The sequence below is a fragment of the Moschus berezovskii genome, chromosome 5 (genome assembly GCF_049115385.1).
Source record: "Moschus berezovskii isolate FMDL1 chromosome 5, NW_MosBer_1.0, whole genome shotgun sequence".
In the NCBI taxonomy this organism is placed as follows: domain Eukaryota; kingdom Metazoa; phylum Chordata; class Mammalia; order Artiodactyla; family Moschidae; genus Moschus; species Moschus berezovskii.
The window spans coordinates 16,203,515-16,275,603 of record NC_142464.1 but is presented as its reverse complement, the minus strand read 5'-3'; the positions used below and the strand labels follow the sequence as shown (position 1 = coordinate 16,275,603).

The following is a 72,089-nucleotide window of genomic DNA, read 5'->3' as shown; positions in this document are numbered from 1 at the left end:
AAGTTCCCCCTCCTGAACCGCCCTCCCATAAAATCATACTTCTTTTACATTATGTGATTACATTTCGAGGGCCTCTATGTTCATGTGTGTCTGTGTGTTCAAATTACTAAGTCACCTGCTTTCAGCCCAAAGAACATCTTTTAGTATTTCCTGTAAAGCCATGTGCAAGAAATAAATTCTCTGAGTATTAGTTTGTTTGAAAATATCTTTACTTTGCTTCATTTTTGAAAGATATTAATAGTTTTTTCTGGCTGGAAGACTCTAGACTGATAGGATTTCTTTAAGCACTTTGAATATATCATCCTACAACCTTTTAGACTTCATTTCCTGATGATAAATCCAGTTAATTTCATCAGGGTTCTTGTATACATATAATGAGGGCTTTTCTGTTCCTGCTTTCAAGGTTTTCTTTTGTCTTTGTCTTTCAACACTTAAAGTTTAGACTCCAGGAGGGCTCTTCTTAGTTGTCTCTTTGCCTGGTTCTCTCTCAGTTTGACACACCAGTTTCACTGGTCAAGAATCCTGCAGTGATATTTAAGCTCTGGTTTTCACAGGTAGTCCTTTCCCAGCATGGGACCTCTAACTTACATCAGACTTTCAGCCTTGGCAAAGGCTGATTCAGGATACACCATTCTCTGCTATTCTGCTTTGTGATTGGGAAGAAAGAATCTTGGCCACACTGTTGCCTGGAAGATAGCTTTTGCAATGTGAGGCTGCTGGTTGTGACCTGTCCCTCCAGGAGAAGCAATAAGCTTTGGATGGGGATGGAAGGTGAATGGGGGGAGTCCATTTTCTTGGACACCTCTGCCCACAGTTGAGATTCTGTCACTGAAATGGTATAGTGAGAAAGGGTCATGGAACTAATGCCACAGACTCTCTCTTTTTTTTTTTTCCCCTCCATGATTTGGTATGTTTAGCTGCTTTTTCTTTCATTTGCTGTAATTCCTTAGGATAATCTTCATACATTTTAAATAGCTCTTCTTAAGTGCTTTTCCTAATTATGATTATGTTACTGGAGAGAAATTTCACATAGTTATTCATGCTGCCAACGAAGAACTTGTCCATCCTAAAATTTCTAGTTTAAACTGTGCTTCAAGATTTCTGTGAAAGAAATTTTCAAGATTTCCATGAAAAACATGGTACCTGATCAAGAGCATATTTAACCCAAATATGTTTAAGTGATTTGGGATTATTTAAAATATTTCTCTTAGTAAAAACAAGTTCAGTTCAGTTCAGTTCAGTCTCTCAGTCGTGTCCAACTCTCTGCGACCCCATGACTCACAGCACGCCAGGCCTCCCTGTCTATCACCAACTCCTGGAGTTCACTCAAACTCATGTCCACAGAGTCGGTGATGCCATCCAGCCATCTCATTCTCTGTCATCCCCTTCTCCTCCCGCCCCCAACCTTTCCCAGCATCAGAGTCTTTTCCAGTGATGTACTTAAATAATACAGTTTCTAATTGAATATTGATAAAGTCTTAGTTGTTGTATCTGTTTTCTACTGCCATTGTAACAGATTATCACAACCTGAGTGCTTAAAACAACACAGATATATTACTTAGTATCAAGAACTCAACTGAGCTGGAATTGAGAGCTAAACTCATAGGTGTTGGAGTAGCTGATTAAAGCAATGAGCCAAAAATGAGTTAAAGCTTTAATATCTTATTATCCTGGTATAAACAAGAGGCTAAAACTGGAGAAACCTCCTGTCCTATTTCCTCTATGGAATTTTGTACCAGTTGAGTGTTAGAATAATCAGTGCAGATGTGAGGTTTATCTCACTGATATAGCCCTGAACAAAAGAGTGCAGCAGTTTTATGGACTCTGGGGTTGGGAGAATCTAGAAGTAGAAAAGTACTAGGTACCAAGTTTGGATGGGGGGCGGGGTAAAAAAAAATTTCAAAATTTCTCTCACCTCCCCTACTTTAGAAGGCCTTGGTAGAGGTGTCTGAAGAGAACCTCTGCACAAGGTCTCAAATAAAGAGACCTAGAAATGAAGGCAATTGAACTAGGCTAATATATAAAGGCAACTGAACTAGGCAAATATATAAGGAGCATATAAAAGGGCCTGAGTCCTTTACTGCAATTCCCTTCAGAGATTACAAAGCACTGGCTGTGCACAAAGCCTGCTTGGGGGGGATGGGTAGGGAGGGGGGAAACCTTTTCCTATAAGGCCTGCCTAATAAAACCTTTGTAGTTGCCTGTGAAAGTGAAGCCGCTCAGTCATGTCAGACTCTTTGCGACCCCATGGACCTGTAGACCACCAGGCTCCTCCATCTATGGAATCTAGGCAAGAGTACTGGAGTAGGTTGCCATTTCCTTCTGTAGGGGATCTTCCCAACCCAGGATCGAACCCGGGTCTCCCGCATTGTGGGCAGACGCTTTTACTGTCTGAGTCACCTGTAATCGGTCCTAGAAAATCAAGCTTTTGCCAATGCCAGACTCTTCAATTATGGTTCTGTAGATCTGAAGTCCAAAACTGACTTTCTGTTCTAAGATCAAGGGGTCAACGGAGTTGTATTTTCTTTAGAAAGCTTTAGGAAATCATCTATTTTCTTTTCTAGCTTCTAGAGACCACCTACATTCCTAGACTCTTGGCTTCTCCCTCCTTTTCAAAGTCAGAAAAACAGGTCACTCTAACATTGTATCACTCTAACATTGCTTCCATCTTCACTTCTTTAATTGTGACTTTCCCACTTTCCTCTTTTACTTTAAAGATGCTTGTAATTACAATCAGCCCACCTGAATCATCCTAACCTCTTTATTTTAGTCAGCTGATTAGCAATCTTAATCATATCTACAACCTAAATTCTCTTTGACATGTACTCACATATTCATAGATTCCTGTGATTGGAGCCATTATTTTCCCTACCATATTTGCATATCTCAAAAACCATTTAACTGTCCCTCATAATCCTGCCCATATAGCCAGAAGATTTACTTAAATTACTTGTATCATCACCCACATGAGATTTCTGTTCTTTATTCATGTCTCATATAAATATTCAAATCAAGCAAATTTCTGTCTTATAAGTAATTATAGGCTCTAGTGTCATATGTCCTTTCCCTGTCTTTCTTACTTTCTGCTCCTAAATTACATATCTGTGAACAGATCTTTAGACTTTCTTGGTGGTTACTCATATTCTCAAAGCCACATCTTTACTGCCATCCTAACATGGTTGCTATTCAGTAAATACACAAAATCTCTATATGTCTGTGTGTTAGTGGGGAGTGGGTTAAAATTAATAATTAGCCTTCTGATTCAGAGACAGTGAATAAAGACAAATAAATTATGTGTATGCAGTGCTGTTTGAGGTATTCCCTTACTTTCCCATCTGATACTGGTGGGGTCTGTAGTGATATCCCTTTCATTCTTGATACTGGTAATTTGTACTCTTCTCTATGTATATCTTTCTCTTTCTTTTCTTTTCACTTCTCTCCAGCCTCTGTCCTCACCTACCCCATCCCCACACCAGAACTCTATGTTTGTCTCTGTCTCTTGCAATAATCTCTGAAAGTTTATCAATTTATTGATCTTTTCAAATTTTGATTTTTAATTTTCTCTGTTTTTCTATTTTCAATTTTATTTATTCTTACTCTCATTTGTATTTTTCCTTTGTCCTTGATTTGCATTTAAATTTTTGGATTGTTTTTCTGGTTTGTGAAATTGAAAACTCATTAATTTTATGTTTCCCCATCATATGTATATGTATTTTTTCTAAAGAATGACTTTATTAGCTTCCACAACTTTTGGACTTTTTGATCCATACAGGTGTTTAATTTTCAAACTATTTTATGTTAAAATATTTTTTCCCATATTTATTTTTAGCTCCATTTTATTATGGTCAGATAGATACTATACCCTCTGTAGTATCAGTTATTTTAAATGTTTGATATTTGTTTAGTGGATCAGTATATAGTCTACATTTGTGATTGTTTCACAGGTATTTAAATGTATTTATATGGCTTCTGCTGTTATTGGTTGTAGCTTCTGTAAATGTCATTAAGTAAAGTTAGTTAATGGGGCTTCCCAGATGGCTCAGTGGTAAAGAATCTGCCTGCCAATGCAGGGGAGATGGGTTTGATCCCTGATGCAGGAACATCCTCTGGAGAAGGAAATGGCAACCCACTCCAGTATTCTTGCCTGGAGAATTCCATAGATGGAGGAGCCTGGCCTGGTGGACTATAGTCCATGGGGTCACATGGACTATATACACATATACACACATATACACATATTCTGCCTTTAAGTAACATTATATCATGTAATATGAAGTGTAAGAAAATTATGATAATATGATTCATCCCCCCAGTTGTGGTATTATCATCCCATATATCTGAAAAATAACAAAGGACTGTCTAAATAACACAATAAAATAGCAATAAATAAAATAAACAAAATAAAAATAACAGCAAAAACTGTCTAAATAACTTGGTTTCTTTACAAAATAGTCAAGTAAATACATAAATATAATTGGATAAATATTCATTAATAGTTTATTATATAAGTTTATTCCATTCTATTGTAAATTTTGCCCAAGCCAGGATTAATATATCATGTTTTGTTAAATATTACAAATAATCCATATGGGAAGTATGCCTTCTCAATCACAACATTGCAATTAAGAATATTGGTAAAGGAGGTTTGATTTATTTTCTATTAGCATACATAATTTCAAAAATTTAGGGGCAAATACATATATCTATATAAAGGAGAAGTTGAAATATTGACAACCTCAGATACGGAGATCACACTACCCTTATTGCAGAAAGTGAAGAACTAAAGAGATTCTTGATGATTGTGAAAGAGGAGAGTGAAAAAGCTGGCTTAAACTCAACATTCAAAAAACTAAACTCATGGCATCCAGGGCCATCACTTCATGGCAAATATATGGAAAAGCAGTAGAAACACTGACAGACTTTATTTTCTTGGTTCTAAATCACTTCAGATGGTGACTGCAGCCAGAAAATTAGAAGACACTTGCTCCTTGAAAGAAAAGTTATGACGAACCTAAACAGCGTGTTAATATCAGACATATTACTTTGCCAACAAAGGTCTGTATAGTCAAAGCTATGGTTTTTCCAGTGGTCATGTAGAGATGTGAGAGTTGGACAATAAAGAAAGCTGAGTGCTGAAGAATTGATGTTTTTGAACTGTAGTTTTGGACAAGACTCCTGAGAGTCCCTTGGACTGCAAGATCAAACCAGTCAATCCTAAAGGAAATCAATTCTGAATATTCATTGGAAGTATTGTTGTTGAGGCTGAAGCTCCAGTTTTTTGGCCACCTGATGCGAAGAGCCAACTATTGGAAAAGACCCTGATTCTGGGAAAGACTGAAGTCAGGAGGAGAAAGGGATGACAGAGATTGAGATGGTTAGATGGCATCACTAACTAAATGGACGAGTTTGAGCAGGCTCTGGAGATGGTGATGGGCAGGGAAACCTGGTGTGCTGCAGTCAGTGGGTTCACAAAGAGTCAGACACAGCTGAGTGACTGAACAACAGCAAAGGAGGAGCGGTGTGTCCCTAAGTGCTTTATATTTAAGTGGGTGAGAATTTGAGTTCATAATATGTCTTCTTTTTGTCTGAAGTTTGGTACTGGAGCACGGGTCCTGAGTTGTTCATGCTTCCAGGAAATGTACGTGGGGGCCAGATGGACTTACTTGTTTTCTGTAACTGTAAAATTAGGGCTAAAAACTTCAGAGGTTTCTTTTTTTTCCCCCTTTCTCCAAATTACTACACCTGATTTTGCTGAAATATTCTAACTTGAATTTTGATTTCATAAATTTTCCACTTTTTGGATTATTTATAGGCAAAATGCTATTACCACAATAGTGTCTTTGGCACATTTTTCTGATTTTTTTCTTCATAACAACATTTTAATCATTCTATGGATATCGATTAATTAGTTTTCACTGCAAAAATAATATTATAGTGCATATAAAACAAGATAAGCAACAATAAAACAAACTTCTGATCGCCGAAGAATTGATGCTTTTGAACTGTGGTGTTGGAGAAGACTCTTGAGAGTCCCTTGGACTGCAAGGAGATCCAACCAGTCCATTCTAAAGGAGATCAATCCTGGGTGTTCATTGGAAGGACTGATGCTAAAGCTGAAACTCCAATACTTTGGCCACCTCATGCGACGAGTTGACTCACTGGAAAAGACTCCGATGCTGGGAAAGGTTGGGGGCGGGAGGAGAAGGGGACGAAGGAGAATGAGGTGGCTGGATGGCATCACCGACTCTGTGAACATGAGTTTGAGTGAACTCCGGGAATTGGTGATATACAGGGAGGCCTGGCGTGCTGTGATTCATGGGGTCGCAGAGAGTCGGACACAACTGAGCGGCTGAGCTGAGCTGAGCTGAAATAGAAATAATATACCTGGAATATTTACACGCATGATCACTGATCATTTTCATGAGTTGACTCTAGAAATATTGCATTTATTTGGCTAGGTACTTCACATGGGTACCATGGGGTTTTAACATAGACATTAATGTCCATGTTAAAACCCATTAATCTGGCTTATATTTTAATCAGTGTTTTCATTTATAATAGTTCAAAAGGCTTTCAGTTTATTAACATGTGTGTGGTAAATATTCAAGTATATTTTATTTTAAAATTATAGGTTATAATTTCTTGTCTAAAAATTGTCCGGTTACTTTATATATGAATATATAATTCCAAAACCTTGACTGTGTAATTTTTTTTCTGTTGTTGCTGTTATAAAGATCTTTACTGGGGCATAATTTTACATGCCATAAAATGCACCCACTTTAACATTTACAGTTCAATTATTTCATTTATACAGCTGTGCAGTTATCATCATAATCCAGTATCATGGTCAGTTTCTGTTTTCTTAGTCCATCTTTTCTGTATGGTGAAGGAGAACTTATTCTTTGAAAGACCCCTTCAGTGAAAGATGAGTGGAGATGAACTCTAAAATGACCTATACGATTATTTCATAGTCAAATAATATCTCTCTTTAATTTGAAATATGCATCTTTCTGGTACAAAATGAATTTTAAGAGTATCAGGACATTTTTTGCTACTGTTAGAAGGAAAATTTGAAAGGTTGAACAGGGCAGACATAGCCGAGATTTTGTTTGGTTGGTTTTTTCACCTTTCTGTAAGTGAAAAATTTCCACAGTATATTGATTACTGTTGCAGTTTCCAACTCAGATGTAGGTATTGAATGGAAGCAAATGTGAGCAATTCTCTGATGCTCCCAAACCACGCTTGTGGAGAGCATTGCCCACATCTCCAGCTCACCTGGAAAGCCAGTCCTACAGTCTCCAGGCTGGGGCTACCTCTTCTCGGTGATACACTGAGAGAAGGAAACATTAGTGTATTCACCTGGCTCCCTACCACAGAGACACCTTTGGAAAGAAGTCACCTGAGACAGGTTAGCACCTAAATACCTTCCCAACCCTTGCTCTAGCTTCCTACCTGCAGAGAAGCAGAGAAGGGACATCTGGTGCCACAGGTGGATTCCACCTAGAACAGTGGGAGCAAAGAACATGATTTCATTGTTGGGGTGCTCAGTCACCAGAGGACTCTGGCTTCCACCTCTGAGCAGGCCAGTCCTGACCTGGACTCTTCATTCACTCTGAGGAATTCCAAACCCAGAGGAAACCCTATGCCAGGACCTCTGCCCCCAGACAAAGGAACACTTCTGCCACTTCCACACGCTGACGGTATAAGTTTTAAAAGGCAGAGGAGGTCTAAAATGTTTTTACATATCTGCAGGCTATTATAATTCATTTATAATATATATTTTCCAATGGTTATGAAGAAAAATATTTTCTGTAAAGATTTAATAAAATCTTCTGACTCAACTGACTGGAAAGGAAACACTTGGTAAAGTAGTCTTCAAACATTTGTGAAATAAAAAGAAGGGAAAACACTTCCATGGAGCCAACAGGGAGAGTTGTATTGAAATGGATATTAAACCATTTTCACATGCACAGACTAATGAGTTTATAGGGAATGGTCCCTAATTAAAACACTGTCTTACTCAAATAATGTGGAGCAAAAGAATGCTGTATTTTATTTTATATTATAATATTTATATTATAAATACTATATTAGCAACCATTAACATTATTAATACAGATTAATATATTAATACACATTATATCAATACTACCATGAACCTATGGTGTTATATAAGGAAAATTGAAGTTTATGTCTATCAAATCTGCGACTTAAATCTTGGCGCTCAGACATTATTAGAGGTTTTGAACAGTTTCTAAGAAAGTGTAGATATGAGAGTTGATATCAGAATTACATTTGTAGTTTTCTCAGTGCATAAATTTGTGTTTATGTTCATGCCTATGTGTGAATTGAATGTGTGTGTGTTTCCATGAGCCATGATGTAAACTTGCTATCAATATGTTAACTGACTGTCTTGTTTTGCTCAGTATATACACACATATAAATTCCTGTTAACTTAAATATTTTAAAGAATTTCTGTTTCAAATTATTTTTATAAACCTATATATTTTAATATGATTGCATAATATTTTATAAGAAGTATAGTTTGCATAAATTTACCAATTTGAGTTTTTGGGTCAGGCATATATTATAACAGCGGAATAGCAGTGTAGGCTGAATTAGTCTAAGCTTTAAGTCTGTTTTGGAAATGAGACCAATTGCTTGGATAGGGTATCCTCCAGTTTTCGAGCAGATTCACACAATAGACACAACTGTAGCTCAGTATTATGTTTCTAAATGGAAAATAAAGTGGAGGGAATTAAAGTGATTTTAATATTTCTGTATCCTGTTGAATTACTTTTCTTTATTTTAGAAGTTTATTTCAGTCTAAGTAACTGAGATTGATGATGATCTACCATCAGCCATCTGTTCTCACTTGCCTTTACCAGAACATCCTAAATTACTTTGAACATTTTTCAAAACATTTTACATCGTTCATGTTTTAACTTTTATTTCAGGCTGCATACTTTCTAAATCATGCAGAATTCCTGTGTTCCATCAGTAAAACATCAAAAATAGTAAGAATCATCCTACTTATTCTGCCAATATTGCTCATCAAATGTTTGGAAAATATTAGATTTGATTCTGTGTTAGATCAATCATGAATTCTTTACTTACATGGGTTAGTGAAATTAGAAGTGCAATGGCATTACCTTTGAGTAAGTATAACACATTATACATGTAAAAATAAAGATTAATATACTAAGCACATATGCATATATACACACATATATGTACATGCATTCTGATTGCTATAATAGATTAAAATAATTTAGTGGCTTAAACCAATGCAAATTTATTATTAGAATTCTGGGGTCAGAATTCCAGCATGAGTCTCATTTGGCTAAAACCAGTGCATCAGCAGGGTTGCATTTCTTCCTGGAGAAAAATAGCAGGAAGAATGTAGGAGAGAATCCACTTCCTTACGTCTCCCAGCTTGTGGAGACCGCCTGCATCCCTTGTGGCCCTTACCTCCATCTTCAAAGTCAGCAGTGGTGGGCAGAGTCATCATGCTGCCATCTCACTTGGTCTCTTTAAGAAGGAAAGATCCTTTGCTTTTTAAGGGCTCATGATAGATTGTGCTCACTTATGTTGTTCATGATGATCTTCCATCTTTAAGTTATTTAAACTTAATTATTTTTGAAAAATCCCTTATGCCATCAAGTTAACCTATGCAGTAATTCTGAGGATTAGAGTGTGGCTATCTTTTGGGGCTATTATTCTGTATAAACTGCTGAATATGAGGTCTATTTAGTAATATTTAATAATATCAAAAGTCATTTGATTCAAAATGTGAAAAATCACAATTTCTTTCTTTAGACTTAAGATAAAGTATGCAGTTGATATTTTCAATGTAATATTAAGTAAGTATATATTTATTAACAAAATATGAAAAAAATAACTGTAAAAGGAAACATTTATAAAATTCTCTTCATTAAAACTGAGAATTTTGGTCACTGAAGGCATTATTAGACTGAAAAGGAAAGTGAGGGCTTATATCCAGATTATATTAAGTGCACCTAAAGGATCCCTGTTGGCTCAGAGGTTAAAGCATCTGCTTCCAATGCGGGAGACCCAGGTTCGATCCCTGGATTGGGAAGATCTCTGGAGAAGGAAATGGCAACCCACTCCAGTACTGTTGCCTGGAGAATCCCACGGATGGAGGAGCCTGGTAGACTACAGTCCATGGGGTTGCTAAGAGTCAGACATGACTGAGCGACTTCACTTCACTTTACTTCCCCACTCCAGTACTCTTGCCTGGAGAATCCCATGGACGGAGGAACCTGGTGGACTGCAGTCCATGGGGTCGCTAAGAGTCGGACATGACTGAACGGCTTCGCTTTCACTTTTCACTTTCATGCTTTGGAGAAGGAAATGGCAACCCACTCCAGTGTTCTTGCCTGGAGAATCTCAGGGACAGGGGAGCCTGATGGGCTGCCGTCTGTGGGGTCTCATAGAGTCGGACATGACTGAAGCAACTTAGCAGCAGCAAACATCAATAATAGGTGATCAGAAGATGCAATAGAGAGAAAAAAAAGTAAAATGCTTGAATTTTCAATTCATCAAGAATAAATACAAAATTTCTGTTAGCATCTGTAATGGATCTTAATATCATGGGCAAAAGGAAAATGCAAATTAAAACCTTAATGTGGTGGCCTAGAGGGTAAAGCATCCGCATGCAATGCCAGTGATAGATCTGGATTTGATCCCTGGGTTGGGAAGATCCCCTGAAGGAGAGCATGGCAACCCAATCCAGTATTCTTGCCTGGAGAATCCCCATGAACAGATTGTAGCCTGGCAGGCTACAATCCATGGGGTCGCAGAGAGTCAGACACAACTGAGCAACTAAGCACAGCACATACACCTACCTTGATGCTATTTTTTTTTTTTTTAACCTGACAATACTGACTTTGATGAAAATGTGGAATGGCTTAGACACTGATACACTGCTTTTTGAAGTAGAAATTGGTACAACCACTTTGGGAAACTATATAGAATATATACCAATGCTAAATATATGCTTTCCTTATAACCCATTCATTCCCCTTCTAGATATATATATGTAATAACATGAGTACCAATATCCATCAAAAATGTAGAAAAAGTTTGCATTTTTAATACTTGTTTATATTAGCCTCAAAGGCTAACTAAAATTCTATCAACACTAAGATAAACTTGATATGTTAATACAATGGAACATTAAACTCAGTAAAATGTAATAAACCACTACTACATGAAACATGTGTCAATTCAATAGAAATAGAAGAGCAAAAACATTTATACCAAGCAGTATGTAATTGCTCCCATATACAGTTCAAAAACAAAGGCAAATCTCTGGTGATAGCAGTCAGATATCAGTTACTCCTATAGGTGGCTTATAGATGCTAATGTGAAATGAGAGAAGTCTTTGTGGAAAATGTCATATATCTTAGTCTAGGGTGCTGGTTACATAAGGATATTTATGTGTAAGATCGTATCAAACTGTATCACATCAAACATTAGTACATTTTAGACTATGCATATAGTATTTCTGTTAAAATATAAAGAATCACCTGGAGTGGTGTTTGTTTGCTATTAAAAGTCAATTTCTGGCAAATACTTCCAGATTTTCTGATTCAATTAATCTTGTATGAATACAAAGTATGAGAGCTTTTTGGAAAGTCTCCAGGTGATTCTAAACCACAGGTTGGATACAGAGCCACTGTAATAAAAATTGCTGGAGGACTGAGATGTAAAGAGACTGCTTAAAGACTAAATGGCCAGCAATTTGGCTAGAGGAGTAAAAATAATAGGGTGCAAAAGCTACAGTGGTAAATGCACTCTGAAAGCAACCAGCAATACCAGATAAGGAGATAACGGCCACTCAACACCATTCCACAACATTGGGAAAGTTGCCAAAAGGCTGAGACTCTCTGAGGTGCAGAGAAGGAGATGGCACCCCCTCCAGTACTCTTGCCTGGAAAATCCCATGGACGGAGGAGCCTTGTAGGCTACAGTCCATGGGGTCGCTGAGAGTTGGACACGACTGAACAACTGAACAACTTCACTTTCACTTTTCACTTTCACGCATTGGAGAAGGAAATGGCAACCCACTCCAGTGTTCTTGCCTGGAGAATCCCAGGGACAGGGGAGCCTGGTGGGCTGCCGTCTAGGGGTTGCACCATAGATGTGGGACATGACTGAAGCGACTTAGCAGCAGCAGCTCTGAGGTGACCAGATGTTTTCCAGATACTGTTGGAACAAACTATCATTTCCAATAGTTGGAAGATCATAGCATGCATGTTTAGCTTCCCAGCTGTTGCCTTCTGCTTGTTTTGTGAGTATTCTCCTAAAAATGTACAATTGGAGAAATAACAAACATCTTGAAAGACAAGGTCATCAAAAATTAAGATCCTGCCTTGCAATTTTCTCTCCTCCTTCAAGTGCTAGTCTTCTTTGCAGTCCTAAATTCCAACCTCTGTCTTCCCAACAGTGGTTCCCATTGTTCCTCATAAAAGAATCAGATTTTGATGCAATTGAATGGGTCATAAGGAAGGCATATACTTAGCATTAGTATGAACCATTACACAATTTTCCAACTTTACAATCCCTGAACTGCTGCTGCTGCTAAGTCGCTTCAGTCGTGTCCGACTCTGTGTGACCCCATAGATGGCAGCCCACCAGGCTCCCCCGTCCCTGGGATTCTCCAGGTAAGAACACTGGAGTGGGTTGCCATTTCCTTCTCCAATGCATGTAAGTGAAATGTGAAAGTGAAGTTGCTCAGTCGTTTCTGACTCCTAGTGACCCAATGGACTGTAGCCTACCAGGCTCCTCTGTCCATGGGATTTTCCAGGCAAGAGTACTGGAGTGGGTCACCATTGCCTTCTCCAATCCCCGAACTACTGTACCCATTCAGTCTCTCTTACTCTGAATGAGAATTGGCAAATTCTCTTAAAAGAAAAATGCCCTCACTTATCTCAGATACTCAGCTCCTTGACTCTTAAATATATATATATATAATGGAACATTTTACATATTGTTTCCAGATATTATAGTAGTGGCAGAGGAACAAAAGGGAACAAGCTTATATTCTTGATATAAGAGAAAGTACAACGTTACTGGTATTTTTACACTCTTTCTAGACAGGGAAGAATGCTAGAACCCTACAAATTTCCTTCCTACTCATATGTTATACTGATCACTTTTATTAGATAGATATAGAATATTACATAAGATATCATTGCTCTTTTTGAAGTCAGTGATATATATATATTTACTGACATATTCTGTTTTAAATTATTCTCTTTTAATGTCAAATCTCTCAACCATCTGGAATGATTTCCTCTCTGCCTTTAGTATTTCTATAAATATAGATGTGCTATTGATGAATTATCTCATTTTATTTTTTTCTGAAAACTCTTTTACATCTTATTCTATTTGAATAAGATGTTATTTGGTGAGACTCTGGACTAGCAGGTATTTTCTTTATTAAGAAAAATATGTTGACTCCCACTTCCATTTTTCCTCATAAAATATCAGATTTCAGTGCAGTTGTTACTTATTTGAGACAATCCAACCACCTTGCAGTAATTTTTAAAAATTTGCAACGTGTCTGATTTTCAGCAGTTTTTCCTTATATATGTATATTCCTGCTTAGTGTTTTAGGATTTCTTGAATATATAATTGTATTTCACATGCTTTTATGTTTCCATTATTTAGATTATAATTTACTTACTATTTTGGTGCTCTTTTCCAGGTAACCAATTATTTCCTCAACTATAGCTTTCTTTTTCCCAGTATTTTTTGAGATTATATTTCATAATTTTCTTTGATTAAAGCATAACAACAAAAACAGATTAATTTATATATAAAGAACTTGACAAATATTTACATATGTAAGCATATCTATAGCCACCACTTAGTAAAGATATTGATTGAACATTTATAACCCCCTGGTAGATTTCTTTTGGCACCCTTCCTGTCAAAGATAACAATCATTTTTATACCAGTCATCATAAAATAATTTTGCCCTGTCTTGAACTCATATGAATCCCCACTCCAAAAGTGAGAAACTTTGCTCTGTCTACAAATCCATTCACTTAATTGTTCATTTCCAGTATTGTGTATAGAAGCTATCATTGCTTGGTTGTGTCTGACTCTTTTTGACCCCATGGACTGTAGCCTGCCAAGCTCCTCTGTCCATGGAATTTTTCAGGCAAGAATACTGCAGTGGTTTGCCATTTCCTTCTCCAGAGGATCTTCCTGTCCAAGGGATTGAACCTGGGTCTCCTGCATTGCAGGCTCTGAGCCACCAGGGAAGCCCATACATGTATAGCATTGTTAGAACTGTTAACCAGGATCTCCAATGTACACAAGTATGTCAACCAAACTGCAGTGTTTATGTACAATATAATTTGCTTTATTTTAAAAACTCCATTCTTTCCAAAGTTATTTAGGTCAGCATTTTTCTGCTCACCATGGAGCTTTCATACATGCATAATTCAGTTAAATTGTTTTCTCTCGTGCATCCCATCCTATAATTTCCTGTCCTACAAAGTGTTTTTTTTTAAGTTTACATACATTAATGTTCACTCTTTGTGCTAAGTCTTATGGGTATTGGCATGTGCTTAGTGTCATATATCTACAATTACAGTATCCTATAGATTTAAAATACTCTGAAAATCCCCTGTACTATCTATTCAACTCTCCTTTCCTGTTCCCAGAATGCAATATGTGTTCCTTATTTTGAGAATATTATTTTGAGTGTTGTATTTTGCTCTGTGTTTCATCTGTGTCTGCCTTTTTCCTTTCAACTATATAGAACTTTTCATAATTGATTGTCTAATAAACAGTTGTCTTAACTTCTTTTAAAAGTATGTGAAATGTTTATTTGAAGCTGTATTTTGATTTGGTTTCAAAAAGAAACTGTTGATAACTTTAATCAAAAAAGTTTGAAGGCTTTTCTAACCTTTTTGTATTCTGTCTTATCTGTGATTGACATTTCTGATTTTATCTACAGTGTACTACTAAAGTCTTTATTTTCAGAGCAGTCTTTAATTGGCTTTTGTTTCTTGCATCTTTGTTCTTAATCAACATACCATCTTTATCCACCTATCATTATTATGTGATTCATGCAGTTAATTTACCATTAATATGCTAAGAGAATATCCCAAGCAACAAGGTACTTATTACAAGAACTGTGCATATTTTTAGAAGAGGGAACAGGAGAAGGAAATGAGGAGCAGGAGGAGATAAAAAAAAGGGGAGAAGAAACAATGAAAAGAGGGAGAACAAGGAGAACAAGCATAAGAAAGAGGAGAACAAAGAACAGAAGAAATGCTCATAGAAATAAAAATGGAAGGCATAGGAGAACATGTGATTATGTAAAGAGATCTTTCATATAAGAATTAGTCAGCTCCTTTACATAGCCCATAATTATGTTAAAATATATCTACTCCACAATTTCAATATCACAAAAACTTGACTTCAAAATAATCTCTTCAGTTGCTACTTTATAAATATATTTTTTAAAGATAATGAAAAATATTTATAATCAACTTAAATGACTGCTTGAACAACTTTTTAACACATGTTAAATTGTTCATTTTTTTAGAGATGAACATTTATTATCAATTAAATATCATTATTTTGCAATTGCTATGTGGGTGGAATTATTAAAACATTGCCAAGTCAGCCACTATTTTTAAAAGTACAACAGCTGGTAAATTTTGGAAATTTAAAATTTAGGAAAAATAATTCAGGTACAAAGTTAAACATTAGGGAAACAAGAAATGGATGATCACTTTATAAGTTTATTTTTTCTATGTTGGAAAAACCTAACGTCTAACTGATGTTAATGTATAAGAATTTTTTTCATAATGTTTAGTCTCACAGAGACATACACATATTGACATAATTCAGCTTAGGAAGTATAAATTTTTTAACACATTATGAACCCATCCACATCAAGATATTATGTTCATTTCACTTTTATTTCCTATTTTAGTACACTTATAATCCACAGGAAATTTAAAAATTAAGCCCTTCTTAGCTGCACTAATTGTAAACATGAATTAAGCTAGTTAACTATTTTATTCGAACTCTTCAAAAACTATGCTGATAACATTAATATATTTTATATTAATATAATAGAAATAAAAGTGTTAAAATGTATTAAAATACATTAATATAATTTCAAAAATCATTTAACACAAATGTTAAAAAATTAATTTGGTTGGTTTATCCTAAAAGCTTAGAAAAGTATTTTGAGTTATACCATCAAATTCAATATAAAATATGATTGCCAACCTAACTTGTTTCAACTTAAAATAGAAAAAAATTCATGTTTTTTTTTACATATTGCTAATTTAGAAGCCTACTCTTTCAAACTTCAATGTGATTTTGTAATATATTAAAATATTTGCATATTGAAAATATGCTATTAATAATGAAACCTGGAAATGCCTTTATGTGATTAGAATTCTGTCTCCTCCACACACAACAAACAAAAAACACTGTAAGAGATTTTGATAGCATGATGCCTAGATTAGCAAAAGAAGATCAGAATAGTAACGAACCTATCAATGGTACTCTAAATTTAATGAAGATTACAGTAAATCTGCTCTCATCTTCCCAATTCTGCAATTTTCACTGCAGCTCCTTTGAAACCTATTGTAGCTTACTGCAATAATTTATTTCCCCTTTCCTTCATTTTCATCAATTCTTTTAAAAATACTTAAAATTAATACTCACCATTTGTTATTTTACAGTATTTTAGAGTTTCTGTTGTATTTCCAAGAGTCGCCCAACCCACAAAGAAACAAGTGCTCATATATAAGGCATGCTGCTACTGCTGCTAAGTCACTTCAGTCATGTCCGACTCTGTGTGACCCCATAGACGGATGCCCACCAGGCTCCCCTGTCCCTGGGATTCTCCAGGCAAGAACACTGGAGTGGGTTGCCATTTCCTTCTCCAATGTGTGAAAGTGAAAAGTGAAAATGAAGTCGCTCAGTCGTGTCCGACCCTTAGCGACCCCACGGACTGCAGCCTACCAGGCTCTTCCATCCATGGGATTTTCCAGGCAATAGTACTGGAGTGGCTTGCCATTGCCTTCTCTGATATATAAGGCATAGAAAACCATAATAATATTTTATCTGAAAATATATTTATATATATTGACTTAATGAACAGGATGATTTTCACAATACTATAACATCTGTGTTTCTTGCAATGAAAGATGTTCCATAAACTCATTTGACTCCATAAAGCCAAACTAATATAATTACTGTAGAGTAACCACGGAGCAGCCTGGTAGGCTGCAGTCTGTGGGGTCGCTACGAGTCAGACGTGACTGAGCGACTTCACTTTCACTTTTCACTTTCACACACTGGAGAAGGAAATGGCAACCCACTCCAGTGTTCTTGCCTGGAGAATCCCAGGGACGGGGGAGCCTGGTGGGCTGCCGTCTATGGGGTCACACAGAGTCGGACACGACTGAAGTGACTTAGCAGCAGCAGCAGCAACCACAGTGAGATGCAAGTATTAGTTCAAGAAGCTCACATTAACATAAAGGCCTTTTCAGATTGGAGGCAGCCAATTTCACCAATAAAATTTGGGTGTATATAAAGGGTTTACAGTACTGTATTTCCTCAGAAGTCTGTATTTTGGGAGAATTATAAACAATTATAGCATAAGCAAGAGAGAGGATTAGAATTTTGGAAGTAAGCCATGTGAACAGCAGTTCATTTGTTTTACAGAATCCTAAAGTGAGACAAGTCCATCATTTTTAATATGAGAAGATTTTCTATACAAAAAAGAAAGCCTGCCTTGAATTAATCTAGAATTGAGAAACATATCTAAAAGTAGAGTGCATAAATAAACAAACCCAACTTAAAAAAAAGTATATAAAAAATAAATAGGTATTTGCAAAAGTAAAACAGAACTTTGCAGTATTATTTGAAGTGATAAAATTGAAAATATCATAGTTTAAAAATTACTATAAGCAACTGAGCAATGTACAGTATTTCTAAGTGAGGGAGTTACTATCAAAATTCAATTTTTAAATAATTACATTACCAAATTAATGAAAACATGATAATTAATGGAAACATGATAATTAATGGAAACATGATAATTAATGGAAACATGATAATGCAGAAGCATTAGTAAACCAGTAAATCAGAAATTGTAGCAATAATATATGAGGATCTAATTTTTCACAGCACTATACTGCCAAATTAAATCTTGGATGGAAACTGATGTTCCATTTGAATTTATAATTATTGACTTGGCCATGAACTTGCTACTCACTGAAAATAGTTATGAATGATTGTCCAGCTGTTGTTGGCAGGTAGAAGGGCTGCTGAAAGTTGAGCAACTTCCAAGTTTCAACTTCTTATTGAAGTTTCTCTGAGTGAATGAAGTAATATTGGTAGCTGATGAGGCTTACTTATAACCACACAAATTTGGCCATGTGCATGCAATTGTTTAAATGTTTATAATTAAATACTATTAATTAAAAATTATAAGTCCAGAACTTCAAAAGTGAAGTGACCAATTAATCATATATTGTTCTTCCTTATAATCTAATAATCTATATTTAATTGGTGGAAGATTTTTTAAATTAATATTTTTCTATAAATTAATGTTAAATATGAATCAAGTAGTATAAACAAAGAATTATGTGAAAAACTTATATTTTTACAAACCATGTGTGACTGCAACCTAGTATTTCCTTCATAAATATGCTTGTGTTTTCTGTAACATGGAGTGGAGTCTAAACATTGCTGGAGAAGTTAGGACTAAATTCTGAATATAAATGTACCCAGTGTATATTTGCATATTTGACAGCATCAGCTGTAAATTGGGTTAATTATTTAAAACACATTAAAATTATATTTTGGTTTTAAGTTTATTAATTTGGTAAAATGTATATATTTGTAACCTAGGATTGGTAATGATTATGCTGTAGCAGTAAAAATAAAATGTAGTTCTGTTTATAGAATTGAAACATAAATGCATTTTTCTCTACAAAATATAGGTATCATCTGTAAGAAACATATGAGTTATAACATAAGGAGTATAAGGGAAAATGATTAAACAATCTGTTCAAGCCACCATCTTGTTATAGTATGCCAGAAGACTATCTTTCTCTTGAAATTTAGTGAGTTCACAAGAATATACCTCACTTATAGATGGTTTATGTTTTAGGATATTTAGGATTCAAGATGGCAGTGTTCTTTATGTATTATGTTAAAATCATGTAAAATTTTTACTGGCCTAATGGTTATTTCTCCAATAAGGGTTATCATTAGTCTGTTGCATTTTCAGTAAGACTTCTATTTACCTCCTACTTTCCCAACAACACCCCAGCTTCTAATTCTTGACAGAAGGCTTTAAAGACAGAAGCAGCTTACACTTCTATCTGTTAATGATCCTCATTTGAATGATCTATTCACAAGTTGGCAGAGATGCAGCCATATTGCCTGACACAGCTGATTATCATATCTTAGCAAATGAAAAGAGCCCTAGGGCATTAAGAACTCTCAACTATTAATACTGGTTTTGCCACAAGGCAGTTACATAAACTGACAGTTTGGCAGAGGCATGCCTCCTTGCATACCCATATACTGATTACCTCTGAAATATCATTAATATCACTAAGTTTTCAGTTATAGTTCAGTTTTAAAAAAATCAGCCATTATGGAAGCAAAAAGTATAAACAGATAACCTTGATGCTAGTATCTATTATGCAGCAGTTAAACAGATTGAAAACTTTAAACAAAAATAATGAAAATATAGTAAAATGTGTTTTTCTCTTTTTCTGAAAGTGTCAGCTGTACATGGAATGTGCTTCCAAATTTTAGACTTTAGAACCATGTAAGATTTCTCACAGAAAGAATTTGGACTTAGAAACCATTAAGTTTTTTAACTGATGTAAATTTTGTTTGAACACTTAAAATAATGTTTTTCATAAAAGATGTCTAAAAGCAGGGTGTTTATATTTTAGAAGAAACATATACCAAGTTTTGTTATATTAAGGACATTTTGCTATGTAATATTAATATTTGATATTGTTTAAAAATTGGTAAGAGATATGAAACTGATGAGTTTTCAGTGTTCAAATGATTCTTTGAGGATCACAATAATTTATAAATTTCAACAGTTACAGTTACATTATTAATTACAATTATCTAAAAGATCATGGAGAATATTGGCATCAATCATCTGAAGTATATTTTTACCTAAGTTTTGTCTTAAGTATATTTTATATTCCATAGAGAAGGTAATTTTCTCCTACAGAACTTAATCTATGCTAAATTTAGGGTGACACTTTCAAAAAAAGTAAGTGGGCAATTGCACAACCAATAACCTGGTTCTAACATGTATGTTCCTACATACTTGAGCTCATGTACACCCGGGGCAGATTCGCATCAATGTATGGCAAAACCAACCAATATAATATTGTAAAATAATTAGCCTCCAATAAAAATAAAAATAACAACAACAACAACAAAAAGCACTGACAGCAAAAAAAAAAAAAAAACTTCTATATGGAAATACAAAAAAAAAAAACCTTTAAATCCTTGAATTGATTATTTAGTGTGATGATTTTAACAATATTATGTTTAAATCTTTTATTTTTTTTGGCATTCTCCATGCCTAAAATTGAGCAAAAGCAAGTGGATAGATTCTTGAGAGTCCCTTGTACTGCAAGGAGATCCAACCAGTCCATTCTAAATGAGATCAATCCTGGGTTTTCATTGGAAGGACTGATGCTAAAGCTGAAACTGCAATACTTTGGCCACCTCATGCGACAAGTTGACTCACTGGAAAAGACTCTGATGCTGGGAAAGGTTGGGGGTGGGAGGAGAAGGGGATGACAGAGAATGAGATGGCTGGATGGCATCGCCGACTCTGTGGACATGAATTTGAGTGAACTCCAGGAGTTGGTGATGGACAGGGAGGCCTGGCGTGTTGTGATTCATGGGGTCGCGGAGAGTTGGACACGACTGAGCGACTGAACTGAACTGAAGTGAATAGAGAAAAGACCCTTAACTTGATAATTATTCTTACTTTGTATAAATTAGCACAAATCTTGGGCAAAGCCTTTGGAATACACTGTGATGCTCCTACTTTCTCTAATCAATTATCTCTTCTAGTCTTCAGGAATGATATTTTACATCTTCTTCATTCTTCATAAAACTCCAATGTTACTTTTGATGCATGATTTTATTTTGTATTTCAATGAGAAAATATAAACAGTTCTTAATCCTCACTGTTTATTACTTTTCTTTATAATAGGTCTCTTTTTTAAGTTTATTGAGATATAATTCACATACAGTATTATTTACCAACTTAAACTGGATAATTCAGTGGTTTGTAACATGTTCAAAAAGTTGTGCAGTCATCATCAAGTCAATTTTAGAAAACTTTTCCCTCCCCAGAAAGAAAATGTGTACCCGTTATAGTAACTCCCCTTTATTCCCCAGTCTCTTAAACTTTACATTACAACTTCTATACTTTATTTATAGGCATATTTTGTACACAACATGTGAATGGAATCATATGATACCTGGCCTTTTGTATATGACTTTTATGATTACTTTCACATAACACGATACTTTCAAGGTAGTGAAAGACTGAGATGAAATGGAAAATCCACAGAATATTTCCAGACAGATCTCTCTCCTATTTGTTTGGTTCATATGTTTCACCATCAATAAACTCTGTTTCACACATAAGAGTTTTCTACAGGACAATTCATACCATCCTAGGGCAGTTATACTATCCTGACAACTTTAGTATCATCTCTTCCTTAGGCTCCCAGGTAAAGTTGCAATCTCATGAATAGCTTTCCTTCCAGGTCTTCCAAATGTAGTATGGCAGGCTTTATAATCATCATTACTTCAGGTTACCTGGCAAGGGTAGACACAGGTAGGCATGAAAATCACTGGATAATTGAGCCATTAAGTTGGCAAAGACTGTAGGTGGAATTGAAAATCATTTCATGAAAGTACATGCCCTCCTTGAAGATATTGTTATATCATGCCTGTTTTATCAGTAAAAATTCACTCAAATGTAATTCCTGAGTTTACTAATTTTCAATTTTGTAAACGTTTTCTTTCAGTTCAGTCACTCAGTCATGTCCAACTAATTGCAACTCCATGGACTGCAGCATGCCAGGATTCCCTGTGCATCACCAAATTTAAAGAAAAATGTTTTCTTTAAAGGGCCATGGAGCTTCCCTGATAGCTCAGTTGGTAGAGAATCCACCTGCAATGCAGGAGACCTGGGTTTGATCCCTGGGTTTGGAAGATCCCTGAAAAAGGGAAAGGCTACCCACTCCAGTATACTGGCCTGGAGAATTCCATGGACTGTATACTCCATGGGATCACAAAGAGTCGGACACGACTGAGCAACTTTCACTTCACTTCACTTAAAGAATACTTTAGGTTTTGTCGATCATACAGTATGCATCGTAACTAATCAACTCTGTCACTGTAATGCAAAACCAATCATAGATAAGTTGTAAATAAGACAACAAACTATCTTTCAGTAAAATTCTATTTGTAAAAACAGGTGCCAGGCTACAGTTGTCCTGAGGGTCATATCTTGCCAGCCTCTGCTCAGTTTTGTCATCAGCTTCATAATGATAAGTACTGAATTGCCTCTGACTCCATCTGTCACTTCTTTCTTTCCTCCCAATTCTTTCTACTTTCTCCTCCTGGTATATTACCAGAAAATTATCCTAAATTCTCAATCTCTTCTTTGCAGTACCTAAAACCTGGCCCTCCTACATGGAACCATTCCCACTATCTATCTCAAATGTAGGCCATGTCATCCACATCTTCAGTTTTATTACCTTTGTCCTCTTTAGCCATCAAACCCCAGGAACATGTTAAAAAACACTTGTTGTCAACAGAAAACCTCCTAATTTCAATATCACTAACAAGCTTATATTGCTTCCTAAACATAGCATCCTGTCTTTCTGTGTTTATTTTTTCCTTCAATAACTAAAAATGTATCTATAATTTATAAAATCTAGACTCTAATTCATTGGGTAAACCACCCTATTAAGTAGCCCTAATACATTACTCACTTATTCAGTTTATATTCTGTAGCTGGGGTTGCATATCATGTTCATATATTCACCGAGCTATCCTATCATTCTGTCTTTTGTTGCCTGTGTCTCACAACCCTTAACATTCCAGAAGAGTCTTATTGTTTTTCTTAACTTGCGCTTGAACAGGGAAGTTCTACTGGAATGAATCACACAATAAGCAACAGGAAAGTCACTCAAAAGTCGTGCTTTAGTACCTTAATTGAACCTTCAACTGTTCCTGGGAAATATATTATTGTGTATGTGCAAACAACTCTGCTATAATCTTCAAATATTCTTAGCCTTTCTCACATTCTTTAAACTTCAGAGCCCTCACCGCCATTACTTCTTTTTACTCCACTTAGGATGAATGTCTGGTCCACTGCTAAATCTGTTCACAAATGTGCAAAACTATTTTTATTTAATTCACTCTATTTCTTCTGTTCTTCAATAACACTAAAGGCTGTGTCTCTCATACTAATGCCAAATCCTTCTCCAATCCTTTGAATGCCCCCTCTTCCAATTATATCTTGTCTGTTGAAATAAAAAATGTACTCAACTATTCAACTTTGATAACAGCATTGGGATTTACCTTGGGGGAATCACTGTTACTCTATTCTGACAAATATGGTTCATGTGGAGTTGATTTTTTTTTCTTTGACTTCAGAGTTGAATGTGTGAACATAGCTTGACTGGTCAAAGCATTGTATACTCTTCAAAGTATTTGGTTAGAAATGACTACTTGTCTCAGAGACGTTCAAAACTAATAATGTCCTCAGGTTTAAAAGAGGCACTTTCTGTTTCCTCATCAGACCTTAAACTTAAGGGAATGTAAGCCTGTACTGCTGATAGCTAGCTATGAAGATTTCAAGTAATAATGGAGGAGAGGAGAGCTGAAATAAGAGAGAATTAGACCTATGATCTCATAATATGAAGTCTTGTTCAGTTCAGTTCAGTTCAGTCACTCAGTCGTGTCCGACTCTCCACGACCCCATGAATCACAGCACGCCAGGCCTCCCTGTCCATCACCAACTCCCGGAGCTCACTCAAACCCATGTCCACAGAGTCGGTGATGCCATCCAGCCATCTCATTCTCGGTTGTCCCCTTCTTCTCCCACCCCCAACCTTTCCCAGCATCAGAGTCTTTTCCAGTGAGTCAACAATATTTGTCACTGAACTTTTAGTAATATTTGGAAATAGATAACTTTTTTCTTTGATTTATGCACTGGTTACTTACATCAAATATCCTTGAATATAGATGTGATTGCTTTGTAATTTACTCATTTTACTCATCTCCAATATAGCACTCACTCCTTATTATTTCAAAAAAACAATTCCTGCTTTGCTCACCAAAGGCTGCTATAGGACAAAATACAGTAGAACATGTCTGTCTTGTTTCACTTAACTTTTTAGCATCATTTGGAAGTGCTTAATACTTCCTTCTTCTTGCTATAACATGGAATAATTATGGAAACGGACTGTACATGTCTTTTGTAATAGTGTAAGGCTGCCTCCTGAGTTTTAAGACTTTCTGAGGGATGTTCCAATAAAGATCTCAGGGATGTTGACTGTTTCGTTCAGTCACAAAAAAACACTTTTGTCCAAAGTGTCAGCTCTCTTGTTACTTAAGGAAAAACTGGTTTAATAATATGAATAACATGTAGATCTTTCATTAAGTAGCTGAAATTTACAATTTAATGTTGATATTTTGTATGTCAGTAGTATTACAAATTATACAAGATATGAGTAGACATATCTCCATAGATATTTTGGACAATTTCTATGACTTTAGAATCAAAGAATAGATAGTTTGAGAATGGCTTACTTCACATTCAGGTTGTGTGATACATTGCTAAATAATTATAGTAAGCTCTTTAACCTTAAGTCATACTATCAGTGTGTGTGTTCTCTCAGAGGAACAGAAAGTGGTCCTAAAAAGATAATACATGATGAAATTTATTTTAAAATATTCATAGGAAACTGTTCAGTTCCCATGAATACATTACATCCAATGAAGAATTTTTAAATATCCCTATAATCAATGTTGACAGTTATAAATAATCAAAGGGGTTAAAATTACTTGTTAAAAATTCTGTTGGGAGTAACATCCGCAAAACGGTGGAATAAGAGGTCTCAGTCCTCATGTTCCAACAAAAACACCAGTTTGATAGCTGTCTGTGGATGAATATACCTTTACGAGTCTCCCGTATAGCACCGTAGTTGAACACAGAAATGAGAAGATGCATTGAAAAGGTTAAGAGCAGTTTCATTTTACCTCAGTCTCCTCTCCACCAAAGCAGCACAATTCAGCACTGAGTGAGAGAGAGCCCTTTGTGGGATATCCTGTGGAGGAAATAGGGGGCAAAGTGGGCACCTGACCTCCCAGTGTTTCAGAACACTACCCAGTAAGTCTGTTTCTAATGTGTTGCACCTAGGAGTCTAAGGGAATCAGCTGAACTAGTTTGTTATGGGTAACTAAGAACAAAGAAAGATGGGAGTTCCCAACAATCAGTGCAGGGATCTCAACAACTAGCCTACATACCGCCTCTTCTATAACTCAATAGCTGAAAACAGACAACCCAATTTAAAAATGAGCAAAATAACAGAAAACACATTTATGCAAAGAAAGCATTTGGCCAGTAATTATGTGAAGAGGTACTCAATATCACTAATCATCAGCGATATGCAAATCAAAGCCACAATGACATATCACCTTATAGCTTTGATGATGGCTTCTCCTAGAAGACAAAACAAAAATAATACAAAACAACATACACAAATAAACTAGTATTTTAAGGATGTGCAAAAAGGAAAACTTTGTAGACTGTTAGTGGGAATGTAAATTGATGCAGCCACTGTGGAAAACTGTGTTGCATGTCTTCAAAAAATTATAAATGGACTTACCATATCATCCAGACATCCCATGTCTGGGTATTGTTCCAAAAGAAAGAAAATAAGTATTTCAAAGACATACCTGAACTCCCAATTTCATTGCAGCCTTATTAACTATGGCCAAGGTATTGAATCAACCTTTATTTCCTCATTGCAGGCAAGTGAATAAAGAAAATATGATATCAACATATAGTGATATTATTCAGACTTTTAAAAAAAAGTCTGCCATTTTCTATCTGGATGATGTTCAGTTCAGTTCAGTTCAGTTCAGTTGCTCAGTTCTGTCCGACTCTTTGCGACCCCATGAATCACAGCACGCCAGGCCTCCCTGTCCATCACCAACTCCCAGAGTTCACTCAAACTCATGTCCATCAAGTCGGTGATGCCATCCAGCCATCTCATTCTCCTTCGTCCCCTTCTCCTGCTGCCTCCAATCCCTCCCAGCACCAGAGTCTTTTCCAATGAGTCAACTCTTTGCATGAGGTGGCCAAAGTATTGGAGCTAAGTCAAATAAGCCAGACTCAGAAGGACAAATATTACATAATCACACATGTATGAGGAATCGAAAAGTCAAGCTCATAGAAGCAAAGAGAATGGTAGTTGCCAGGAATTGTGGATAGGAAAAAATGTGGAGGTATTGGTCAAGCAGTCCAAAGCTTCAGTTATGCAGAACTTATAGAGATCCAATCTGCAGTTTAGTGACTGTAGTTAACAGTACTTAACTATACTTTAAAAATTGCTAAGAAAATAGTTTTTATTTTGTATCCATATCACTCACTGTCATATACCCACACACACACAGATAACTAAAGAGAGTGGGAGGAAACATTTGGAAGTGATGAATATGTTTATTTCATTGATTGTGGTGAAGATGTTTTCATGGTTATATACTTATATCCAAAATAAAGTTGTATATACTAAATATATACAGCTTCTTGTACATCAATCAGACTTCAATAAAGGTTAAAAAATCTATTGGTACTGAAGAGTTCAGTGAATCTTATGTAGTTATAGCATCTTCAGATGTAAGATGTAAATATAATTTTTAAAAGTTTTTGATCCATAAAAAATAATGTGAATCAAAATTATGAGACATTTCCAAAAATCTTTACTAAATAATACAAGTTCTGAAATGACTGAATAGTTTGATATTATAAGGAATGTAATATTCTGCCAAGAATTCACACTAAAATTTATCAAGGAACAGATTTTGTGAAATAATTAAATGCTATTCATTCTGTGTGATGATGTTGTGTTGAATTTATTATGTGTATGCTAATTTATTTGTATGAAGGTTCTTCCATGGAGTCTTATGCATATGTGTATGAATATTTCCTTATGTTATGCTTGGGTGTACTCCAGTCTCATCCAAGAGTGAAAAATGAACTTTGGGGGAAATTAGAATTGCTACCAAAATACTAATCCTATCGAATAGGAACATTTTTACATATGCCTTGAGTAAAGTGAGGAAGACATTTATAGATTTGAAAATGTAAGCTCATTCACAAAATTGAATCCACATACATTGAGTGTTTGGCATCATGCAGATAATATATTATGCAAGGGTGCAACCATAAGTTGGCATTTGAATGTTAATGTTTCTAAAATTTTCAACAGCTTTGTAGTTTGAACATATATAGTGTGGTGTGATACTAAATCACAAGATGTAAGAAATATGTTATAGCTATGTGATAAATACGGAGAAGGAACATTTGGATTGTTGAAACGACGAAGAACACTTTATGAAGCTCTTGTGTGAGAGTAACACTAGTAGTTTCTCAATGATGTAAAGCTTGTTGAAAATGTAAAACATAAGTCACTTTAGTACCAGACTATTGTGTTGTTTCAGCATTTCATCTTGCTTCATGTGCATGTAAGATTGTTTTTCATATTAAATTATCAATTATCTTTGACTTATACTTACCATAACTTAGATTTAAGAATATTCTTCATTTATATAATTTACTCTAAGATTACCAAGGACCTTATTATCTACTGTAACAATATATCCAAGCAGGAAAATATTATTATTTATTGAGCAGATCCAATTGAATATGTCAATAATTTGATATATATTATCCATAAAATATGGGATTTTGGGGGCAACAGTGGTAAAGAACTTGCCTGTCAAACAGGAGACGTATGAGATGTGGGTTCTATTCCAGGGTTGTGAAGATCCCCTGGAGGATGTAATGGCAATCCGCTCCAGTATTCTCACTTAAAGAATCCCACGGACAGAGGAACGTCGTGGGCTACAGTCCATAGGGTTACAGAGTCAGACATGACTGAAGCAACTTAGCATGCATGCACATCCATAAAGTATAAAATTTAAAAATATGTTGTAATTTCATCAAATAATAAAAATATAATCAGACAAATATATCCTACAGAAAAAAACAGTGATGCAGCTTAAGAAAATTAGATGGTAGAATTTATTATATTTCATAAAATTATACCAGGAATAGTTTTTACTCCCATGAGATAATTTTCATTTTACCTAATACATATGTATTTAAAATAATTTTAATGTATAAATGTAAGTTGCTTTTATTTCTTAGAATACATTTTAATGTTAAAATAGTTTAATTTTACAAATATGATGAAGCAAATGGGTTAATCTTCAAATAAATATTTTAGAACATTAACCGTATTTAGTAATATTTTTACTATTGCAGTGTCTCAGGTTTGATATTAAATTATATGATTACTTACTCTGTAGGTTTTTGTTTTTTTTTTGTCACTAAAGTTACATTTGGTGGAGACTGAACCTGTATTAGATTCCTGTACCAAATCTTTGAAATGCATGAATTATAAAATAGAATCTCATAAAACTATAATTGCATAAAGTAACTAGATAGCTGATTTAACTAGAAATTATCAGAAATATCTAAAAGGCAGAAAAGAAGGGTTGGCTTGAAAAATGATATCACAACCAGTAAGTTTACAAATATATGCTGGAAATCAAGTGTCGAGTTTGATGTGTTTCCAAATGTGGTGGAGAACAATATGAGGAATAGACACAATGGTAGCCAAGAAGTGTGATAGTGGGTTCTCATGACTAACACTGTACTCTCACCAGCTTTTCTCTTTTTCAGAAAATTAAACATATGACCTTTCAATTGTGTTACAACGTAGTTGCCCAAAATGAAAGAGAGGTCAGCACACACTTGAACACAAATGTTCACAGTAATTTCATTAAAAATAATTCAAAACTGAAAGTAAGCTAAAATGCCTGGATAAATAGGTTGTTTTATATCTCTACAATGAATATTGATCTATCAAAAAAAAGGCACTATTGTTGCATACAACCTGAAAGAACATAGGGCAAACTATGATGAGAGAAAGAAATGATGCTTGAAGAAATATGTAATGGGTGCTTCCATTTATTTGAAACACTAGTAATGGAAATATAATCCATTGAAAAAATGGATTTGAAAAAAATCCATTTGAAAAAAACAAAACATTGATTGACTAAATTTAAGAGTGGACCTATTATACAGAGTGAAGTAAGTCAGAAAGAATAACACCAATAGAGTATATTAACAAATATAAATGGAATTTAGAAAGATGGTAATGATGACTCTATATGCAAGACAGCAAAAGAGACACAGATGAAAAGAACAGACTTTTGGACTCTGTGGGAGAGAGTGAGGGTGGGATGATTTGAGAGCATAGCATTGAAACATGTATATTATCATATGTGAAATAGATAGCCAGCCAGGTTCGATGCATGAGACAGGATGCTCAGGGCTGGTGCACTGGCATACCTCTGAGGGATGGGATGGGGAATACATGTACACCCATGGCTGATTCATGTGAATGTATGGCAAAAGCCACCACAATATTGTAAAGTAATTAGCCTCCAATTAAAATAAATTTTTAAAAAAAGAGTGGAATAAGAGAAATTAAGAAGTACCACAACAGAATATTTTAAGTTGATGGAAATGTTCTATATCTTGTTTGTGTTGGCATTTAAGAGTATATCTTTATAAAAACTCATTAAATTGTACAATTAAAGTAAGAAAAAAATATAATTAACTGGGCTACAGAACAAAATCAACAAAGTTTAGAAATGAACTTTTGAAAAGCAAAACAGGAAATACCAAGTCACAGATGAATGACTAGAGCACAACATGGGAAAATAGGGTTTTTACTGTGAAGAAACCTTGCAGACACCACCTTAAACAGGTGTTCAGGTTACCACCACCAAATAATATATTATTTCATGCTCTTTGATATGGTATAAGAAAGTCACTTCACCTCTGTGATATTCTCCCCCTAATCCGTAATCCTAGACTAATCATGAGAAAACATGGAACATAAAGACATTTTACAAAATACCCAGTCAGCACTCTTCAAATATATTGAATTTGTGAATAACAGGGGCAAACTGAGTATCTGTAGCAAACTGAAGTAGATACATGACAACTAAATGTTTAGATTAGGATCAATAAAGGATTAGTGGGAAAACTGGTAAATAAAGTCTAAGACTTACTTTATAGTATTGTCAATTTTATAGCAATGTTAATTTTATAAAGTTTATATGTTCACCACGGTTACATAAATGTTAACATTACAGGAAGGTGACCAGAGGGCATATGGAAACTCTCTATACTACCTTTGAAACTCTTTTTATAAATCTAAAATCATTTCAAAGTAAACCACTTACAAAAATCACATCTTTCACCTACGTGAGAAAGAGTGATTTATAGAGAGTGAAGCTCTATACTTCACAAAAGTCCTATTTTGCCTTTATGCTTTATTCAGTGAAAGGGTCATCTTGACAACACTCCATCTTGATTTTCTTAATTATTTTCTTTATGTCTGTCTTGCTTTTCAAAAAGTAAACTCCAAGACTATAGGGAATTTGTCAATTCAGTTAAATGTGATACCCTATGTACCCAGAATTTAGTAAATATTCAAGTTGAATTCAAATTTAGCATTCTGTGGGTTAGAAATATATTTTGGCTATAACTATTTCAATTCTTTGGCTTCCCAGGTGGCTCAGTGGTGAAGAACCCACCTGCCAGTGCAGGAGACGAGGGTTTGATCCTGGTTCGGGAAGATCATTGGAGAAATGGCAACCCACTCCAGTATTCTTGCCTGGGAAATCCCACAGATAGAGGAGCTTGGCAGACTACAGTCCATGGAGTTGCAAAAGAGTCAGACACGACTTAGTGACTAAACAACAACAAATTTCAATCATTATTTTGAGGTTCAAAAAAGAAAAATATGTTGCAGAATCCTTGTCAAATTTCTATAATACACTCCTCAAGGCAGAGAATACATCTATTCACAGTTTTACAGGCACAAGAAAAAAAATATATATATATACTCAATTTTTATTGTTTTTTATATTGAATATTAGCCATTTCTGGCCAAATAATAGAATATCGCTAGTCATGTTCCCATCATAGCCAGTTTCTACCTGTTTTAAAGAGATAGTTAACCGTGTTGTTCTTGGTTTAAATAATTATAATAGGCAGTAAAATGTCATATCGTTGTGAATAAGAAGAGTAATGCATAACCTTAGATTATGTATCACTTAGAGTAAAATTAGCCTCATTATTATAAAAATGTAATCCCTTTAAAATAATAGTTTAATATATTAATTGTGCTTTTGCTAAGACTTTGATACATATTTATATCTAGAATTTTATATTCCTCATATGACAGCCAAGTATAACATATGGTTTTTATTAAAACTTATGACATTTTGTTGTCTACACAAATCTTTGACTTTTCACCCATACTTCTGTAAAATTAATTATGTTTGTTCTTGTTTGGAGCGTTTGATGGATTATGTAGTTGTGATTTGTGTATTAATACTGAATGTTAAAGTTTATAAAATCTCATCTATAAATTTAGTGGTGAATCAAATTAGTAAGGAATGACAGAAATAAAATTAGAAATAAAACTCTAGCATAAAACAAGTATCATTTAAATTGATTGCACTTTTGGAAAATATTACTTAGTTTTCAGAACAATTATGTTACATCCAAAATAGTTATGGACCTACTTAATAACCCATTAAGGAATAATTAAAATATTGCAAGTAGTTTTAGAAAATTTGAATGTGCTATTTATAAATGTGATTTTATTTTTAAATAATTTTAAGTTTCAGAGGCATTGCAAAAAATTAGAAGGACATTTTCATTTATCCTGTCAGTACCCCTAATGTTTATAACAGTTGTACAATACAAAAACTAAAACCTAAGGACTTAGTACTAGTATCATACTAATATGTAAACCATATATGCTATTAGGATTAATTGAATTACATAGGATTACTTGGAGTATGTTACAGATACTCCAGCCTGTAGCAGTTCTAACTTTGTCTTCCTTTGTCTTTTATGACACTTTTCAAAAGTACTTGTCAAGTATTGTGTACTTGACATTGTCCCTTGATTGCTGATGTTTACTTTTGATTAAATTGAAATTATATTTTTCAGAAATAATCCTACAGAAATGAAAAGTGTCTTTTTCAATATATCATGTCAAACATTATTTCAGTATCTCTTCATTTTGATGATATAAGCTTTGATCACAAAATTTAGGTAGTATCTGCTATTTTTCTCCACTTCTCCCATTTTTTAATTTAATAATCAATACATATTTGGGTAGAGAAATCTTGAAACGTGTGAGAAACAAATTCACCAGAGTATATACACTACTTTTGGTCTTTATTTACCAGAGTTATTTACATCAACTTTTTTCTTCTGCATCTCCTCAAGTACTATCATATAATTAATTTGTAGCACAAGTAGATTTATTTTTCTGTCTACATTCCATTTGAATTCCCTGTACACCATGATTGGACTTTTTAAATTTATATACACTTAAAATTCACTCCATGTTGTGTAGTTGCTATAGGTTTTGACAAATACAGATAGTCATTTATCTACCACTACAATAACATGCAGCATAGATTTGTCAGCCCAAAGATTCCCTCAGGTTGTCTCTTTCAGGAAGTCTCATCTCTTACTTCAACCACTGGTAATCACTGATTTATTTTCCATTTCCATTTTTTTATATTTTGTAGAACATCATATAAATCTAATCATATAATAAATAGTCTTATGAGTTTAGCTTCTTTCCTTTGACAAGATGTATTTAATGTCTTGCATGTGTGAATTTATAGTTTGTTTCTGTTTATTGCTGAGTGTTATCATTCCATTGCTTCAAGGTACTACAGTTGACACCTATATTACTGTCATATTTTGTTGATTATGAGCATAGCATCTATAAATACTCATGGAATTTTTTTATGTGTGAACATTGTGTTCATTTCACTTGGGTTAATACCTTGGAAAGGGATTTTAGAGTTGCTTGGTAAACAGTTTTGAGGCTGGTTGTGATATTCTATGTTGTTACCAGCAATGAATAAGAGTTGCAGTTGTTTTAAATCCTTAATAGTACTGATAGTATCAGGTTTGGTGATTTTAGTTATTTTATAAAGTATATACTTGCATCTCTTTATGAATGTAACTTGCATTTCCCTAATGTTGAAAGAGGTTTTGCCCATTTTAAATGCTTATTTGCCATTCATGGATCTTCATCATTAGTTAGCTCAGATCTGCTTCTCATTTTTTAATTTCATTGCTTGGTTTCTTACCAGTATGTGCTGTACTCTATACACTAAGTCCTTTATTAGATACATACTTTGGAAATATTTACTTTTAATCTGTACCCTCCTTTTGTCATCATTGTTTCAACAACTTTTACATAGCAAAACTTGAATTTTGATAAAGTCAAATACTTTTTAGAAAAAGTATTATATTTTTTATGTCAGGCCATAAACTCTTTGCCAAACTCAAGATCACACAGAGTTTCACCTAACTTTTAGAAATTTTTCAGATTAAATATTGATATTTATTTCTAGGTAGTGAACCATTTGATGATAATTTTTGATTAAAGTATATAATTTATGGAGGTTTATTTATTCTATAGACATGGATTACAGTGATATTGAATGGTTTGCCTTGGAAACAAACAGAGATCATTCTGTTGTTTTTGAGATTGCATCCAAGTACTGCATTTCAGACACTTTTGTTGACTATGATGGCTATTCCATTTATTATTAGAAAGAAGCTGAAGTTGAACCGTTCTGTGAAGACCTACAAGACCTTTTAGAACTAAAACCCAAAAAAGATGTCCTTTTCATTATAGGGGATGGGAATGCTAGAGTAGGAAATCAAGAAATAACTGGAGTAACAGGCAAATTTGGTGTTGGAGTACAGAATGAAGCAGGGCAAAGGCTAATAGAGTTTTGCTAAGATAATGCACTGGTGATAGCAAAACCCTCTTCTACCAACACAAGAGAAGACTCTACACATGGACATCACCAGATGGACAACACCAAAATTAGATTGATTATATCCTTTGCAGCCAAAGATGGAGAAGCTCTATACAGTCAGCAAAAAAAAAAAAAAAACTGGCATCTGAATGTGGCTCAGATCATGAACTCCTTATTGCCAAATTCAGACTTAAATTTTAAAAAGTGGGGAAAACCACTAGACCACTCAGGTATGACTTAAATCAAATCCCTTATGATTAAACAATAGAAGTGACAAATAGATTCAAGGGATTAGATCAGATAGAGTGATGAACTATGGACAGAGGTTCATGACATTGTACAGGAGACAGGGATCAAGACCATCCCCAAGAAAAACAAATGCAAAAACAGCAAAATGGCTGTCTGAGGAGGCCTTACAAATAGTTGTGAAAAGAAGAGAAGCCAAAAGCAAAGGAGAAACAGAAAGATATACCCATCTGAATGCAGTTTCAAAGAATAGCAAGGAGAGATAAGAAAGGCTTCCTCAGCGATCAATGCAAAGAAATAAAGGAAAACAATAGAATGGGTATGACTAGAGATCTCTTCAAGAAAATCAGAGATTCCAAGGGAATATTTCATGCCAAGATGGGCTCGATAAAGGACAGAAATGATATGGACCTAACAGAAGCAGAAGATATTAAGAAGAGGTGGCAAGAATACACAGAACTGTGCAAAAAAGATCTTCATGACCCAGTTAATCATGATGGTGTGATCATTCACTTAGAGCCAGACATCACGGAATGTGAAGTCAAGTGGGCGTTAGGAAGCATCACTACGAACAAAGCTAGTGGAGGTAATGGAATACCAGTTGAGTATTTCAAATCCTGAAAAATGGTTCTGTGATAGTGCTGCACTCAATATGCCAGCAAATTTGGAAAACTCAGCAGTGGCCAAAGGACTGGAAAAGGTCAGTTTTTACTCCAACTCCAAAGAAAGGCAATGCCAAAGAATGCTCAAACTACCGCACAATTGCACTCATCTCACACGCTAGTAAAGTCATGCTCAAAATTCTCCAAGCCAGGCTTCAGCAATACGTGAACCATGAACTTCCAGATGTTCAAGCTGGTTTTAGAAAAGGCAGAGTCACCAGAGATCAAATTGCCAGCATCTGCTGGATCATGGAAGAAGCAAGAGAGCTCCAAAAGAACATCTGTTTTTGCTTTATTGACTATGTCAAAGCCTTTGACTGTGTGGATCACAATAAAATGTGGAAAATTCGGAAAGAGATGGGAATACCAGACCACCTGACCTATATCTTGAAAAACCTGTATGCAGGTCAGGAAGCAACAGTTAGAACTGGAGATGGAGCAACAGACTTGTTTCAAATAGGAAAAGAAGTACGTCAAGGTTGTATATTGTCACCCTGCTTATTTAACTTATATGCAGAGTACATCATGAGAAACACTGGGCAGGAAGAAGCACAAGCTGGAATCAAGATTGCTGGGAGAAATATCAATAACCTCAGATATGCAGATGACACCACCCTTATGGCATAGTGTGAAGAAGAACTAAAGAGCCTCTTGATGAAAGTGAAATAGGAGAGTGAAAAAGTTGGCTTGAAGCTCAACATTCAGAAAACTAAGATCATGGCATCTGGACTCATTACTTCATGGGAAATAGATGGAGAAACAGTGGAAACAGTGGTTGACTTTATTTTTTGGGGCTCCAAAATCACTGTAGTTGATTGCAGCCATGAAATTAAAAGATGCTTACCCCTTGTAAGGAAAGTTATGATCAACTTAAACAGCACATTAAAAAGCAGAGACATCATTTTGCCAACAAAGGTCCATCTAGTCAAGGCTACGGTTTTTCCTTCAGTCTTGTATGGATGTGAGAATTGGAATATAAAGAAAGCTGATCGCCGAAGAATTGATACTTTTGAACTGTGGTGTTGGAGAAGACTCTTGAGAGTCCCATGGACTGCAAGGAGATCCAACCAGTCTATCCTAAAGGAGATCAGTCCTGGGTGTTCTTTGGAAGGACTGATGTTGAAGCTGAAACTCCAATACTTTGGCCACCTGATGCGAAGAGCTGACTCATTTGAAATGACCCTGATGTTTGAAATGATTGAGGGCAGAAGGAGAAGGGGACGACAGAGGATGAGATGGTTGGATGGCATCACCAACTCAATGGACATGAGTTTGGGTAGACTCCGGGAGTTGATGATAGACAGGGAGGCCTGGCGTGCTGTGATTTATGGGGTCACAAAGAGTCAGACAGGACTGAGCGACTGAACTGAACTGAAGTGATTTATTCTATATATGTTGAAGTCCAAATGTTCCAGTAAAATTTTTGAAAACATTACCATTTGTTTATTGGATTGTATTTTCACCTTCATAAAAAATGACTTAAATACATTTTCATGAATCTATTTATGTAGACTCTGTTCTATTCCATTGATCTCTGTGTTTATCCTTTCAACAATAGTTTCTTCAATATTTTCTTGAATGCTGTCTTTTCTTTTTCATAAAGTGTAATATATTTTTTTTCAAATTCTATCATCTTTGTTTATAACAATAAAAATCATTTTGTCAGTAGTTATCCAACTTGATTTATATCAGAACACATCAAGGCTACAGATCCCACTGGAAAAAATTGATATAACAATGTTGAGTCTTCCAATCCAGAAGCATGATCAACCTTTTCTTTCATTAGGTGTTCTCTTACTTTTTTCATCAGTGTTTTCAGGTTTCATTAGGCATACTCTGTATATTTCTGTTAGAAATATATCTATTATAATTTATGTTAATATATGTCATATTTTATTTAAAATTTCAACTGTTATTATATGCAAGTACAGCCAATTATTGTGCATTGACAACTTGCTCTGTAACTGTTCTAAAATCATGTGTACTCTGCTGTTGATTAGTTGTGTGTCAATTTTAGTAAAGTTGATGGATAATATTGTTTAGATCTACTCTATCCATATATGTTGTCTACCTACTTGTTTCTTCCATTACTAAAAAGCTTTGAAGTCTGCATAACTCTAGATTTGTTTCAGTTCAGTCGCTCAGTCGTGTCCGACTCTCCGCGACCACATGAATCACAGCACGCCAGGCCTCCCTGTCCATCATCAACTCCCAGAGTTCACTCAAACTCATGTCCACAGAGTCGGTGATGCCATCCAGCCATCTCATTCTCTATCGTCCCCTTCTCCTCCCGCCCCCAACCTTTCCCAGCATCAGAGTCTTTTCTAGTGAGTCAACTCGTCACATGAGGTGGCCAAAGTATTGCAGTTTCAGCTTTAGCATCAGTCCTTCCAATGAACACCCAGGATTGATCTCCCCGAGAATGGACTGGTTGGATCTCCTTTCAGTACAAGGGACTCTCAAGAGTCTTCTCCAACACCGCAGTTCAAAAGCATCAATTCTTCAGCAGTCAGCCTTCTTCACAGTCCAACTCTCACATCCATACATGACCACGGGAAAAACCATCGCCTTGACTAGACGGACCTTGGTTGGCAAAATAATGTCTCTGCTTTTTAATATACTATCTAGGTTGGTCATAACTTTCCTTCCAAGGAGTAAGCATCTTTTAATTTCCTGGCTGCAGTCAGCATCTGCAGTGATTTTGGAGCCCCCAAAAACAAAGTCTGACACTGTTTCCACTGTTTTTCCATCTATTTCCCATGAAGTGATGGGACCAGATGCCATGATCTTTGTTTTCTGAATGTTGAGCTTCAAGCCAACCTTTTCACTCTCCTCTTTCACTTTCATCAAGAGGCTTTTGAGTTCCTCTTCACTTTCTGCCATAAGGGTAGTGTCATCTGCATATCTGAGGTTATTGATATTTCTCCCAACAATCTTGATTCCAGCTTGTGCTTCTTCCAGCCCAGTGTTCCTCATGATGTACTCTGCATATAAGTTAAATAAGCAAGGTGACAATATACAGCCTTGACGAACTCCTTTTCCTATTTGGAACCAGTCTGTTGTTCCATGTACATTTTCCTCTAAATTCTGTCAATCTTTGTACAATGTAGATTAAAACACTCTTTGTTATTCAGTATGTATGCATAATTCTCTAGCTTTGTTTTGAATATTATTTGAATGGTATGATTTTTTTTTTTTTACTTGTCTGATTCTCTAAATTTAAAGCAGGCCACCAGTAGGTAGTATCTGATTAGACTTTTTTTAGCCCATTGATTCTTTTTTTATAAATACTTAGTTTCCTTACATAATTCAAATTTAATATGATAACTGATAATGATTGGAATCTCATGCTTAGTCACTCAGTTGTGTCTGACTCTTTTTGACCCTTTAGACTGTATTCTGCCAGGTCCTGCTGTCCATGGGATATTTCAGGTAAGAAAATTAGAGTGGGTTTCCATTTTCTTCCTCCAGGGGATCTTCCCAAGCAGGGATTGAACCTGTGTCTCCTCTGTCTCCTGCATTGCAGATAGATTCTTTACCCACTGAGCTGAAAAATCCCTCCCATTTGCAATGTATTTCCACTTTTTCTGACTTCTCTTAGCTTAAGTGAGTTTTTGTATGACTCTATTTCATTTCCTCTGTTAAATATTTGTATCACTTTTATTAAACTTCAAAGAAAGCATAAAATATTTTAATATACTATAAATATAAATACTTTTTCAATTAATTGTGTTTTAGATAGTTCATTGTCTTTTACTGCACTTTAATTAAATTTTTTATCTTTACTTCATTTTCAGTGCTCTTCATTTCATTGTATGAAATATTTTTGTCTTGTATTCTCTTCCTTCTGTCTGAAAATTTCCTTTGCCTTAACTTGTAGAGAATCTGCCAGCAGTAGACTTTGTTTCTTTTTACTATTTAGGTTATGAACAATATTGCATTTAATCTAGATGTCAAATTTTGGGAAAACTGAGTTTTGTAAATATGAGAATTTCAGTCTACTAGTATACTATATCAATCTGTTTAACATAGTTGTTTGCCATAAATGTATTACAAATTTCAATGAGACTTATAGTATTTTTTGTCATTTATGTTTTCTATTCAATTATTTGTAGGATATAGAAACACCATTTGCTTTTAAATTTTGTATTTGAATCCAGCAACATTGATTATTTCTGTGTTGATTGTTTATCTGGGTTTTTTTTTTTTTTCTGTAAAGATATTGTAGCATAATCCATTAGTCCTTTCCAGTTTTGCAACTTATATCTTTTCTCTGTCGCTGAAACAGTATTGCTGTATTCATCACCTCTTTTTCTTGAAATATAGGGCTCTTCAAACTCCAAATTTTAGCTCTATCAAAGTTTTTTTATTTTAAATTCATTTTATATCATTAATTTCTTATCTTCATTATCTTATTCCTTCTTATTTTCTGGGGTTTTTTGCTGTCGTTTATTAAAATATGGATGCATACTTAATTCATTTTCAGCTTTGCTTTCTATAATATATAGCCTTTATATGTATAAGTCTCTCCCTAAGATATGATTAACCACATCATCCACATTATCTGTTACATTATTGTTTGTAAGAATATACACAATACACATTACACATTATCTGTTCATTATTGTTTAATTCAAAATATTTTCTAACTTCAAGCTATGTCCTTTCCTTGACTAAGAATATTTTGAAGTGGAGTGCATAATTTTCAAACAGATAGTCATTTTTCCAATTATATTTGTGGCTTTTTCTCTAGATTTGCCAACAAGATCATATCTGTTCTGAATAATAAAAATTTTTGAAACAGGTTGATTTTTTATATCTTAGAATAAGGGTAGTATTAGTATATGTTCCAGGTGCGCCTGTAAAGAATACATATTCTGCAGTTGATGTATATTCTATTTATTATTTTATTGATAATGGAATACTATTCAAAGAAAGAATGATTTGGTATATTAGACTGAGAGTATTGAAGCTCTGATGGAGAAGGCACTGGTGACCCACTCCAGTACTCTTGCCTGGAAATTCCCATGGATGGAGGAGCCTGGTAGGCTGCAGTCCATGGGGTCGCTAAGAATCGGAACCGACTCAGGGACTTCACTTTCACTTTTCACTTTCATGCATTGGAGAAGGAAATGGCAACCCACTCCAGTGTTCTTGCCTGGAGAATCCCAGGGATGGAGGAACCTGGTGGGCTGCCGTCTATGGGGTTGCACAGAGTCAGACATGACTGATGAGACTTAGCAGCAGCAGCAGCATTAAAGCTCTGAAAGATTAATTTAACACGCAGTCACTTAAAAGCACTATCAATATGATAGTAAATGATAATTTTGTGACCACTGAGTTGAACAATAATTCCCCCAAAGGCTGGCACTGTATTATCTACTTTTGTACACCAATAGGCCAGCACACAATAGGAACTTGATTAGTAGCTATTAAATTGAATTGAAATAACCATCTTTTGAAACTCAGTCATTTATCACCAACTAACTTATAAGCACCTACTTGGTATCTGGCACTCTTTTAGATGTGTAGGCTCTAAATGTAAAAAACATAGTCCTATCCTCAAAAGTTCCCAGCCCAGTAGAGGAGAAAGACAACTATGCGGTTAATTGGGTATGGCAAGTAACATGTAGAACAGAGTTCTCAGCACTGACTTCACATTAGAATCACCTGAGAAGTTACAAAAGAAATCTTATGTCCAAGACCTGCCCCAAACCATTTGAATCAGAATATTTGGGAGTGGTTTAAAGCCATAAATATTTTGATGCTCTATCAAGTAACCTGATGGGCAGGGGATTGATATATACTGTAGTGAGGCAAGAAAATTGAAAGGAAAGGTGTTCATAATAAAACCTAGTAGTTATTTTAACTAGGTTGTGACAGGTCATGCTGATTAAATAAGCAGGGAATAAGATGACTTGAAGCTGGTTTCAATTTTGTGAAGGTAAGGTTTATTTTTGGTTCACCCTTACCCTGTGTACCAACTGAAAAGTCTGCATGTTAGCCATGTCTCCTCTTTCTTGTGTGCTCAGTGGCTCAGTCATGTCCAGCTCTTTGCAACCCCATAGACTGTAGCGTGCCAGACTCCTCAGTCCATGGGATTTGCCAGCAAGAATGCTGGGGTGGGTTGCCATTTCCTCCTCCAGGGGATTTTCCTGACCCAGGGATCGAACACATGTGTCCTGTTTCTCTTGCATTGCAGGCAGATTCTTTACTGCTTGAGTCATCAGGGATGCCCTCTTTCTTGGCAGGACTTAAATCTCAGTTGGTAATATTTTGGTTATTATAAGAGTTCACTGGAGACTCACCTCAACTTCTTAGCATCTCTGCTACAGCTGTAAACTAGGGAAGTGCTTCAAGAGTCAGTATGACTCCCCATCAATGAGCTTTTCACTCCCTTTCTGTCATTAACCGGTCCTATAAATCCTTGTCTCCTTGGTAACTCCCAGTGGCACAGACATATCTAGTTTACTATTATATAAAAGAGAAATTCTTCTTATACTTTGTATCTTGTCAATATTTTAAAAATTATATTCCCAGTAAATGAAAAGAAAAAGTGAAAAGTGAAGTCGCTCAGTCCTGTCTGACTCTTTGTGACCCCATGGACTAGAGCCTACCAGGCTCTTCAGTCCATGGCATTTTCCAGACAAGAATACTGGAGTGGGTTGCCATGTCCTTCTCCAACTTCATGCACAACTTGAGCTGAAAAGAAAAAAACTAAATTATCTTCTAGGTCCTGAAGCTTGAGAAAACGAGTTTTCCTAATCATGTGCTTCTTGTCAAATAAAGTGTAAAGCTGCACAAATATATGTTTGGTTTAACAGTGGACCCCCCCCTTTTTTTTAAAGTGAGGCAATTAAACAAAGAGCAACAAAACCAAAATACCTTCATCAACAAAGCAACTTCACCTGTCGCCTCTGTCCCTTTTACCGCTTAGTGGGGGTAAAATGTCCAGTAGAATGTAAAATGCAGCATACCTAATCATGGGATCTAGAAACTTTTCATGATAACTTATTGCAAATTGCACTTGACAGTTCATCACGACAATGGAAAACTGGTCCCTTGTTTGCTTATATAGTCCTTGAGTCCCAAAGGGAAGTCACCGGTAGAACGACCTGGATAAAAAGTTTGCAGCTGTGCTCAGCCAGCTAGCTCCACCTTCCGGGTGGGAGCCCATCTGGGACACCGCCTTGTCCTGCTCCTTCGTGGGACTCTCATCCTCGGGCTGGGAGTCAGGCAGTTCCATGTTCTGTTCTACCTCCTCAGGCATGTCCTGGAATGGGACCAGCATCTCTTCTCCACTTTCGCTCTTCACAACTTGCTAAGCCTTCATAACTTTGGTTGATGCTATTGCTGATGCCAAAGCCTCTGCTTTAAGATCTGAACAGATTTACACCACGCATCTCTGAACCGCCATTTGAAACGTAAAGCTAATAACGCCTTTAATTTTTAACAAGACCTCCTCACACAGGTTTCTCCGGGATGTATCATCAAGACCATCTATATGCAAAACCACTGTTTTGGCACGTTTGTTTGTAGTTCCCAGAAAAAACTGAGCTTTCCTTGGAAGTGAATTCATTTCATTGAAACTATCCCCATCTGCCATATTGGAAGATTGAAGAATGTCATAGATTTCAGAGGCTAGCAGTTTTGTTTCCCATGGAGTTGCAGACTTCTGTATAACATTTTGCAAGCTTAACATCATTCCCAGCTCTCCTTTCATCTTTTCTCTGTTGGCATGGCACTCTGTGAAGTATCGAAGAGCGAGCAAAACTGAGTGAACGACAGGGGGGTTGGGATTTTAAATAAAATAAGGCCAGGCAGACATCCCTGATCCTGGAGAATGGCTCATTGGTTTAAAGGATCTGCGGCTAGGTCTTGGAGCTGGTTAACTGCAGAGAGAGCATCAGGTTCCTCATTCATCGTGGAGGACGATGAAATCATCTTCTATGCCATACACGTGGACAAAATCTTAAGTTCACTCTAGCAATCTAGGAATCCACAGCATGTCGTACCATTAGGGCCACATCGACGATGAGGTAGAGGAACCCAGAGGCACGTACCAGGGTCAGTGAAGATAAACGACCAAGCTGACTTCTGAAGCCTAGAAGCGAGGATGCTGGTGGGGGAAATGAAAGTCTCCCATTTTTTCTGTTTGATTATAAAGATGAATAAATATGAATGTTTATTATATAAATATTATATATGTAATATAAGTATCAAATATGAATATAATTGTACTGTAGTGTGGTTTGCATAGTTTGGCTTTCTGCCTTACGTTACTGAGTGACGTCTCTTCAAGTATATAATTGTTTTAAGTTTTAAAATTGTATACCTTTAAGGAATTTAATCTTTTAATTAATTAATTACACACTTAATATAGTCATATATGTATGTGTGTGTGTGTATATATATATGCATTATGTATGTATGTATTTTACCTTGGTAAATTTATTCCTCTATCAGGGTAGATTTAGGATTGAAAAACATTATTTTTTAAACTTGCTGTTTTCACTTATATCTTTTTCAGTTTATGTCCTCTTCATATCCTCTTTTCCCCTTCCCTTGCCATTTTTCTTTTTTCTTTTTTTTAACTTTACCTTCTTCTTCTCTTTGACTTCATTTGTTTTATTGTCACTATTGACTAATTTTTATGAATACGGATTTTTTTAGCATTGTAAAATAAAATCTAAGCAATGCCATATATGCCTTAGAGTTTGCTTCAGTTCAGTTCAGTCAGTTCAGTTCAGTTGCTCAGTCGTGTCCAACTCTTTGCGACCCCATGAATCACAGCACGCCAGGCGTCCCTATCCATCACCAACTCCCGGAGTTCACTCAAACTCATGTCCATCAAGTCAGTGATGCTATCCAGACATCTCATTCTCTGTCGTCCCCTTCTCCTCCTGCCCCCAATCCCTCCCAGCATCAGGGTCTTTTCCAATGAGTCAACTCTTCACATGAGGTGGCCCAAGTCTTGGAGTTTCAGCTTCAACATGCATAACCATGAGCACACTCATGCTTGGGTACTTCCATAGCTAACACTGAATGAAAAAAAGACAGACAGGTAACAAACATGATGGAGTTTCAATAGTCTGGTCATTAATGTGTGCCTTTCTGGGATTAGTAAATTGTTTTCATTATATTCCAGATATGGAGAAGTAGAGATGTCTGAACTAATTGCTAAAAAGACATGAGAAAACAGAGATATTGGGTATAGTAAGTAGGTTAGTGGTGAAAAACTGGCATATCTTTCCAATGGTAGAGGTCATAAATATGACTTGAATGATTTTTATGTGGCTTGAAAGGATTATTTTTAAGGTATTTATTTCCCATTGAGGTTTCTTTTTGAGATATTACCTAACTTGATCTATATATTAAGTATTAGATTTAGCTTCTTAATTTCTATTGCTCTTCTCCAATATAAAATACATGATAAATAAAATACACCCTTTTTTCTTCGAATTTTATTTTAATAAATGTGTCAGACTCTGAAAACGTTTTCAGCATTGTTTCAAATAATGCAGAGATTTATAATAAGTAAACTAATTTCATGAATATTTATGTTTGATTAACATATTCCCTTTGATATATGACTTTAAATATATTTTTAATAATAATTATATCTCAATATATTGAGATACAATTATTATTTAAACAATGTATATAAATTTGCTGGAAATTTCATGAATGTGCTTACACCAATTTTAATTGTGAATGGCTTCAATAAAGAAAAAGACAGCCGATCTATGAATAAAGATAAATTTCTAAATTTGAAGTGCATTTTCTTCCACTGAACTTCAAGTTAACCAAGCTGATGTAGTTGTGCAGAAAATCCATCTTTTTATAGAAAAATATCTCAGAAGTGTAATGAGCAATCTTATATCTTACCTAAATCACCCAGATGTTATATCTTATTATAATATTCCCCAGGAAGTAGGAAGAACAGGTGGTTGTTTGTATGCTGGCACAGAGAGAAAGGAAAGGATGCATTTTTTTTTTTTTTGTAAACTGTCCCAAGTCAGTTATTTTTCCAAGAGTCACAACTCTTCCAACAAGAACATGTTTCTTTCTAAGCTGTTTAATTCCACCAAATTCTATTTTAGCCTATTTCATATCTGGGTCTCTGCCACAAACACAAACTGTTCTTGGTCACTGTGTTAAAACAATGATCCAGAAACGGTCTGTTTGTGTCAGTTTCAACTCAAAATATACTCTGTATTTCTTGCTAAACTGCCAGTCCTGTAGACTAAACTCAATGCTAAAAACTTGAAAAATGCAAGTTCTTTCTATTATATAGGTACTTTGTATTTTTCAATATTTTTATTAGCTTCACTTTGCATGATAAAAAATCTGTTCAGTACCTTTAAACATTTATCCATAAAAATAATAAAGTCTCACTTCTAAAAACATATACATCTTTAAAATTATTAATAGCAAATATCTCTGAAAATCTGAACTGTTCTAACTAAATATGCTAAAAATGTTGTTCTTGAGGTACATGAGCAAATGTATTTATCAGAAGTAAATGTTTTAATATAGAGTTGTTTTGCATTATTGCTTAAAAAGATTTTGAAAAAACAGTATTTATGTCAAGTATTTATTGTATATTATTTTTTCCTAAATTTTCTAGTTGGCTATCACATAAGATAATTACTATTGATTCCAGTACTCTTGCCTGGAAATTTCCATGGACAGAGGAGCCTTGTAGACTATAGTCCATGGGATCACAAAGACTCGAACATGACTGAGTGACTTTACTTTGCTTCGCCTCTGTAGGCTGAGCTTGTATCCCATATATGTGCTACCTAATGTAATTAATTTGTTTGTTCATTCATTAGCTTCTCTAAGAAGGGTATTGTATAACCTGTAAATAATGACAGTATTTTCTCCCTTTTTATCTTCATGACACTGTTTCAATTTTCTTGCTTTATTTCATTATCTATAGACTATATCATTGGCAAGCATCAGTAATTATATGTTCATTATTCTTGCAATATATAAAGATTTCCTTTCACCCTATTTGAGTACTGCATCTAGAGATTTCTTCAGTATTCTTAATCTGTGTATACCAGAAAATATTTTATTATTCTATCATATTGGAGATAGATGTAATATTCTGGTTTCAATTGTTTCTGAACAACACATAGCAGAGGATTCTGATTCCATAAAAATGAGAAAAAAGCAAGGTGCCCTGCTGTCTGCCTGGGCTTTATTGACTGCAGTAGAGTCAGAGACAACCAATTAGAGCACTGAGTTTTGGAGAGAGTTGGAATATTGGAAAGGCTAAAGCAGCTGAAATTCATCAGTTCAGTTCAGTTCAGTTCAGTCGCTCAGTCGTGTCTGACTCTCCGTGACCCCATGAATCACAGCACGCCAGGCCTCCCTGTCCATCACCAACTCCCGGAGTTCACTCAAACTCATGTCCACAGAGTCGGTGATGCCATCCAGCCATCTCATTCTCGGTCGTCCCCTTCTCCTCCTGCCCCCAACCTTTCCCAGCATCAGAGTCTTTTCCAGTGAGTCAACTCTTTGCATGAGGTGGGCAAAGTATTGCAGTTTCAGCTTTAGCATCAGTACTTCCAATGAACACCCAGGATTGATCTCCTTTAGAATGGACTGCTTGGATCTCCTTGCAGTCCAAGGGACTCTCAAGAGTCTTCTCCAGCACCACAGTTCAAAAGGATCAATTCTTAGGTGCTCAGCTTTCTTCACAGTCCAACTCTCACATCCATACATGACCACGGGAAAAACCATAGCCTTGACTAGGCAGACCTTGGTTGGCAAAGTAATGTCTGTTTTTTAATATGCTATCTAGGCTGGTCATAACTTTCCTTCCAAGGAGCAAGCGTCTTTTAATTTCATGGCTGCAATCAGCATATGCAGTGATTTTGGAGCCCCCAAAAATAAAGTCTGACACTGTTTCCACTGTTTCCCCATCTATTTCCCATGAAGTGATGGGACCAGATGCCATGATCTTTGTTTTCTGAATGTTGAGCTTCAAGCCAACCTTTTCACTCTCCTCTTTCACTTTCATCAAGAGGCTTTTGAGTTCCTCTTCACTTTCTGCCATAAGGGTGGTGTCATCTGCATATCTGAGGTTATTGATATTTCTCCCGGCAATCTTGATTTCAGCTTGTGCTTCTTCAAGCCCAGTGTTCCTCATGATGTACTCTGCATATAAGTTAAATAAGCAGGGTGACAATATACAACCTTGACGTACTCCTTTTCCTACTTGGAACCAGTCTGTTGTTCCATGTCCAGTTCTAACTGTTGCTTCCTGACCTGCATACAGGTTTCTCAAGAGGCAGGTCTGGTGGTCTGGTATTCCCATCTCTTTCAGAATGTTCCACAGTTTATTGTGATCCTCACAGTCAAAGGCCTTGGCATAGTCAATGAAGCAGAAATAGATGTTTTTCTGGAACTCTCTTGCTTTCTCCATGTTCCAGTGGATGTTGGCAATTTGATCTCTGGTGCCTCTGTCTTTTCTAAAACCTGCTTGAACATCTGGAAGTTCATGGTTCACATATTGCTGAAGCCTGGCTTGGAGAATTTTGAGCATGTCTTTACTAGCGTGTGAGATGAGTGCAATTGTGCGGTACTTTGAGCATTCTTTGGCATTGCCTTTCTTTGGGATTGGAATGAAGACTGACCTTTTCCAGTCCTGTGGCCATTGCTGAGTTTTCCAAATCTGCTGGCATATTGAGTGCAGCACTTTCACAGCATCATCTTTCAGGATTTGAAATAGCTCAACTGGAATTCCATCACCTCCACTAGCTTTGTTCGTAGTGATGCTCTCTAAGGCCCATTTGACTTCACATTCCAAGATGTCTGGTTCCAGGTGAGTGATCACACCATCGTGATTATCTTCATCGTGAAGATCTTGCTGAAATTCATGGAGCAGTGAAATAGAAAAAGCAGTGAATAAAAATACAGAGCTCTCCAAATCGTATATGTAGTTGCTTGCCTCTGCTTGGACTAAACATTAAATTGATATTCCTCAGATCTGTAAAGATATACAGTAGAACTATACACTAAACAATTCTAAAATGTCATGAAATGTTGTTGCTGAATGAAAAGACGCCAGGATTCTTGGTCTCTGGAGGAGAAGAATTCAATCCGGGGCCAGAGGCGAGGCTTGATCACTCAGAGCTTTTGTGTAATAAAAATTTATTAAAGTATAAAGGAGATAGAGAAAGCTTCTGACATAGGCATCAGAAGGGGGCAGAAAGAGTATACCCCCCTGCTAGTCTTCAGCTGGGTGTTATATAGTCACTAACAGTCTGTTAATGAAAGAAAGGAATGTCTTAAAATTCAGAATGGCACCAGGCCCCTCATCCATAAGATGCATTCTGGATTAATCTTGGCATCAGATGATTCAACCTGGGCCATAAAACAATTGACTTGAATCGGGTAGAAGGATAGATTACCATACAAATATTTTCATTTACATAAATTAGGGAAACAATATCTGAGTATAACATACTTGTTTGTCAAGTAGGTTCTGAACCATTAGGCAGAACCCACTTGAAGACAGAGTTTGGGCTAAATGCATAGTACATTAACATAGCTTAAGACAAACATTTCCATAAGAAAAATGCATTGGTTAATGCATAAGGTTTGGGAATAGTTAACTTCAGGTTAAACCAGGTGTCATTATGGCAACACAGTATTTTAAGAGAAACCTTCTTTTAAAGTTGTATAGAGAACAAAAAAGATATCGCTAGTTTGTTTCCTCCTGCCATAAGAGAGATAAAAAATTCTGACCCTTGCAGCCTAATTCCTCCATTTGGAGACCCCTGGCCTTCCTGGCTGTTACCCTCTCAGTCACACAAGTTTCAAAGACATTCAAGTGTCAAAGTACAAGAGTAAAAATACTCCTTGACATTTATGAATGACCTCCAGAAGGATCAGCCCAATAATAGAAGAGCTAAACTGGCCCTAACACAAAGGCTAATATTGATTTGTACCCACAAATATAAAAATATCATAAATGTAGCAATCTAGTCTTCAGATAGCTTAATTGCCTGCCTAAGTATATTTCAAAACTTCTTATAGTAAGACAACATAATCAGAAACTCAAAATTTGGTAATATCTATATCCAATAAGGTTACTAGATATATACTGAAATTAAGATAATGCAACCCTAAGAGAAATATTAGTCAATAGAAACACATCTTGAAAAGATAGTGATGTCAAATCAATAATGAATAATGTTAAAAGGCTATCGTAAGTTTGTATGTTCAAGTATTTAAAGAAATAACATAAAAACCTAGGAGTAATATAAGATTTTTAAAGAAACATTTAAAGGTAGAAAGCACAATAAATTAGATTTATAAAATTTTAAATGGGCTAAACAGGATATTAGACACTGGGAAAAATAAAAGAAAATATGGAGACACAGACATGGAAAGCATCAAAACATGAACATTCCAGTATGATAGATTCAGTTCACCAGACAACATTTCTATATTCAATAATCACACAAGGTTTTGAGACACCGCTTTAGACAGTGCATATTATAAAACATTTCTGTCACTGTAGAGTCCAGTTGGAAAATGCTGAGCCACGTTAAAGCATAGAGAGTAAATGTCCAAAATAATTAGATCTCCAAAGGATGATGGTAAGCAGAAAGATATTAAAAAAAAAATAGCCCAAAATATTCTGTTTGATGAATACTGTAATCTACAGGTCTAAAATGCAACAAAATTTAAACAGGATTGTTAGACTTCTACAGCAAGGGACCTCATAACCTTAATTAGTGAAATTTAATGTAAGGGAAAATTGTAAAAACGTTCAAACTTAAACGAGAGAGAGACAATAATTCATTTGTTATCAGAAGAACAATCACAATCTTCTCATCAAAAAGAGTGTTAGCCAGAACACAATGGAATGATATATTTAACAACTTAATTAATAAGCTGATGAAATAAGTTGGGGGAGGGGAAAAACCTAAAAACTTAAAATTCTACACCTAGGAAAATTTTTGCAGTAATAAAGCCAAAATAAAATCAGACAAACAACAGTGGAGGGAATTTTTTGCCAGCAGACAAATACCATATAAGAAATTAAAAATGTTTTCAGGCAAAATACAAACAGCAATATATGAAGCAACGTTCAAAAACAAAATCACCAGAATAAGTATGTGGTAAATATAAAGACTTTACTTTCCCTTTATAAAATTATTTTATGAAATGATGGCATTAAACAGATAACCATCATCTTAAGTTATATTTATATTGACATATCCTATAACAGAGATAACAAGAGTTTACTTGACTTTTTAAAACTTAGGTAGAATTAAAGTTCTCCCCCTGAATTATACTTAATACTGATAGCTCTAAAGGCATATCTGTTTTAATTAAATCAACTTAAGCTACTTGTACTGCAAGGAGATCCAACCAGTCCATTCTAAAGGAGATCAATCCTGGGTGTTCCTTGGAAGGACTGATGCTAAACCTGAAACTACAATACTTTGGCCACCTCATGCGACGAGTTGACTCGCTGGAAAAGGCTCTGATGCTGGAAAACGTTGGGGGCGGGAGGAGAAGGGGACGATGGAGAATGAGATGGCTGGATGGCATCACCGACTTGATGGACATGAGTTTGAGTGAACTCTGGGAGTTGGTGGTGGACAGGGAGGCCTGGTGTGCTGTGATTCATGGGGTTGCAGAGAGTTGGACACGACTGAGCGACTGAACTGAATTGAACTGAACTGAACCTTTTATTTACCAAATGTTATTCTAGATCAGGGGAAATTGAAAAAAAAACATTTGGGTTAGTTTCTATATTTCTGAGAATAGACTTGATTTGTTTGTCTTTAAGCTATTTAAATAGAGCTCATGAATAAATTGTCAGGGGAGTGTGTGATTTCCTCAGTTCTGCCTCACCAGAGCAAAAATTTGAAGCGGCAGACAGAATAGTGTTATAGCTTGCGGAGAGTCGGACACGACTGAGTGACTGAACTGAACTGAACTGAACTGACAGCTCACTTTAAATGGCAGACCCATGCTGCAGCTCGTTTACAGCTCAGTTTAAACTGTGGACTAGTGTTACACCCAAAAGAAATGCAGAGAAGAGAAGAGAGAGGCTCAATTTTGGTTCCTCTTTTTTTATGATTTTTCTCTTCCCTCTGAGCCAATCCTAGGTAAATTAGGCTAGCCAAGAGGGCTGTTTTCTTCACCTGAGGTTCTCACTCTGGTCCTCAGACCTTCCTTGTTCTATTTTCACAGGACTTTTCCTTTCTTTGTCTTTTAGCAACTGCTATTTTGGACTCCTTTTTCCTATTCTACCTACCTAACAAGCAATGCTGAAGAAGCCGAAGTTGAACGGTTCTATGAAGACTTACAAGATCTTTTAGAACTAACACCCAAAAAAGATGTCCTTTTCATTATAGGGGACTGGAATGCAAAAGTAGGAAGTCAAGAAACACCTGGAGGAACAGGCAAATTTGGCCTTGGAGTGCGGAATGAAGCAGGGCAAAGGCTAATAGAGTTTTGCTAAGAGAACGCACTGGACATAGCAAACACCCTCTTCCAACAAAACAAGAGAAGACTCTACATATGGACATCACCAGATGGTCAACACCGAAATCAGATTGATTATATTCTTTGCAGCCAAAGATGGAGAAGCTCTATACAGTTAGCAAAAACAAGACCAGGAGCAGACTGTGACTCAGATAATGAACTCCTTATTACCAAATTCAGACTGAAATTGAAGAAAGTAGGGAAAACCACTAGACCATTCAGATATGACCTAAATCAAATCCCTTATGATTATACAGTGGAAGTAAGAAATAGATTTAAGGGACTAGATCTGATAGATAGAGTGCCTGATGAACTCTGGATGGAGGTTCATGACATTATACAGGAGACAGAGACCAAACCATCCCCATGGAAAAGAAATGCAAAAAAGCAAAATGGCTGTCTGAGGAGGCCCTACGAATAGCTGTGAAAAGAAGAGAAGTGAAAAGCAAACGAGAAAAGGAAACATATAAGCATCTGAATGCAGAGTTGCAAAGAATAGCAAGGAGAGATAAGAAAGTCTTCCTCATCGATCAATGCAAAGAAATAGAAGAAAGCAACAGAATAGGAAAAACAAGAGATTTTTTCAAGAAAAATAGAGATATCAAGGGAACATTTCATGCAAAGATGGGCTTGATAAAAGACAGAAATGGTATGGACCTAACAGAAGCAGAAGATATTAAGAAGAGGTGGCAAGAATACACAGAAGAACTGTACAAAAAAGATCTTCACAACAAAGATAATCACGATGGCGTGATCACTCACCTGGAGCCAGATATCTTGGAATGTGAAATCAAGTGAGCCTTAGAGAGCATCACTACGAACAAAGCTAGTGGAGGTGATGGAATTCCAGTTAAGCTATTTCAAATCCTGAAAGATGATGCTGTGAAAGTGCTGCACTCAATATGCCAGCAAATTTGGAAAACTCAGCAGTGGCCACAGGACTGGAAGAGGTCAGTCTTCATTCCAATCCCAAAGAAAGGCAATGCCAAAGAATGCTCAAAGTACCGCACAATTGCACTCATCTCACATGCTAGTAAAGTCATGCTCAAAATTCTCCAAGCCAGGCTTCAGCAATATGTGAACCATGAACTTCCAGATGTTCAAGCAGGTTTTAGAAAAGGCAGAGGCACCAGAGATCAAATTGCCAACATCCACTGGATCATGGAGAAAGCAAGAGAGTTCCAGAAGAACATCTATTTCTGCTTCATTGACTATGCCAAAGCCTTTGACTGTGTGGATCACAATAAACTGTGGAACATTCTGAAAGAGATGGGAATCCCAGACCACCTGACCTGCCTCTTGAGAAACCTGTATGCCGGTCAGGAAGCATCAGTTAGACCTGGACATGGAAAAACAGACTGGTTCCAAGTAGGAAAAGGAGTATGTCAAGGTTGTATATTGTCACCCTGCTTATTTAACTTATATGCAGAGTACATCATGAGGAACGCTGGGCTGGAGGAAGCACTAGCTGGTATCAAGATTGCTAGAGATATATCTATAGCATATAGAAATATCAATAACCTCAGATATGCAGATGACACCACCCTTATGGCAGAAAGTGAAGAGGAACTCAAAAGCCTCTTGATGAAAGTGAAAGAGGAGAGTGAAAAGGTTGGCTTGAAGCTCAACATTCAGAAAACAAAGATCATGGCATCTGGTCCCATCACTTCATGGGAAATAGATGGGGAAACAGTGGAAACAGTGTCAGACTTTAATTTTTTGGTCTCCAAAATCACTTCAGATGCTGATTGCAGCCAGGAAATTAAAAGATGCTTACTCCTTGAAAGGACAGTTATGACCAACCTAGATAGCATATTAAAAAGCAGAGACATTACTTTGCCAACCAAGGTCCGCCTAGTCAAGGCTATGGTTTTTCCAGTGGTCATGTTTGGATGTGACAGTTGGACTGTGAAGAGAGCTGATTGCTGAAGAATTGATGCTTTTGAACTGTGGTGCTTGAGAAGACTCTTGAGAGTCCCTTGGACTGCAAGGAGATCCAACCAGTCCATTCTCGGGGAGATCAATCCTGGGTGTTCACTGGAAGGACTGATGATAAAGCTGAAACTGCAATACTTAGGCCACCTCATGGGACAAGTTGACTCACTGGAAAAGAGTCTGATGCTGGGAGGGATTGGGGGCAGGAGGAGATGGGGACAACAGAGAATGAGATGGCTGGATGGCATCAGTGACTCGTTGGACATGAGTTTGAGTAAACTCCGGGAGTTGGTGATGGACAGGGAGGCCTGGCGTGCTGTGATTCATGGGGTCTCAAGGAGTTGGACACAACTGAGCGACTGACCTGACCTGATCTGAACTGAACAAAATGATCTTAGGTATTTCCATCCAGAGGTAGAAAAACATCACACATCTGTAACATACATACATAGTATACATATAGACAGAAACAGAAACATATAGCTTTTATTTTAAGATTTTAGTCAAGATATCAAGTGTTTGCTGCATGCTAACTCACTTGATTCTGTCCAACTCTTTGTGACCCTATGGACTATTTAGCCCACAATCCTCTTCTGTCCATGGAATTCTTCAGGCAAGAATACTGAAGTGGGTTGCCCTCCCCTCCCCCTGGAGATCTTCCCTTCTCAGAGATCAAACTCATACCTCTTAAGTCTCCTGTCTTGGAGATAAGTATGATAATGCAAAACTCACTAGCTTTTATGAGAAAAGTTGCTTCCAACTTGTTTCTGGCAGATGGAATAAGTTAAATTTACCTGCGCACATGGCTAGAGCTTTTTACTTACATATGTGAGGCAAACTTTTAAGATCTTTCATAGTTCTTGTTTTCAAAATAACCTTTTTTTTTTTTTTTCACTTTTTTCCTTTTGATAAGAATTACCTTGGTTTCTAGAGATGACTGGGTAGAATGTGTTGACCTAAAACAAATAGACTGCTAGATATTTCTCCAATCATGATGGATTCAAGATCAATAGAGAATAGCAATTTGGTATCTGTTAGCATGGCAATGAAATTTCTGGATGGCAAGGAAGATGAACACTTTTATAGCTGAAAAGGAAGTTGGGAGGACTATAATAAACAGAGGCCAATAGCTTTTAATTGGCTGACTTGTTGCCAGGAAAGGAATCTTTTCCTTGTTGAACTCTGCCGTCTTCATGGGGAGAGAAAACCTCTTCTGATCTCCTGACTAATTTAGTTTTCTGTTTAACTTTTTTTACAAGAAAAATTAAAGGTACAGAGAAATAGTGCAAGTTTCAACAAGTTTCACCTTTTTTCCCCTAAGTCCAGATATTTTATACTATCTGTGAGCCTTTTGGAAAAGACAATGGCAACCCACTCCAGTGTTCTTGCCTGGAGAATCCCAGGGATTTGGAACCTGGAGGGCTGCTGTCCATGAGGTCGCACAGAGTCAGACATGACTGAAGTGACTTGGCAGCAGCAACAGGGGAGGATTTGGAATTTGCAAAAAGGATAGATGGCTTTTGAATTGTTTCTGGAGCCACATTTCGATTCTTGTAAAGACTCGATTTGTAAAATAAAAGTAGTTGTTTTTAATTCTTCAAAGAAGTTGGCTGCAACCTGAACAATTGAGGTTCACACACTCATCCAGCTACATTATCCTTAGTCTGTTTCTTTATATAAGGCAGAAAATATTCAACTAAGATGAAATTTAAAATATTACCATGTTCTAGATTTAGAGTTCTGCATTTTGGAATATTTTAGTAAATGCTTCCAGAGTTTTCAGGAAAAATTTTTTCTTTTTTTTTTTTCCTTTTTGGGTACATACTTTGATTTTATCTTAGGAGAGAAGGGCTGAAACAATGTTTCTTTAGGACCCTGAATTATCAGCTTCAGCTTTGCCAACTTCTCACCATCAGTTCAGTTCAGTTCAGTCGCTCAGTCGTGTCCGACTCTCCGCGACCCCATGAATCACAGCACGCCAGGCCTCCCTGTCCATCACCAACTCCCGGAGTACACTCAAACTCATGTCCACAGAGTCGGTGATGCCATCCAGCCATCTCATTCTCCGTCGTCCCCTTCTCCTCCCGCCCCCAACCTTTCCCAGCATCAGAGTCTTTTCCAGTGAGTCAACTCGTCGCATGAGGTGGCCAAAGTATTGCAGTTTCAGCTTTAGCATCAGTCCCTCCAATGAACATCCAGGATTGATCTCCTTTAGAATGGACTGGTTGGATCTCCTTGCAGTATAAGGGACTCTCAAGAGTCTTCTCCAACACCACAGTTCAAAAGCATCGATTCTTCGGCGATCAGCCTTCTTCACAGTCCAACTCTCACATCCATACATGACCACGGGAAAAACCATTGCCTTGACTAGACGGACCTTGGTTGGCAAAGTAATGTCTCTGCTTTTTAATATACTGTCAAGGTTGGTCATAACTTTCCTTCCAAGGAGCAAGCGTCTTTTAATTTCCTGGCTGCAATCAGCATCCTCAATGATTTTGGAGCCCCGCAAGAAAAGTCTGACACTGTTTCCACTGTTTTTCCATCTATTTCCCATGAAGTGATGGGACCAGATGCCACGATCTTTGTTTTCTGAATGTTGAGCTTCAAGCCAACCTTTTCACTCTCCTCTTTCACTTTCATCAAGAGGCTTTTGAGTTCCTCTTCACTTTCTGCCATAAGGGTGGTGTCATCTGCATATCTGAGGTTATTGATATTTCTCCCAGAAATCTTGATTCCAGCTTGTGCTTCTTCCAGCCCAGCGTTCCTCATGATGTACTCTGCATATAAGTTAAATAAGCAAGGTGACAATATACAGCCTTGATGTACTCCTTTTCCTATTTGGAACCAGTCTGTTGTTCCATGTACAGTTCTGACTGTTGCTTCCTGACCTGCATACAGGTTTCTCAAGAGGCAGGTCAGTTGGTCTGGGATTCCCATCTCTTTCAGAATGTTCCCCAGTTTATTGTGATCCACACAGTCAAAGGCTTTGGCATAGTCAATGAAGCAGAAATGGATGGTTTTCTGGAACTCTCTTGCTTTCTCCATGATCCAGCGGATGTTGGCAATTTGATCTCTGGTGCCTCTGCCTTTTCTAAAACCTGCTTGAACACTACTTAAATTATTTTTAAATACAAATAGAAGTTTTTAGTATTGCATACTATCAGGTTTCAGACAAAACAAGCAGTGAATATTCCTAGCAGTATCGAACTACCTCATGAATGCAAGAAACTGAAAGTGAAAGTCTCTCAGTTGTGTCTTTGAACCCCTGGACTATACAGTCCATCGAATTCTGCAGGCCAGAATACTGGAGTGGGTAGCCTATCCCTTCTCCAGGGTATCTTCCCAACCCAGATATTGAACCCAGGTCTCCTGCATTGCTGCTGCTGCTAAGTTACTTCAGTTGTGTCCGACTCTGTGTAACCCCATAGACGGAAGCCCACCAGGCTCCCCCTTCCCTGGGATTCTCCAGGCAAGAACACTGGAGTGGGTTGCCATTTCCTTCTCCAATGTGTGAAAGTGAAAAGTGAAAGTAAATTCGCTCAGTCATGTCTGACCCTTAGCGACCCCACGGACTGCAGCCTACCAGGCTATTCCATCCATGGGATTTTCTAGCAAGAGTACTGGAGTGTCTTGCCATTGCCTTCTCTGCCTGCATTGCAGGCAGATTCTTTACCAACTGAGCTATCAGGAAAGCCCATGAATGCAAGGGTCATCCATCAAAAGGGTACAAAAATTACTGCTCCCACAAGATCCAGAGCCACTCCCAAAAATAGCCCCTCAAAAGAATGACAGTTCTCCTGAGAGCTGGCAATAGTAAAACACTAGCAGCAAATGAAGTTTACCTCACATTTCTACCTGGTTGTGTTTTTCAAGCCCTCAAACTTAAGGTTACCAAGAAAGTTCTCAGGACACAAAATGAGACAAACAAGAAGATAATAACAATGTCTGGAGAGAAAGAAGATTAATGACCAGAGGGTACCCAAAGGAAAATTCTCAAGTCACAATTCAAGGATCTAATTCTGTTCTGTTTTTGTTTTTTTTCCTGCCAAATCAAATTTAGAAAGGAAGGGAAAAAGTGACATTTTAACTTCCTGTCTTGACCAGACACCATAGAAGGAAATCAGGGATAGCTGACTTTTGAGAGTATTCTCACTTCTACAAGTTTTCCCAGGATTCTGACTGTAGAGAGTGGAATGTCCTAATGGATCTCCTGGTCACCAGAAGCTATTGAGGAGGGAGAATAATTTTCTACTTGGTATGGTGAGTTCTCAGTTAAGACCCCTTTTTTCTTAGGGCATATCTTAAATGGATAAGCCTAAATTAAAAATTCTCAATGTGTGTACTGTAATTCAAGATTATCTTTGGTAGGACTAACCTGCTTGTTCAGACTTAAAATTGTATTCACTCATCGCCTCACATTGGACCTAGTCCAGTTTAAGTGGGACTAAATCCAACCCTGAACCAAGTATTGCTTCTAAATGAGACCTAGTCTGACTCCAGTGGTTTCCAGACTCCATCTGGGGAAAAAAAGAAAGTTTGAAAGTTTACAATGTAAAAACTGTGGAGCTGGGACCAAGAGGGGCTGACCTTTTACCCTCAGAGGCAGGGAGAAAGCAGAGAGCTAAAGGGGCCCAACTCATACCTATATATGGTTGCTCACTGCTTCTCCAGGAAATGGCAACCCACTCCAGTATTCTTACCTGGAGAAGCCCATGGATGGGGGAGCCTGGTGGGCTACCGTCTATGGGGTCACACAGAGTTGGACACGACTGATGCGACTTAGCAGCAGCAACAGCAGCATTGCTTCTCCACAGTGTGGGCATTTCCTTTGGTTTCCTCTTTTAACTCCTTAACTGTTAAATGATTATCTGAGGCATATTAAAAATTTTAAGAATTTATTAGAGCAAAAATTGATTCAAATCCAGCAACATCCAATGAGTTATATAGAAAGGAGCTCTGAGGAGCTGTATAAAATGAGATTTTTATAGCCAGAGGGAGCAAGCAGAAGGAAATTATACTAGGCAAAATGTGTTGGTTGTTTCAAGGTTACTTTCCTTTAGGGGATGGTAGGGGGTCTATCAAGATGATTACCTAACTTCTGCTGGCCAGGTGATTTCTGATTGATTGGTTTAAAATTTCATTTCTGGGAGAGCCAAAACTGTGGTTAATTAAATATCAATTTGGTGATGCGGAGTTTAGTATAGGAAGACCGTATTGGAGATGTTGTCTTATTTTTTTTAGCACGTTTAGCATTAATAAATAATCATAGGTTCAGATAAAATGTTAATGACCATTTCTAGATTATTCAGTTATCAGTAAGGACTTGGAAAATATGATAATGACAACATTTCATTTTCGTCTCCATAAATGTCATCCTATTTTTGGAAGACTTCAGTTTTAACATGGATATGCTGCTGCTGCTGCTGCTAAGTCACTTCAGTCGTGTCTGACTCTATGTGACCCCATAGACGGCAGCCCACCAGGCTCCCCCGTCCCTGGGATTCTCCAGGCAAGAACACTGGAGTGGGTTGCCATTTCCTTCTCCAATGTGTGAAAGTGGAAAGTGAAAGTGAAGTTGCTCAGTCATGTCTGACTTGTAGGACCCCATGGACTGCAGCCTACCAGGCTCCTCCGTCCATGGGATTTTCTAGGCAAGAGTACTTCTCCGAACATGAATATAAAGCTATGCAGTTATGATAGTCCAAAAATAAAATATAATTTTAATATGTATGTGATTAACCTAAGCAAGTAGTTTAAATATTTCAGAAAGGCATATTTTCACTTTTTTCATCAAGAGCAGAAGGATGCATTAATATTTCTCACTTTATGTCAAATAATAGTTGATATACCACTTTCTCCTTTGAATTAATATATACTTAATTTTTTTCTATTTGCTGTTCCCATCCTGTCCCACCTACTACCCTAGGCAGCAGTGATTCTAATGTATTTGATAGCTAGAGCTACACTTTTGATTGTGTATGTTTTATCCAAATGTGTGCGGTTATTCTCTGCATTTGTTGTTGTTCAGTCACTAAGTCATTTCCGACTCTTTGTGACCCCATGGACTGCAGCACACCAGGTTTCCCTGTCCTTCAGCATCTCCTGGAGCTTGCTCAAACTCATGTTCATTGAGTTGGTGATACCATCCAACCGTCTCATCCTCTGTTGTCCCCTTCTCCTACTGCCTTCAATCTTTCCAAGCATCAGAGTCTTTTCCAATGAGTCAGTTCTTCACATCAGGTGGCCAAAGTATTAGATTTTCAGCTTCATCATCAGTCCTTCCAATGAATATTCAGGACTGATTTCCTTTAGGATTGACTGATTGGATCTCCTTGAGGTCCAAGGGACTCTCCAGTGTCTTATCCAACACCAGAGTTTGAAAGCATCAATTCTTTGGTGCTCAGCTTTCTTTATGGTCCAACTCTCACATCCATACATGACTACTGGAAAAACCATAGCTTTGACTATATGGAACTTTGTCAGCAAAGTAATGTCTCTGCTTTTTAATATACTGTCTAGTTTTGTCATAGCTTTTCTTTCAAGGAGCAAGAGGTTCCTTAAGGTTATGGTGAGCACTCTGGACTCTGAATTCAGCTATAAATGGAATCATGACATGATTTCATTTTTTAAAGTTTTTTATCCTCTCAATTCAATTTCATCTTTATCTATGCTTGCCTGGAGAATCCCAGGGATGGGGGAGCCTGGTGGGCTTCCATCTATGGGGTCACACAGAGTCGGACACAACTGAAGTGACTTAGCAGCAGCAGCAGCATGCAATTTGATGTCCTTTACTTCAGTTTGCCAATCATATTTCACAGCATTGATTTTAAAAAAAGTTATTCATGATAATTGGTAAAGATGGTAAGGCAGACTTTATTCAAGATGAGTTATTGTCAATAGGTATAGGGAACTCTGCACTGGATCTTATAGTGGGGGAGAAAGATTTTACTTGACTCCAAATACAAGGAATTTGGAAATTTATAGTCAAGACTCTATGAGTGAGGGTAAAGTGGATGGAAAATTACTAAGAAAAACAGTCAGGAGTAAATGGGTGTTCTGGTTAAACTGACTATCGTCTGCTAAAAGCAGGCTATAACCTGAAGATGGGGCAGGATAAAAAACTTAGTTTGATATTGAAGGTGATCAGATATGGAGAAGGAGGGATTCTAGCTAAACTGAATTAGCATTATTCTTGCTAAAAACTGAACAATGCAGAGATGAACACAGAAGTCCAAAGTTGAAGCCTCGTTGGAAAGGAACTCAGAGGAGCCTGAGTAGAATTTTGTTAAGGACAGAATCTGTCAACGTTCAAACATCAGATGTGGCTCCTAATTCATGTACTAGTACAATTCATATTATGTTTGGACAACTTGATGACCTCTCTGAAAATAAATAAAGGAAAGCTACATTTTAAAATGAAGTCAGATAGCCCTGAAGCAAATACCACTGAAGTACATACCGCTTTTTCAGCATGCAGATAGAAGAAATATAAGAATATTACTTTTCCTCTGACCTGCAAGAGTACATTGACACATGGGAATTTGATCCTGTTCTTTCAGCCGTGGCCTACAGTCAATGAGAAATCTCCACAACCTCAAACTCTTATTCTCTCCCAGTAAACTTTTGTTCAAAATGACCCTCCCCAGTTTTCGCCTGAGACTTAATAAAAGCATGTTCCCCCGACCTTTGTTCTCTAGACTTGCCTATGTTTCACCAGAGCTTGCCTATCCCAAACTTCAGGTTTCTGCTATTTCCAAATAAACCCATTTTACTTGTAAAATAACTCACTATTTTATATATGAGCTTGACACCTCCATCTTTAACACAAACAATACTATGATATGCATTCATTGTTAGCTTTTTAATATCTCTATTTATTAATATTATTTTGAAAACACACATAAGGTTTTAAACCAGAGGAGGTTAATGTTTGGGCTTCCCAGTGGCTCAGCAGTAAAAAACCCTCCTGCATTGCAGTTAGATCCCTGGGTCAGGAATTTCCCCTGGAGAAGGAAATGGTAACCACTCTAGTATTCTTGCCTGGGAAATCCAATGGACAGAAAGCCTGGTGGATTACAGTCTATGGGGTTGCAAAGAGTCAGACATGACTTTGCAACTAAACAAGAATAAGAAGATTATTATTTATGTCAAATAATAGACAGTTGGTTTTCCTGTGTTACCAAAAGTGGGGTCTGGCTGTTTGTTGCCCAGAAGCCAATAAAGAGGCCAGGTAGGTGGAGAGGATGCTATCATCTGGTGGGAGAGGTAGAGTGGAAGGAAGAAGTCTGTCCAAAGGTCTACTCTCCCCACTGATAATCAGGGGACAAGAGCTTTTATAGACAGATGGAGAGGCCTACATGCAGAAATAGACCATCAGCTCTGACAGACATCTTGAAATTGGTCATCGGTAATCTGTTCAGTGTCATCTTGATTGTTTGATTGTTTTCAGTACAGTTGATCTTCAGTTCCAGGGTCAGTTTGTTTCCATTTATTTAAGGCCAGTTCTTGGAATTGTGGCAGCTTATGTCTTGGACACAGTCTGGCCATCATGTCTTCCACCTGGTGGAGGTTTCAGTATCTACAAGACAGCTCAGAATATTATTTATATCCCTTGAGGAGGAACTAAAGGTTCTTGACTATACTTAATGTTTATATTATTATTATTTGATCTCCTTGACTGTTTTCCTTTGTTCTAAATGTTCTCATTTCTCTGATTTAAGTTATTTAACTTATTAAGTTTTTCACAGACAAAAGACAGGCAGAGGACCTGCGGGTGGAGAGTGGGCAAGGACCATAGGGTACTGCTCTATTTCACCTGCACCCCAATATTTAACATGGGGCAGCACAATGAAAGCTAAATCTCATGCTACACATCTGAGGTCCATATTTTAGGCAAAGAACCCACAAATATCTTTTTTTTTTTTTTTTCTTACATGGAGCAAAGAGGCAGCTGTCAGCAGTCACCTTCTTAGTCATTCTCCTTGGCAAAATAGCAAGTTTTCCTGGGTTCTTATTCTCACCCTTTGGTATGTAGATAAATTTCTAAATGAGAGAGATTTAACTTCTCCAGATTTACAACCCAGATGTTCATACCTTTTGAAATGTAAATCCCTATTAAAATAACTTCTGAATCCCTGCAGAGATTTTGTTACTCACCCATCCTTTGGGGTCTATAGTTATAACACTTTCTACCGCAGAGGAGAGGTGCAATTAGATATATTATTAGAAAGACAAATGGCTACAGATCATCTCTCTTCTTAGGTGAAATGCAAATGTTTCTGGGAAGTAAAAACAAACCTTCTCTGTCTTCACAGTATATCATTTCCTATATCTCAGGAGGCTGAGACTTTATAACTACTCTGAGAAGTTCTGGGAAGTTTCATTTTTCCACATTCTTGTATAGAGAATCTCACTGATAGTTTGTAAAATTCCTCTGAGCTATAATATATTCAGAAACTGGATTAATGGAAATTAAATTTGGTTTCTAAGACTGCAGCACCTATCTACAATTTTCTTCCACTCTAAATCCATGGAAACTCTTAGCATTAGCCACCTTTTTAAAGTGAGCCAATCTAATATCAAACATTAGGTTAGTCATTGCTACTGTAATTTGCATCTCTTCTATGAATTTAAGCATCTCTTCATATACTTGCTAATCTTTTGACATTTCTTTTTATATCTTTCTCTCTCCTTTTTTGGGGAATTCATCACCTATTTGTTATTTCTTGGCCAACTTCTCTTTGCTGATTCTAAAGTCGCTTTCACAGTATTCCTGTTTTTATTTATTTATTTTATTTTAAATATGCTTGTGCTTTGGAGTTCTTGCTTAAGACATTGTTATCCACAAAAAGTAGGCCCTGAAAGCATTCTCATATCTTATATCTAATTAACTTTATAGTTTTATTTTAAGATTTCTACTTAACTCATTTCTAGTATATGGGTCCATGTGAAGATTGCTTTATTTTTCTTGTATTTTCAAAATGTAAGAACAGCTTGTAAAACTTGTATTTTCTGCTCAAAAATGTGAACTCCTCAATATTATACATTGTACTGTCTAGGCCTCTGCCATTACAATTTAAACAGCACTCAAGAATACACAGAAGAACTATACAAAAAAGATCTTCATGACCAAGATAATCACAATGGTCTGGTCACTCACCTAGAGCTAGACATCCTGGAATGTGAAGTCAAGTGGGCCTTAGGAAGTATAGGCCCTTGGACTATAAAGAAAGCTGAGCACAGAAGAATTGATGATTTGAACTATGGTGTTGAAGAAGCAACGGTTAGAACTACAGAGACTACATTATTCTCTGCTGGAGAAGGGAATGCCAGTATTATTTCCTAGGAAATCCCATGCACAGAGGAGCCTGGCGGGTCACAATTAGCAAAAACAAGATGGATAGCTGACTGTAACTCAGATCACTAACTCCTTATTGCAAAATTGAAACTTAAATTGAAGAAAGTAGGGAAAACCATTAGACCATTCAAAGATCTAAATCAAACCCTTTACGATTATATAGTAGAAGTGACAAGGAGATTCAAGAGATTAGATCTGATAGACAGATTGCCTGAAGAACTAAGGCCGGAGGTTTGTGACATTGTACAGGAGACAGTGAACAAGACGATCCCCAAAGAAAAAAAAAATGTAAAAAGGTAAAATGGTCATAAGAGGAGACTTCGCAATAGCTGAGAAAAAGAGAAGCTAAAGGCAAAGGAGAAAAGGAAAGATATACCCATCTAAATGCAGAGTTGTAAAGAACAACAATGAGAGATAAGAAAGGCTTCCTCACTGATCAATGTAAAGTATTAGAAGAAAATAATAGAATGAGAAAAACTAGAGATCTCTTTAAAAAATTAGAGATACCAAGGGAATATTTCATGCAAAGATGGGCACAATAAAAGGACAGAAATGGTACGGACCTAACAGAAGCAGAAGATATTAAGAAAAGGTGGCAAGAACACAGAAAATAACTATACAAAAAAGATCTTTATGATGCAGATAACCATGATGGTGTGATCACTCACCTAGAGACAGACATCCTAGAATATGAAGTCAAGTGGGTCTTAGGAAGCATCACTATGAACAAAAGGAGTGGAGGAGACGAAAATACAGCTGAACTATTTCAAATCCTAAGAGGTGATGCTGTGAAAGTGCTACACTCAATATGCCAGCAAATTTGAAAAACTCAGCAGAGGTCACAGGAGTGGAAAAGGTCTGTTTGTATTCCAGTCCCAAAGAAAGGCAATGCCAAAGAATGCTCAAACTACCGCACGATTGCACTCATCTCACACACTAGCAAAGTAATGCTCAAAATTCTCCAAGCCAGGTTCAGCATTATGTGAGCTGAGAACTTTCAGATGTTCAAGTTGGATTTGGAAAAGGCAGAAGAACCAGAGATCAAATTGCCAACATCTGTTGGATCATAGACAAGGCGATAGAATTCCATGAAAACATCTACTTCTGCTTTATTGACTATGCCAAAGCCTTTGACTGTGTGGATCACAACAAACTGTGGAAAACTCTGAAAGAGATGGGAATATGAGACCACCTTCCCTGTCTCCTGAAAAATCTGTATGCACATCAAGAGGCAACAGTTAAAACCAGACATGGAACAATAGACTGGTTTAAAATTGGGAAAGGAGTACGTCAAGGCTGTGTATTGTCACCCTGCTTATTTAACTTATATGTAGAGTACATCATGTGAAATTCCAGGCTAAATAAAGCACAAGCTGGAATCAAGATTGCCAGGAGAAATATCAATAACCTCAGATATGCAGACAACACCATCCTTATGGCGTAAAGTGAAGAACTAAAGAGCCTCTTGATGAAAGTGAAAGAGGAGAGTGAAGACGTAGACTTGAAACTCAACATTCAGAAAACTAAGATCATGGCATCATGGCAAATAGATGGGTAAACAATGGAAACACTGCCAGAGTTTATTTCCTTGTGCTCCAAAAATCACTGCAGATGGTGACTTCAGCCCTGAAATTAAAAGATGCTTGCTTTTTGGAAGAAAAACTATGAACAACCTAGATAGCATGTTAAAAAGCAGAGACATTACTTTGTTGAAAACAGTCTACCTAGTCAAAGCTATGGTTTTTCCAGTAATCATGTATGGATGTGAGAGCTGGACTATAAATAAGGCTGAGTGCTGAAGAATTGATATTTGAGCTGTGGTGTTGGAGAAAACTCTTGAGAGTCCCTAGGACTCTCAAGGATATCCAACCAGTCCATCCTAAAGGAAATCCTTTGTGAATATTCATTAGAAGGTCTGATGCTGAAGCTGAAACTCCAAAACTTTGGCCACCTGATGTGAAGAACTGACTCATTGGAACAGACCCTAATGCTGGGAAAGATTGAAGGCAGGGGGAAAGGGGATGACAAAGGATGAGATGGTTGGATGGCATCACCTCCGTGATGGACATGAGTTTGAACAAGCTCCGGGTATTAGTGATGGACAGCGAAGCCTGGCATGCTGCAGTCCATGAGGTCACACAGAGTTTGACAGGACTGAGCAACTGAACTGAACTGAACTCACTCCAGTATTATTGCCTAGGAAATCCCATGGACAGAGGAGCCTGGCAGGCCACAGTCCGTGTGTTGCAAAGAGGTGGCACAATTGAGTGACGATCACGTTCATCACACTTTAGATTTAAGGAGATAGAAATATTGGGATCCAAAAAAAATCCTGAAAATATCTAACTATCTACCGACCTGTTTCACTAGTTTCCCTGGGGCATGGAGTGCCTCACTCTCCACCTTGAATTCTCCTTCAGTTCAGTTCAGTTCAGTCACTCAGTCGTGTCCGACTCTATGCGACCCCATGAATTACAGCACACCAGACCTCCCTGTCCATCACCAACTCCCGGAGTTCACTCAAACTCATGTCCATCGAGTCGGTGATGCCATCCAGTCATCTCATTCTCTGTCATCCCCTTCTCCTCCAGCCCCCAATCCCTCCCAGCATCAGAGTCTTTTCCAGTGAGTCGACTCGTCGCGTGAGGTGGCCAAAGTATTGTAGTTTCAGGTTTAGCATCAGTCCTTCCAAAGAACTCCCAGGATTGATCTCCTTTAGAATGGACTGGTTGGATCTCCTTGCAGTCCAAGCGACTCTCAAGAGTCTTCTCGAGCACCACAGTTCAAAAGCATCAATTCTTCGGCGATCAGCTTTCTTCACAGTCCAATTCTCACATCCATACATGACCACGGGAAAAACCATAGCCTTGACTGCTGCTGCTGCTGCTAAGTCACTTCAGTCGTGTCCGACTCTGTGTGACCCCATAGACGTCAGCCGACCAGGTTCCGCTGTCCCTGGGATTCTCCAGGCAAGAACACTGGAGTGGGTTGCCATTTCCTTCTCCAATGTGTGAAAGTGAAAAGTGAAGTCGCTCAGTCGTGTCCGACCCTTAGCGACCCCACGGACTGCAGCCTACCAGGCTCCTCCATCCATGGGGTTTTATAGGCAAGAGTATTGGAGTGGCTTGCCATTGCCTTCTCCCATAGCCTTGACTAGACAGACCTTTGTTGGCAAAGTAATGTCTCTGCGTTTTAATATGCTCTCTAGGTTGGTCATAACTTTCCTTCCAAGGAGTAAGCGTCTTTTAATTTCATGGCTGCAATCAGCATCCGTAGTGATTTTGGAGCCCCCCAAAAATAAAGTCTGACACTGTTTCCACTGTTTCTCCATCTATTTCCCATGAAGTGATGGGACCAGATGCCATGATCTTTGTTTTCTGAATGTTGAGCTTCATGCCAACTTTTCACTCTCCTCTTTCACTTTCATCAAGAGGCTTTTGAGTTCCTCTTCACTTTCTGAGAGACGCCGGCCCCGGTGGCGCAGACGAGAGAATTACCCTTAGGTGGTGTTAAGTGTCCACAGTTGCAGCAGCACATGGTTCAATCTCTGCAGAGGTGAGGGCAAATGCCTTTGCTGTCATTCAGTCGCTGGCAAATGCCCTTGACAAGCGCTAATTTGCAGTTGAAAAATTTATATTTCTTTTCTTATTTGCCTGCTCACTCTCTTTCTGTCATAATTTAAGGCTCATGAGGGTGGAGATTATATTTTCTTCTCCATCATATTTCTTGTTACATAGTAGAACCTCGGTGAGTTTTAAAGGAATAAATCAGCAAATCTCCAGCTGATAGGAAACATACCGTTTTAAATATTTGATAATAGAGATATTAGAGAGAAATTAATTGAATAGCATTCTACCTATTTAAATCAAACTTAGAAGGGAAAGCACAGTAAATGATAAAATAATAATTAGAATTCTAACATTAAGGCCCTGGTTTGTTTATTGTGAATATCATTTCTACTCTTCAAAATCAAAAGACATACCCTAGCTATTATAAACAGTGTTGCAATGAACATTGGAGTACATGTGTCTCTTTCAATTCTGGTTTCCTAGGTGTGTATGCCCAGGAGTGCGATTGCTGGATCATATGGCAGTTCTATTTCCAGTTTTCTGAGGAATCTCCACACTGTTCTCCATAGTGGCTGTACTAGTTTGCATTCCCACCAACAGTGTAAGAGGGTTCCCTTCTTTCCACACCCTCTCCAGCATTTATTACAGGTCGACTTTTGGATAGCAGCCATTCTGACTGGTGTGAAATGGTATCTCATTTTGGTTTTGATTTGCATCTCTCTGATTATGAGGGATGTTGAGCATTTTTTCATGTGTTTGTTAGCCATTTTTATGTCTTCTTTGGAGAAATGTCTGTTTAGCTCTTTGGCCCATTTTTTGATTGAGTCATTTATTTTTCTGGAATTGAGCTGCAGGAGCTGCTTGTATATTTTGGAGATTAATCCTTTATCAGTTGCTTCATTTGCTATTATTTTCTCCCATTCTGAAGGCTGTCTTTTCACCTTACTTATAGTTTCCTTTGCTATGCAGAAGCTACCTAGATGTCCATATGCAGACGAAAGGATAAGACAGCTTTTGTACATATACACAATGGAGTATTATTCAGCCATTAAAAAGAATACATTTGAATCAGTTCTAATGAGGTGGATGAAACTGGAGCCTATTATACAGAGTGAAGTAAGTCAGAAAGAAAAACACCAATATAGTATACTAACGCATATATATGGAATTTAGAAAGATGCAAATGATAACCCTGTATACGAGACAGCAAAAGAGACACAGATGTATAGAACAGTCTTTGGGACTCTGTGGGAGAGGGTGGGGGTGTGATGATTTGGGAGAATGGCATTGAAACACGTATGTTGTCATATGTGAAACGAATCACTAGTTCAGGGTCGATGCATGTTATAGGATGCCCGGGACTGGCGTGCGGGGATGACCCAGAGGGAGGATAAAGGGAGGAGGGAGGTGGGAGGGGGGTTCAGGAGGTGGAACTTATGTAAACCCGGGGCAAATTCATGTCAATATATGGCAAAACCAACCAATATAACATTGTAAAATAATTTGCCTCCAATAAAAAATAAATTACTTAAAAAAAAATCAAAAGACATACCCTAAAAGAATATTGTAGGAGTAGAAAAAGATACAGAAATATTAGGAATTGAAAAGAGAATAAAATTATACCTTATTACATGATTTGAATAATTTTAAAATATATTGAAAAGCACTGATATAATACTCATGAAGACTATAATTAAATTTGTATACTTTAACATAGTAAATATGTAGATATTTTATCCTTTTTGATGATGGTTGGATAAATTAGATTTATGTTTGTCACTATTACTGTTTGCAATTGCAATATTTACACCTGCAAAGAAGTCATAGCTTCTTTAAAAAGAGTATTGATCATTTATTGTGTATTCCATTCACATAGCCTTAATGTATACTAAGAATATCAAAGTTAGTTAATTTCATAGAAATAATTTGTTTGCTTGAATCATGTATTAAAAAAATTAGATGCAAACAGTGATTTAGCCTATAAATGAAACTGCCTGTGTGCGCTCAGTCCTGTCCAACTCTGTGATCGCATACACTATAGCCCTCTAGCCTCCTCTGTCCATGGGATTTTCCTGGCAAGAATATTGGAATGAGTTACCATTTCCTCCTCTAGAGGATCTTCCAAACCCAGAGATAGAACCCACGTCTCCTTAGTCTCCTTTATTGACAAAAGATTTTTTTTTTACTTTTGAGCCATCCAAGAAACCTCCAAAATAGAATTGCTTATGTAACAAAAATTTGTAAGACATTTGCATCAAAATGTAACACAAAATATTTATAAAAAAAATAAAATCAAAAGAGTGAAAATATTACAGCAAGTATATTCTTCTTTCTCTCTAAGAACATTGTCTAAGTTTTAACATGTTCATAATTTCACTCCAGTTTTCTTGGGCTTCCCTGGTGGCTCAGATGGTAAAGAATCTGCCTGCATTATGGGAGGCCTGGGTTCAATCTTTGTGTTAGAAAAATCCCTGGAGGAGGGCATGGCAACCCACTACAGTATTCTTGACTGGAGGATCCCATGGACAGAAGAGCCTGGTGGGCTACTGTCCATGGGGTCACAAAGAATCGGACACGACTGAGTGACACAGCACAGCACAATCCCTCTATATCCATGTTACATATACATGTCTATCTCTTTCTTTTTTCATTTACTTTGGATTTCATATTAGGAGAATATAACATCTTTAATTTTTATATAGTTTTTCTTTAAATCACATAACCATAAATTTTGAAAGATAGTGCTGGTTCAAAATGATTTTCAAAAACTGATTGGAAGATTATACTACAAATCATGAATAGGGACTGAAGTTTTCGCATGCTGTTTCTTTTCCACAAGAAAACAAACTAAGTGATGAAGTGTTCTTGCTTACAAAATCATAGAACCCTGATTATAAATTTTACACACTCATAAACTTATCTAGAAAGATACAGTATTTTTTTAAGAATGAAAGAAAATTTAGATGTTTTAATCATATTTGTTCTTTTAAATGATGAGGAAGTACATTTTATCTGCAATTTCTAATTCCATTAACAAACTGTCTTCTTACATTAACCACAATTACCACTTAATAGTTTACATTTTTAAAAGTTCAGTTCAGTTCAGTCGCTCAGTCGTGTCCAATGAATCACAGCACGCCAGGCCTCCCTGTCCATCACCAACTCCTGGAGTTCACTCAAACTCATGTGCACAGAGTCGGTGATGCCATCCAGCCATCTCATTCTCTGTCGTCCCCTTCTCCTCCTGCCCCCAACCTTTCCCAGCATCAGAGTCATTTACAGTGAGTCAACTCGTCGCATGAGGTGGCCAAAGTATTGCAGTTTCAGCTTTAGCATCAGTCCTTCCAATGAACACCCAGGATTGATCTCCTTTAGAATTTAAAAGTAGCATCCCTTTAAAAAGAAATTCTCAATTTTTATTAAAAAATTATAAATGTTTCTGCTTTTTTATTTAGAGATACTTTCAAAGATAAGAAACCTTTAGAAATCTGTTAGTAAGGCTATGTTATATTCCAGAAAATAGAAAAGAAATAACAAAAATTCCTGCCAAAGATGTGAGAGTCTTGTGGAATTAACAAACTGAATAGGAATCTCAACAGTGATTACATATTATTGTTTATTTTAATTACTGATAGGTCTTTTGAGATTAACTCTTAAATAAAAGTAGAAATGTTTCATTATGTTGTGTGCCAAAAGGACTCATCAAAAATACATACATATTTGCCAGTTAGTACCTGAATTTTTAATCAGTCACCTTCTGTCATGTAGTAATACATTTATACATCTGTTATACAGTTTAATTATAAGTTGTACCCCATGAGTAATGAGCATATAAAATTATAATATCTATAATGCAATTTTTTTTTTAATTCCAAGAAGAGTTTTTTTTTCTTTCGTGCATGTGTATCATATCATTTCTAGAAATCTTGAATTTAAATCTAAGAATTAACTATTTTTCTTTACCTATTACATCTATATAAAATTAATTGTGAGTTGTTCATGTTAGAGATGAGGATCCAGATACTAAACTAGATAGGTGATAATCCAACTGAGCGATCAGCAATAATGTGGGCTGGGAAAAGAAAACTAACTGAGCTTAGACATGCCAAGTAGCACAGTTTGATGGGCCTTGATCTCAGGGATATGGGAAGCACAGGGAGATGTGGAGAACATACCACTCTATTTTTCTGTTTTTTTATCTTTTCTCTCAAAGATGAGTAAGGCTAGGTATTAAAATCTGAAAAGAGGTCAAACTTCTATTTTTATAAAGGCAGAGTATCCATACTTCTCCAAATTCTTTGACAAGAAACAACCTTGGAAATTATACACTAAACAAATTGAATGACTCTAAAAAATGGACAGAATAAGGAACGCCACCTACAGGACTTAGGATCCAAGGGAAAACATAAAGGTAAATATCCTGGGTTGGGATTTTGCTTCATATATGCTAGATTTAGAATGCAAGAATCCACAGCTCAGAAATGCCAACAGAGTTAGATAAGAATGATTTAACAAGAGCCTACTTTC

The 72,089-nt window shown here is 36.7% G+C and overlaps 1 pseudogene; it reads right to left on the bottom strand.

Annotated features, from left to right (window-relative positions):
• Positions 1–42,276: 42,276 nt before the first annotated feature.
• Positions 42,277–43,121, bottom strand: LOC129561718 (armadillo repeat-containing protein 1 pseudogene; annotated as a pseudogene).
• Between the last annotated feature and the right edge of the window lie 28,968 nt (positions 43,122–72,089).